Genomic DNA, 69,458 nt, shown 5'->3' with positions numbered 1-69,458 from the left:
GTGACCAGCAGTGGCTGTGCTAGCCATGGTAAGCTTGTTGGTTGTGTGGTTCTACTCTTCTTTACTAGTGTTATCTGGACAGAATATAAGTGTTGAAATTCGACTCGAAATTGAGTGTTCTATTCAGGGTAAAAAAAATGTGGATACGGGAAGTAACACTGCTCTCTAATTGAGTGTTAGATTTGCTAATGTGCTCTGTGATGTGCAGCATGGCATGGTGGCATCTCACGTTATATAGCCGTGAGACGGTGAGGGGTGACGAAGCAAGGCACGGCGTGGGGTTCTGATTGGTCAGTTGACCGTTGACTAGAGAACTTTTGCAGTCGTCTCCCCGGTTAAGCTTCAGGTTGTTGTGCAGCATGAAGATTAACAGCTTTGCTGGGCTTTTAATTCTTTTCTTTTTTAAAAAAAATAGAAGCGTGCTGCACTAACCATTTACAACGTTCATTTGCGCAAATCTTGCTATATATTGAGTCTTATGCACCGATGTGCTCATCAGAAAGCTTAAACTGTTCAGAAAAGGTGGACAACAGACTTGAACCATGCATTTGGCATCCCTTTCGCTCCATTCACCGGTGCATGTCGTGTTAGACCATGCACAACAGTTGAGACAAAGTTTGTGTTTGTAAAACGATCCATGATGACAACTCAAAAGACAATTTCTACAACCCATAATCTATTAGTACATGTCCTTAATAAATGTGATATTTAGTCTTTCCCTCCTCCACATCATTAAAAGTCATTAAAAATCCTAGTAGGCAACTCTTGTAAACAGCTCACCTCTGCATGCCCTTAAGAGTCTCTGCCTCACCCTTTTCATATCTTTCGGTCAAGTGAAGGCCCACATAAAAGGCCGTCGTAGGCCCTGCTCGATCACGAGATGACCTTTGACGGGGCTATATGGTTATCCAAAAAGTAAAGCCCGTGGATGAGACAAAAAACCGTATATTTTACCCTCACGATACGTTAGTTGGAGAGAGCTGAACACACATGGGGCCCTAATGTACATGCACGCAGCAAATCAGCAACGGCAATTCAAGGTGGCAAGGCCGCAAGGAGGAGTGACCGGAAGGTGGATTCCAATCGATCAAGGCCGGCCGGCTCGCAAGCAAGTTGCATTGCAGCGCTCGCGGCCGGGGCGGGAGCGTGCATGCGTATGCATGGTTCTACTTGCATACGCCTCCCGATCCACGCTGCCGTACGCCTCCTCTCGCCGATCCGCCATGCCGGAACCCGCCGCCCTCCCGATGCTCCGACCTTCCTTCCTGGGTCCTCCTCGACACGATAGCGCGCATCGGCCCGGCCCCTCCCGCTGCTTCGTCCATTGCCCCGACCTGACGGCGAGCGACATCAGTGCACCGCGCGCCCTGCGTCGTCACCGGCGCGGACGGCACCTTCCTCCTCATACTACGCGTGGTCTTCCCCCACCCCGAGCGTGATGGGCAAGGGATGTTCACCGACGTCTTCGTCTACAGGGCCCGACCCAAACGGTTGGATGCTTGCCGTCAACACCAGAAACAAGAAGCTGGGAAAGGTTGTGTGCCCTTTTCCAATGCGCGTTCCCTTGCTGGGTCAAGTTGAGGCCCAAAGGGCGTAGACGTGACGCATGACAAGAACATTGACGGGTTATACGATTATCCAATTAATAGGTAAGCGCCCGTGCATACGACAAGAACCGTAGGACGTAGGTCGTTCAACCTCACGAGACGTTGGAGGCTGGGAGCTACATAGCTGATCACAAGGGACCCAGGTCCGGACTGAATCGTAATTAACGTGCACGCAGCAAATCCGAAACGAGAAGATCCTATCAAAACAAAAGGAGCAACGAGAAGACGATTACAAGAGGCCGGCCGGCCGGCCGGCCGGCTGGTCAGTCCACTTACGCAGGCGCTACTTGTTTATTTTATCAATCCCCTAAATTTCTGTCACCTGAAAACGCGGAAGATTTCACACGACGGTATGAACGCCGATGAGTTTATGGAAGGAGGGTTAGAAAGTTTTTAGGGTTTATCGGTGACCTTGGATGTTAGAGGGAGGCTGGTTTGACGGTCGGACTAGTAGTGGGTTGTGGCATGGTGGTGCAGCGAGGTGACAATGGTGGGACTGGTGCTACGGGTGGTAGACGGGTGGTGGGCAAGATTGACGGCGAAGGTGATGAAAACAGAGCGGTTAGCGAGGCCACGGGCGGCACCAATGGATCAGGCAGCGAAAGTGCCTTCAAAGACAAGTGAAGGAGGGCTAGATGCAGGGGCGAGCACACGAGACACTGATGCGGTGAGAGAAAGAGAAGCAAGACAGTTTGAAAATCCACATGCGTTGTTGGATCTCCATCCGACAAACGACATGTGTCGATGGAAAAAAGGAAAAAACATGCATCTGAAATATAGCATAACCCTTATTTTACATCTACTTTCAAGATGTTTACTGTGCATGTTTTCTTATGTGTCTACGTGAATAATGCATATGCATATGCCGCCATATGCCCCGTCAATTGTGAACTCGGAGTACAGCCCACAAAAACGCATCGAAGCGTGGTCGGCTACGGCCTTCGGAATCGTCATCGAAGCCACCAAGCCGACGCGGGAGCTGGCGCTGCGGAGCACGATGCCGCGGAGCCGAGACTACGAGTAGCGGGCTTTCCAGCCCGCAATTTTGCACTATGCCGAGCATTTTCCGTCGATGGGCTATGGAGTAGGCTCACACCCTTGGGTTCGCAAGTAACATTTCAGAATCCCTAAAAAATAGGGTAACATTGCAGAAGAGCCCGCCGGTCCGGCGGAGTAGATCAGAGGAGACGACCGAGCGCCAGCGGGCTGCCTGGCCGGTGGATCTCTTATGCTTTCGCGTCCCAAGCTCCCCTTTTTTTTATTTTTTTATTTTTTATTTTATTTTTTCTCTTATGCTTTCGCGTCCCAAGCTCCCCTTTCCTGTGGCTCCTGCTTTCGAGGTGCACTGCAAGTTCTTCTCTATCTGGGTTGGCACAAATCGCTACATCATCCGCACAGAGCATCTTAATTTTGCAGAAGAGGTAGGATGGGGTTGAGGATGGCTTGCTGCTCGGCCAAAGAAATCATCCTCTGTAACAGGTCGATTGTAAGAATTAAAAACAAGGTCGCCGATATTAGCTCTCTTCCAAATTTTGATGGCATTCGCGGTTCTATTCAGCTTGACGTGAAAACGCAACACGACGTCGGACACATATACAGACTTGGGTCCAAGCTTTCTGGACTATCTCTAGAAATCCTGGTACAGCAGGCCAGAATGACTCAAAATGGAAGGACGTCGGGCAAAGTACTAACACTTCACCAGTTAGAAAGAGAGGAGTGTGGTCCGAGTCACTGGAGGAGAGCGCTTGCAGGTGGGCGGCTGGGAAAAGCAGGTCCTAGCCCGTGGTGCTTAGGAATCTATCGATCCTGGTCATGGTCTACTGATCTTGCTCGTTACTCCATGTAAAATGACAAAATGACGGCCATCAAGGTCTATGTCTTTTAGTTGTAGATTGTCAATCGTGTTCCTGAAACATCGCATGAGGCATAAGTTTAGTCTCTGATTGTTCTTGTCCGCTGGGAGCAGATGATATTGACGTCTCCCGCAATGAGCCACTCATCACGTATGAGCGGCCTCAGCTCACGCAGCTCCTATAGGAAATCTAGTTTTTCATTATCTGATTGGGGCCCATAAACTGACGTTAACGACCAAGAGATGTTGTCTGCTAATATTGTTAAGGTGACTGAGATGGAGTGCGTTGTAAGGTGCTAGTTTGAAAGGCGAAAGAGGTTCCTGTCAGCGGCAATCAGAATTCCTCTACTGGTTTCGGTTGCAGGAACCTGAGCAAAGTTGTCGATGAAATTAGCACCTAAGGTTTCCATGATCAGGCTAGCAATCCAAGTTTGGATTTTTGTCTCTTGAAAGCAAACCACCGTCACTGCGCATGATGTGACTAGATTACTCACACTGGATCGCTTGGCCGGAGCGTTGAGACCACGAACATTCCAACATAAGACTTTGCAATTGCATTGTGACATGTTGAAAGCATTGAACCACTAGAGTAGTACTGACATTGAAACAACATTGGTACAGGTTTGAGAGGCATCAGGTTCTTGGGAGGTCTGGCAGTGAGTAGGGGTAAGCAGTGATGTGCACTGCAATGCCCTTCGCTAGGCAAAAGCAGGAGCCAGGCCATGAGACTTTAAGCATACTTAACACACGACGACGTGGCGAGATACACTGGGAGGCACTACTACAAACAACGCTACCATAGCCGAGATAGGGGCAGACAAAAGGCCACAAACTGGGGGGAAAGACGCAACAAACTGGCTAGAACTAGTTGATGGACAACTGTCGCTTCATGGGGTAGGATGATGACGACAGGTGCACTAGACGACGACGCATCACGCCGTATTGCCCGTCCTCCCAGGTAGCACAACAGGCGTGATCTTGGCGCATCCTTTCTTCTTCGGCTATTGTTTTCCTTTCTCGATGAGTGCTTTGATAACCTCGCAGGCCTCCTTGGTGAGAGGTTGTTCAAATTTCTGCATATAAGAGATTAGAGGGTCAAACTTGATGCTCTGAGCAAGTTGCCAAGCCCCAAGCCATCTAGCAAGGATTTCCTGTGCCACCTACAGTTTATCCTTGCCCGAATTGGCCTTGGCGGCAAGCCTATTGTTGTGCCTATGGGAGTTCGAGGTGCTCGGCTCATGGTGAGTGGCGGGAGCAGGGAAGGGAACAGGAGCAAAATCGATAATGGGTGGCTATAAAGGTGTTGTGATTGAAGCAACGAACTCAGCTGTGGCGGAGACCTTGGTTGGTACCTCAAGTTGCATGCTTGGATTGGGCTCATAGTCCTGTAGAGCTTCACATTCTCCTACTGCTACATCTTGGACGATGGAGTCGCTACGCGTCCCATCGAAGTCTGCCATGACCACATTGATGGCCGCAAGGGGTGGGGGAGGAGCAGGGAAGCCTGCAGGGGGCTGTGCAGAGGTGACTGATGACTGTTAGGACCCACAAAAGCTGAGATAGAGGCCAATTCATCAAGCATTGGATCCTTCCTAGAGGGAGCTGGCCTGAAGACTGTGCTGGGGAAGGCATCAAGCAGTGACCCATCATCTTCTAGGAGTAGAAAAAGGTTTGTGGGGGCAGCGCGTGGTGCAGATTGTGGTAATCGACACTACGAAGGAGACCCTCTTGCGCCATTTCTTTTTTTGGACACCACGTTGATGACGATGAACCAGGCTTCTTGGTGGTGATGCTAACAGCAGTGGCACAGCGCAGTCACTACAGCGCTTGTACCGCCCATGATGGTCGTCGTCCCGAACAGCACTGCCTTCGTCGCAACACAGCCATGAGAGATGCGGCCAGAGGGAGCAGCTGCGGTGGCAGTGTGGGCTATGGTGGCAGTGTCGCTCTTCATCTATGTCTCCATCCCGGTCCCAACGGCCACCACCGTCAAGGCAACAGTGACATTGAGGAAGCTGGTCCACCAGCACACCACCATCCGAAACCCCATAGTGCTAGTCCAGGACACACTCCCATCATCTGTTTCTTTGGCGAGGGTCTAGCGGGGTGTCGGTGAGGAAGGTCGGGTCCTGGATGACCTCCAGATGGATGAAAAGTCTGTATGCCTGGCCTCTCTTGACATCGGATGGCCTGTCATAATAGATCTCGACTTGCGGAAGAGGAAAGGAAATAGGCAACAACTCGTTATCAGCATCGGAGATGGTCATACAAACAATCTTTGGAATGAGCTTAGGGTTGGAGCACCAGGCCCACATGTCGTAGGTCCACGTGCATTCCTTTCTCCTTGATTGCTCCTCGATGTAGTGCCGGGAACACCATCTTTCGATGACCAGCGTTGCCACCTCCTCGAAGCAAGCGTGAGCCGAGAGACCTTCGATCCGCAGGCAGACATGGAAGCCCCAGTCGGTGGATTCAGGATATCTTCTCTCATTCCACACCACAAAGCGGAACTCACGGCCACGGTGAGAGTTGACAATTGCGTCCATGGTGCGCCTGCTGTCAAAAATGATTAGGAAGTCCTCGGGGTGATGTTTCACTACCTGGCACTCATGAACAGTGATGCGAAACTCCATGGTCAAGGTGTCGGACAGTACAACAAGGTCTATCTATGGCCGGCTCCCAGCCAACCAACATACAACTGCTTTGTCTAGAAGCATCTCCCTCCGGCGCGCTATGTTGCTTGTGGCCGCAACTGCAGCAACCTCTTCTAGTGGCCTACCCATTGGGTCTCTAGTGAAACTGGCCATTGAGGAGGTGGAGGCGGGAGGCGATGGGTTGACAACCAAAGGACGAGGAGAGTCTGTCGGAGGGTTTGAGAGGTGGAGGTGCAGGGTGATGGCTTTGAACAGAGAGCTGGTGTTGTGCCTTGGGACGCTTCAGACTACAAACACTAGAGCAGTGTCCAGACCGATCACAAAGCCAATATCTTGTTGGGTCCCGACAAGAAGAAACCCTGTGGTCTGAAGCGAGGAAATTGGAACATCTTCCTTGTATTCTTCAGAAATAGACGGCTTATTTCGGCCATTGTCTTGGCATTACAGTAGGCTCGTGGGAATGGGAGAACTTTGAATGCACTCTTTCTTTTCGCCACCAGTACCCCAGCTTCACTTTGTTACAATCTTCCAAAGCAAAAGTGCCCTCTTGAGCCCAATGCTCTACCACAGAGGTGGATTCGGATCACAGAAGATGGAGCACGCTCTTGCTGTCGCAGATCGCGGGGTTATTGTTATGCTGCTTGCAGCACTGCAGGTAAGGAGGTGGTTGGCTATCTTCGATGGGCGTGAAGTGGGATGTCCTTATAGCTAGTTCCTTTTCTCCACGTCGTGCACGCTGAAGTGTATCTTCATGAAAACCAAAGGTCTGATGAAATGAGCATTGGGGCCCAAGGTAGGAGCTCTGAAGGTCTGCTTGGCGTGTGACTCCCTTCTACCTTTGCCTGTGCTGAGCCTGCAAGTGAGCCAACTATTCCCCATTAGTGCTACGAGGATGAAGAGTAGGCTGATCCGCTGAAAGGACCTTCTCCCGTGATGGAGCGGAAACATCTGCCTGGGAGGATGCTGTTGAAGGGCTCGAGGATGGAGCAATGACTCCTCTATGGTTGGATTTCCTCTCAGCATCGATCTGCCTCGTACCCACAGTACCAGAGGAGTAAACACATCCTAAGAAGGTGGGACATGACACAATTGCCTTACCTCTATCGTCATTGCTATGGCTTGCGGGAGCGCACCCATCAAATCTTGAGAGAGGCCGCATAGGTGGTACAGAGCACGCATGAAAGTCATGGCCAGTGACGTTGGTGTAGGGGTTTATGCCTTTAACCACCTCAGTGTAACTACGCCGGTAAGGAACATTAGCTCTTCGCTCCTGTCCGCCCACAAATTGGGGGCAGTAGGCGGTAGATCTGCAAAAATGAGAGACGTTTGCTTGGATCTAAAAGCTGCTCGACCGGCTTGTACGGGACGTTTGTACGGGACGTGACGGAGAGAATGACAGTGTCTGCCTGAGAAGCTTCATCAAGCAGAGGACAAAGGGAAGACTGGGAAAACGGGGATCTATTTGTTGGAACAAGAGGGAGATAGGGAGCTGTCACCAAAGCGTCGCTCAAGGGGGGGGGGCTACAATGGCTCCATCCCCAAAAATACAGTAAACCAAAATACACCACACTTGAGAGATGACAAAATAAGATTAGAAGGCTTCACCAATTTTTAAGAGGTTAGAAAAAACATTTAGTAGGTAAGTATATGAAAGAAAAAACAAGAATTTCTTAGCAGGATTGGGGATTTAGATAAAAAGACGAAGTCTGTAGTGTTACAACCTCTTGCAGTAGATCTTAAACATTGCCTTAATGAGATGTTGTTTCAGTTGTTAAGGGTTGAAACCTGTGCAGTCTCGTCAACAAACCTGGGCAATCTTCATCATGCTTGCATCTCGGCCGCTTATATCTTCACGACGCACGAATCTCATACAATGGCCTATATCAAAGCTAAAAAAAAGGTGGCCAATGTATAGGTTTCCCTTTCTTCCTTCGTTGGACCACGGGCAATGCATGCCTCGGCCCATGCGTTGTGTAACAGCCCAAATGGCTTAAGCATGTCATTAAGCATCGTAAGCATTAGTGGCATCATGCTTAATTGTTTTGATGAATTATGAACATGCATTTTCATATTAAACATAATTGTGAAAACCAATGTTAATTGACACATTGTTAAGCAACTCAAAATATGGCTATGCAACATAGGGCTGGAAACAATTTTAGAAATTAGTCCCTACAATATGAAGAATATATATGATTTTTCCCAAGTTTTTGGGGATGGTTTTGAAGGCATAAAAATTACCACAAATTAGAAAAGGTTGCATGTTTGGAGAATTTTAATTTGAATTTGGCTCAGGCATTATGGGTCAAACCAGTTAAAATGGGTTGCATATGAATTGTAGTTTCACACAATCCACCATGGGAAGATATTCTTTTGAATAGAAGAAGTGGAATGGATATTTTTGTTGGCCGGATACTGTTCATCAGCCATCCCTCCCGCTCTCTCTGTGCTCTCTGCCGCTGCCGCCGACTTTGTGGACTTTGGAGGCCAGCCAGTCCATCACGTTGTCGAGTCACGGAAGCTGAGCCTTCGAGGGCAAGTGATCGGCCTCGCCCTTATCTTCTCCCCCTCGCTCTCTCTACTCTCCTCTCTCTCTCTCTCTCTCACTCGGTCGCCTAGTCTAGAGCAAAGCAAAGTGCCCTGACACGGCCACCGCCCAAATCCGCCGCGCCCGAGCACGAATCCGTCGAGCCCGAGCTGCAAGAAGCAAGAGAGAGAACCCAGGGAGCATCACCGACCGCCTCTCACGCGAATTCCACCTTTCTCCTGTCGGAATCACGGCGCGGCGTCGTCTCCCTCGGCACCGACCAAGTGGCTCCGCCCCTCACCGTCGAAACCGCCGGTCCGAAGCTTCTCCGCCCCGACCAATCATGCGATGAGCTTCTCCTCACTCACCTCTTCCTTTTGCGCGCGTCCATTTCCTTTGGACCCGACGCTGGCGTGGCTCTCCGCGAGAGCCGAGCGTCGCCGCCCATGGCCACACGCCGCCGGCCGTGCTTCGGTCGGGCCCAATGGCCGATGAGCACACCGTTGAGTCCACATGCCTACGTTGATGCTGTAGGAGTGCTCGGCCGGGTCGATTACGCCGCTGTTTGGCCGCCGTTGTTTGCCATCGATGGCTGCCCTCCGATCGTCGCCGGCGACAACACGTCCCTCAATCGAGCCCCCCGTGTCACACTGGTGCCGTCGGTGCCCTCCGCTGACCGTGCCGTGCTGCCGTTCGCCGCCGATGAGTTCGTCGTGCCGCTGGGACTGTGCCGCCCCGCGCTCATTCAATTTTGATCCGAGTCAAAACCCGTCGGGCCCACTGTCAGTGACTGTGGCTAGCCGGCCAGGTGTACAAAAAGTTTCCGGGCTGTTTTTTATTCAGATATTCGAGAAAATGTGAAAATGAATTTTGGTTCAACACACAAACTTGTAAAATACATAGAAAATTGTATATAGATCCAAAAATCATGAAACCAATTTTGTTAGGTTTATATGATCAGTATCTACATGTTAAAAATACTGGTAGCTATGAAATGTATATTTAAATTGCATGGGTTAATAAAAATAGGTTTGAGCTTTATTAATCCATAATTAAATATTGGTAACTCCAAAATTAAGGAAATCAATTTTGTAAATCTTGTTAATTGTTTCCCTGATCATTAAAAATAATCACCCTCATGTTAGACATGATTAAATTCCTATTTAGGGTTAAGCTTTGTGTTAAGCTTAATTAATCCAGGAAAATGAGTAGATGCTTAACATTAATCTTAATTAAGAAAATTTTGAGGCTTTAAAACTCATGTCATGATGCATTGCATCTCCACCTTGTCATGCATTGTGGATCATCTGTTATTGCATGTCATTCGTGATCATCATTGCATGCGTTCTTCAGTAGTGAACGAAGAATCGGAGCGTGACGCGAGTGTGATCGAGGTTGACACCAAGGCACACCACTTCTGCGAGTTCTGTTCGGGAAGTATCAGGCAAACCTCGGAGCAGCAAGGCAAGCATCTAAGCATATTGCACCCTTTGTTCAAATTAAATAGAGTCTAAAATTGATACATTATGCTTTATGTATGTTTGCATGTGTTGAGTCCAGTGTCGGACTGATATGGGTAGAACCTATGTTGATGCATTATCTCTACCTTGACTCATTGATAAATCCTTATCCTTGTAGCCTTGATGATATAGTTGGTGTCTAGCCTCAAGGTTTATTTGAAATGCTTAGCAATGCTTAGGTCCTTGGTAGAAGTCGAACGACGGTGCTGCCGTTGTTCGTGAGCTTAGGGCTCAATCACTGTTTACAGATACAAAGATGAGGTTGAGGTGAATGGTTGAGATGTGAGATTGAAGCGAGATGTAGGCGGTGTTAGGGGTATCTTCTGCCCAGGAGGAGTCCTCTGGGTAGTTCGGGAGAGGAGCCCGGGTGCCGTAGATCGCTTGCATCGTTTAAGGCCGTCCGTCGGTACAGTTGGTTCTAGCACTTACCGTACTCACCACATGCTGATCTAATGGTAAGGTAAGCCGATTATCTTATGCCGTGCCGACACTTGCCTTGCGGCTCTATGACGCGTAAGAGAAAAAGAAAAGGAGAAGTAAGGTGGCGGGGAGCCGAAGGTATCCAGGACACGCTTGCGGTAACCCCGGTGACATAGGGGCATTGCAAGTGGGTGGTTTCGGGTATGAGAAAGGTTGACTCGAGTACCCCTTGTGTGTACTTTCTTGAGTAGCACAAACTGAATGGTCCTCAAGTCGTGTGGGTAAAGTTGTACCCCCCTGCAGGGTGTAAGAAAAATTCGAATTGCCGCGCTCTCGGTCATGAGCATGCTATTATTTCATTTGTATCGGTCGTAGAGTTTACGAATGTGGGATAAGGCTATGGTGTGATGGTTTTGGTTGGTGGTTTGTAGATGAGGTACTATGGTTACTATACATACATGTTCAAGTTGTGGTTTACAGGGTAGAAGTATAGTTGTTTTTGAGTTAAGTATAGATGCTCACACATATGTGTCTAGGTTGCTTACCGCATATGTTTTACTTAACCTTGTAGTCTACTCTTGCTAACAGCTCAATGCATAATCCTTGGAGTCGAGCTACGTATATGTGCTCTATATGGATTAAGTCTTGCGAGTACCTTCGTACTCATGCCTGCGCTTTCAGGTTCTGCTGGTGAGGGTGATGCGTTGTTTAGCTACTTTGTGCCCGCCGATGCAGGTGGTGGGCAAGAGTAGTGCATCCTACTCTGGTGAGGCGTAGCTTTTGGGGTGGAGCCTAAGGGCATATGGTTCCACTCTCCTTTTGTTGTTGTTAAGGTTTATTTTTTCGCTGTGTAGTTCCTCTTTGTGTAAACTGTTGCAAATGGTTGCATGCTTAAGAACTTGTAATATAATTTTAATTACTCGCTCTTTCTTAAGCTATGTTGTGATATGCATGTTGAAAAGGCATGTGTTCCGATCTTGGGCATAAAACACGTGCCGGGACTACCGGAATGGTATTTTGGTTAATCACTGAGGTTGTGATTATGAATAATGATCCTCCTGATGATTAATTAGAATACTGTTTGGACGGTTCCTCACACGTTGGCTTTGATTGGGAAGGCCCAAGCAATGATGGACTTTGGGTTCCTATGGTCTTTTGTGGCCGCTGTGTGTTGGGCTTAGAGGCTTATCTTGTCTCTAGTTTCTACTTGGAAAAAGTCCATTTTGGTTTTTTCAACTCTTGTCTCAATCCAATTTTACTCCCCCAACCAAGAAACCAGTTATACTGGCTCTCTTAACAATTAAAGCTATTTGTTTTTCCTCCCGGAATAGTTTGGACAATAGTTTTGTATGACATGTGTCACACATTGTAGTGGGCCTCACATGTCGTATGACATCTCATCTTTTCTTCTTCCCTCTTTTCTGTCTCTCCAAAAAAATAGAGCTCACCAGTGGAGGAGGTGGCTTGACGGTGGCCTCGCATGGGCTCGGAGGGAAAAAGACAGAGAGCTTCAAGAAATCAGGGGCTCTCACCCGAGCTTGGTTGGAAACGGCGAAAAGGTGACAACGCTCTCGCCGGAGCCCGGCCTCGACGAGAGTTCATGGCGGCATGCAAGTCGGACAAAGTTGCGCCATCGCCATACCCTTCATCTCCGGCAGAAACCGCCATAGCCGACGCGTGTGTCCGTTGTCAAAGCACCTCACTCACCCTCCGTTGTGCTCAATCATAGCAGGCTACCATCCATCTCCTCTGGCGCCAATTCCCTGCTCCCGCTGCCACCCCTCTCTTTTGACCTGTCTCTTCGGTGAAGCTCCGCCGATTCCTCCCAGCCTCACCATCTTTAAGACACCACTGGGCTCCCCCGAGCTTTGTTTTCTGTTGCAATGCACCGAGAGAAGATGGCGCCATTGCCTCCTCCTCTGGCACCGCATGTCATCGCCCCACCGTTAGAGGCCACCACCAACGATTGCTCACGCTGACACTATCCTGGAGATCACAGGAGTCCGCTCGAACCACCGGCTGCCCTCAGTGGCCTCCCCTGCTTTGGCAAGAGGAGCCTACCACCACCGAGCCACCTTGATGTCGCTCTGGTCTATCCGTCGCCTTCTTGAGCTCTGTGGTGACCCACTAATGTCGACGTTGTCGCCCTCTTCTCATGCAGCGTTGTTAGCTCGATCTCGGCTTCTCCTGTCTCCAGCATACTCCCGCCGTTGTGCCACCTTCGGTGGGTCCTCCTCGACATCCTCGATTGGTCTCAAGCCCGAGACGCTGGTGGCTGCAGCTAGGACGATCTAGCGTGTAGCGTCATCAACGGTCGATAAAGCTTGCACGGGGAAGCGCCGTGGGGCCGTGCAACGCAATCTCAGTGTTCAGGTCAGCCATCGCATCAGCCTCGAGCCAGAAAACTCGCCGACACCACGTGCTGCCCCACCAAGCCGTGCGCACTCCTCTGCACAAGGTGCGAGCTCGCAGACTCACCGACGTCTTCCGCCTTATCGTGCAGCCGAGCACACCGCCCATGAATAGTCGTGCGAGCTTGCGAGCTCGCCGTGTCGTCCTGCCAGCATCACCCCGCAATGGCTTTGTGCAGTCATCCCCTCCGGTAGTCGCTGTCACGCGGACGTGGCTGAACTCACCGAGGGCCACTGCATTGACCTCCGTGCCTTCTTCCCCGGCTCCAGCATAGAACCACCGTCGCCTCCGCCTTACGTGCACGCGTGCCACCGTCTTGCTCCAGCCGCACCCTGCCCCACAGAGCCTCCCCCGCTTCAGCCGCAGCACAGCCCCACGGCACCTCCCCTGCCACATGTACGAGATGTCATATGACATGTGAGGCCCACTGTCACGTGTGATCCACATTGGACAAAACCACTGTCTAAACCCATTTAGGGAGGAAAAACAAACAATTTTAATTGTTAAGGGAGCCTGTGTAACTGGTTTTCTGGTTGAAGGAGCAAAATCAGATTGAGGCAAAAGTTGAAGGAGCTAAAATGGACCTTTTCCTTTCTATTTTCTTTGGTGAAAGGTTAGCAAGGTGAGCCATAGCAATAGTACAGGCTCTAGGGATGGCAACGGGTGGGGCAGGGCTGGGGGTGCCCCTCGTCCCCACCATGTCCCCAAACGCGGAGCCCTGTCCCCATCCCTGAAAGCTGTATCGGGTCAAATACTCGCCCCATCTCCGTCCCCGTCGGATCCCTGAACTCCGGCGGGGCCCTGGCAAGATGGGCACGACGTGCACGTCGAGGTGGGTGCGACAGGTGCGGCGAGCAGGCGCAGCGACGAGCGGGCATGGAGGGCGCAGCTAGCGGGCGAGGTGGGTGTGGCAGGGCGCAGGCGCAATGAGCAAGTGCTACGATGAACGGGCGTGGCGGGTGGCAAGAGGTCGGGTGAGCGGCAGACACGGGGACCCATGGAGCCTCATGGGGAGAACTCCGTCACCGCCTCTACCCCGAGTTGGACTTGGGCCCCGCCCCGTTGCCCCCACGGAACAAAATCTGGCCCATCCTTGCCCCACTTGGGGTGGATCCCCCACGGGTCCTTACCTCCACGGAAAAAATCGCCACCCCTACCAGGCTCACCAAGGAAAAAATTCAGCCCGATATATCCGGTGGACCCTCGTAGAAAAAAATTATCATACTTACTGGTATTTTGTTTAAGTTTTGTTTAAATTTTCTTTGAATTTTGTTTAAATTTATTTGAATTTTATTTGGTATATCTGATACGTCCGATAAATCCTATTTACTAGTAACCTCTAGCATATTTTATTTTCAGGTTAAAAAAACCCTCCTCGAGACTGCCAGATCTGCTTGGGCGGACAACGGTTGGAGTTCAGGAACTTCCAACGAAACGAGACATCCACTCCTGAATTTCTGTGGCAACAAAGTCTAAATTTGTGTTCCAAACAAGCCACGGTAGTTGAATACTAGCAGTACCTCCTCAGTTCAGTTCATCTCTCAGCAACGCATCGGCGAGTTATACAACTCGTTGGATTTTCGCTTTCTCATGTCTCCACCAAGACACACCCACTATACAGATTAGTTTTATTTCCTCAAGTCTCCTGCAATAATAGACATGAATGAACATACTGAACTTAACAGTGGCAGTTACCTCAGATGCATACATATAGCATGAAAATGAAGTTACAGGAGCAGCACAACATCTTCTGACGGCATCAATGCAGGTAGTGTGCATCACATAGAAAATTCCCCATCTACCTTACAAGTTATGCAAGATCTGCACAGACAAAGAAAGGGAAGAAGTAAACATGAAAAAAAGACCATGTATCACCTTAGGGTATGAACAATATTAAATGCTTATGGTTAGCTGTTTAAAGAAAAAGAGTACTAAATATCTATATAAAAATTATAATTTTCAATGCAAATAAAGACTACAAGTACTTAAAAATTATAGTTTCCAATACAAATAAATACTACATATGTTTAAATATAGTTAATTATTATGTTAACACTAATATAAGCAGCAGTACTTAAATAAGCACTCTACACTCCATCTAAGCACCAGTGCTACTGTGGTTGAGGAAAAAAATCCGATTTTTCCATAAACACATCCTCTAAACACCTCATTATAGATGCCTTTATACTCCCGGAACAGACGGGGTTCTATCATAACATCAAGAAAAAGATAATTAAGCCATCATATTTTGTTGCAATTGTAGCTTAATTACCAAAACAAGGCTACCGATCGAGAGATAACGTACCGCGAGGAATGTTAGTCCGAGTATTATCGCTGCAACAGCAACGATTATCAGCATCCATACGGCGAATAAAAAGCCTCGACTATTCATATCTGCGGCCGGACATAGCAGATTTCGATGAATTTCCGTTCTTTTTCTAATGATTGGGCCAAAAGACTGCAGGGATTGAAGAAGAGATCAAGAAAAGGGAGCTCACAGCCCGACCCGTGCGGCAGCACGGATATCTGGACGCGGAGGAAGCAGGTGTAGCCGACCACCAGCACCTCCTCTCCGTGAATCCTCGGCAGCCACCCAAGGGCGGCCGCCGCTCGCGCAGAGTCGTCGAAGCACCGGGCGCAGTCCGCCGCTGTGCGTTCGCCCGTGCACACGGGATCAGGCGGCGTCGCCGTCGCGTTCTGGCCGGCGTAGAACCAGCCGTGGAACAAGTCCTCGCGGGCCGACGAGGCGTCGGTGTCCGCGTACGCCAGGAAGCACCCGGCCCGCCAGACGCCGGCGCGCCGGCTGACGCCGCCGCAGCCGCGGGTGACGTCCCTGGCAGCGGCGGACAGGCACGCGAGGCAGGCGTCGGTCGAGGAAGAACCGTTCGCACCGAAGCAGAGGCCGCGCACGAAGGCGCGGTCGGGACCGGCCCCGCTGGACCGCGTGGTGGCGAAGCCCTTTGGCGCGGCCGCGGCGGCGGAGGGGATGGCACCGAGGGCCGAGGCCAAGTTGGCACGGAACGCGCTGTCGTCGTTCCTGTACGGCGCGGGCGCCGGGGAGCAGTCGAGCAGAGGCGGGTGGTGGATGCCCGTGGTGTCCTCCGCGAAGGCGACGCCGGGGTTGGCCGTCACGACGACGAAGAAGAGTAGGAGCATGTCTAGTCGAGGGTGTAACATGTGGAGGCACGGAGCTCGCCGGTGGCGAGGGAGAAAAATGGGAGGAGGAGGAGGTGATCAGCTCGCCGGAGTGGAGAAAGAAGAGGGAGAGGAGTGGCCGGAGTGGGGAGGCGAGGTCCGGGGTGTTCCCTTCACACTCCACGGACACTCGAGGGCCAGTTTCCCGTTTAGGCCAATTGCTATCCTCCCGCGCTGCTTCTGTCTTCGTTCCCGTCTCGGTGTAGCTGACGCCTTTGCCTTTGAAAAAGGCACGTGGCTGGGGACCGTGTGAGACCCACCTTGAACACGAAAATTCCGCTAGTTCTCACGGACACAAGATCGATACGCCTTTGACTTTGAAAATATTATAAGGTGGATAAAAGAATTCACAGATAGGTAAGTATTATATGAGAAAGAGAGATAGTTGAGATAGATATGCGTAAAAGAATGTGGAGTTGTATTTTTTAATCCACCTTTGCATGATGCAATATATATTTACCTAAATATGCATTGCGTGTTATTCTTTCACCATCACAAACACCAAACGAAAAATCTTATTGAAGAAAAAGAAGTAGGAATCCTAAATTAAGTCATGGAATGCATACCACTTACTAGTTGCTTACATAGCCTTGGTTACCTCATCAGACATATATGGTTTTTGATAAATTAAACAGTATATAAGCTATTACACCTAGATGTTTCTAAAAAAAGACTCTAAGGTCATCTCCAACGCTTATTACACGTAGTCGGGCCCATAGTCATCGGAACGTTAAACCATGTCGCATTTAGAAACACAGAAACAATTTGGTTCTTGCCTTACCAAAATCTTTCGCAAATAGCGTATCGTGTTCCTCAACCCTATTGACCTAAGAATTATGTGACTATGGTCAGCCCTAAGGTAGGCGACACTTCCTTTGTTGCTATTGTCATCTTCATTGTTAGGAGGAGATCCGTGATGAATAAGGCTAACCGCACAATTTTGCATGGGCTCTCCGCTAGTTATCCATGACACGGCGTAAATAGAGGAGCAATGAGTAATTGAGGAGATCACGCTAAGGTATTGGCAAGGTACCGTCACGACCAGCTTCTCTTGTTCATCCAAGCAAACCTCAAGAGGCTGAACAGGCACATGGCTCGTTTCTCAGCTGTTGGAGCCCCAGTGCCACTGAGTTGAGACCCTGTGAGGATTTCCTTTTGAAGAATCCGTGTGGCTGTGAGGTACTCCTCTTGTATGATGGACAACCATTAGTCCTCGACGATCATAAAATGTGCAATGTCAACATTAGCTCGTGCACCATCATCCTATCAAGAGAGGAAACAAGGTTGTGACCTTGAAATTTTCTACTTGATTCATCCTGTTCTTTCTTTGACCACTCTCGTTCCTATGATCAGCATGGGCGGATCCAGGGGGTTGAGCCCCCTTACCTCTAGGCACACATGAGAGCCTCTCAATCCCACTCTACAATTTTTGGATATGGGATAGGAAGAAGAGGAGAAGAAGAGGAGAAGAAGGAAGAAGAAGAGGTTAAACCTTCTCTAAATTTTTGCTCTTGATCCATCACTGATCGCGCTCCTGGCCAGAGCTTCTAGCCATCATTGCGACCTTCCTCCTGGTCGCGCTCGCTTCCTCCCTCAACGCCGGCCTCAGCGTGTGTCGCGCAAGCGGCTACCTCCGGGCAGGTCAGGCAACTGCGAGAAGAGCAACAACCTGGACTGTTGCGTTGACGGCAAAAGGTATCCTCAATACCACTGCTCCCCATCGGGGACATCAAGCACCAGAGCCATGCTGACGCTAAACAGCTTCGAGAGGGGCAAGGATGGCGGCGACCCGTCGAAGTGCGACAACGCGTACCACAACGACGAGGAGAAGGTCGTTGCGCTCTCCACAGCCAGGTTGGTTCGAGATCATGGCGCGCTGCGGCCACCGCATCAAGATCACCGTGAACGGCAACTTCATGTATGTCAAGGTGGTGGACGAGTGCGACTCCGTGCACAGCTACAACGACGAGCAAAACTTAGAGCCGCCCTACGACAACATCGTCGATGTGTCATATGTAGTCTGAGATGTTGTAGCGAAAATGGTCCTATTAGGCTATAATTATGATTTTGGTGATTAATGACAATATAGTAATTAAAAATAACATATTTATTAAGAATATATGTTAATAGATCTTATGGATGCAATATATGAAGAAACCATCGAACCTGGGACAAAGTTTAGACTAAATTGGACAAGTCACAGAAAAAATAACTACACCAGATGATCCGGTGCTCAGGACTTTGTACACACCGGAGTATTTCTCTCGGGTGTGTTATATTCACTAGATGGTCCAATGCTCATAAGTCTATACACATCGGAGTATTTTCACTTAGAAAAAAAAAATAAAGACCTCACCAGATGGTCTGGTTGTCAAATCCCTAAATTTATTCCTCTTTCCCCCTCCTTCTCTCTCTTCTCTCTCTCCCTGTGACTCGACTATCACCGCCGCGCCGCGCCGCGCTGGGCCGTCCCGTCGTCGCTCGTCGGCAGACCTCGCGCCCCGCCCCATCGCCTCGCGCCCCGCGCCGTTGTCTCGCTCCCCGCGCCGTCTCGCGCCCCGAGCCGCCTCGCCCCGCGCGCCGCTCCACCGCCGGTCGCTATATAAAGCCGTGAACAGTGCGACTTCCCTCCCCATCACCTCCCTCCTCGCTCTCTCTCTCTCCCGAGCACCCACTACCGCCGTCGCCCCTCTCTCCGAGAACCTCACCGCCGGTGAGCACCACCGCCCTTTCTCCTTTCCTCTCCCCCTTTCCCTCCCCTGGGCGTACCTGGCCCTTCCGTCGCTGGCGCCGCCGTCCTCCGGTCGCCGGTCGTCGCTTCCTGTCGCTGCCCGTCCCCGAGCCGCCGCCCGCCCGCCAGCCAGCCCCAGGCGGCAAGGCCTGCAGCCTCCCTTCGGCCGCTGCCGCCCTCCGGTCGGCGCCCCGTCGCCGGCCTCCGCCGTCGCACCAGCGCCACCGCCGCCCGTCGCCTCTCTCTCTCCCTCCCGACCTCTCTGTGCCCGAGCCGGCCGGCCCCTCTCTCTGCTCTCTCTCTCTCTCTCTCTTTTATACTCTCTCTTCCCCCCTGTGCAACTGACGGGTGGGCCCTCTACTAGCCGAGCCGAGCCACAAAACCGAGCCGAGCCAAAAATCGAGCCGCTGAGCAGAGCCGAGCCGAGAGTCTGAGCCGCGAGCCAAGCCGAGTCCAATTCCGAGCCGACTCAGCCGAATATTCCTGGAATATTCTCCCCTTTTCTTTTTTCTGAATTTTTCTCCCGGCAAAACTTCCGAAGCCCGTTTCTCCTCCGTCCTAACTCCGTTTTCGTCGATTCTTCCACCGATATTCATCTAAATTCGAGATCTATCCAATCATATCAATTTCATAATTTTTGTAAATTGTTTGGCTATTATTTTAATTGTTTGATTGATTGTGCCTTTGTCGTTGTTGCGATTATTAGAGGAAGGAGCATTCGAGGAAGACCCCGAGGACCCGGAGTTTGAAGAAGGAGCAGACGAGGACTTCAATGAAGGCAAGTCCTACAACCGTTGATCATGTTGATCCTATATTTTTAAATACAACCCGTAGAGCCATTGTTCAAATAATAGGAGTACGCATGTTTAGATTAATAGTTATGATTCTTAAAGAAATGCTAGAATAGTTATGACCCAGCTTGTTTATCCCATGCCTTATCATTGTTACCTTTATTCCGTTGAAACCCTAAAAGATTCCCAACATCAACTATAATGATTGCTTGGAAGAATGCTTGTTTACTAGTATGCTTAGGATTGCTTTGCTCAAAAGAAAGAACTAGATTATTTACATATGATAATCATGCTTTACAATATGAAGTGATGTGTGCTTGGTGCGTGTGCGTGTAACACTAGTGTTCTTAGGAAAACTCTAGAGTAGTGTTGACGAGGGTGAGTAAGGTGCCCCACAAAGGTGGGAGCTACCTTGGAGCAAGGTTCGCCTTTGTGGTGTTCTTGCTGGGAGACTCTTGCCTCGGTCATATAAGGACCGGTTCGCTGTGACATCTCACCTAGTATCCACTCGTACAACCACATGGCCTGTATGGGCAGGACTTGACCTAACCCCTCTGACTTAGTGCGGTACCCACCCGGAGGCTGGTAGTGGCAATGGGGATCAGGAGAAGACTTGGGTAGTGTGTAGCCCAAGGTCCGGCTGGTGATGTTGTTGAGGCTAAGTCAAGCCTTGGGATTGCTAAGTGATCTTTTCCGTGATTCTTCTAAAGCCCCTGGTATCTTAGTGCCCCATGGGTGGATATTGTGGCTTCGTTGTGAGGTCGTTACGTCTCGTTATGACGGCTTCACCAGTTGCTAAGGTGGGAGCCTGTGCATATCTTGTGGGTAAAGTGTACAACCTCTGCAGAGTGTTAAACCTATCCGGATAGCCGTGTCCTCGGTCAAGGACATGCTATGGTTTGGTCACAATGATTAGCTTTTCGGCGTGAGTATCTCCTTGGTGTGTGAGTAGGCTGTGTGCCCGTGTTTTCGAAAAGAAGGATTTTGGCTTTGTGCCCTAGGCCTCCTGGACTGTGTGTCCTTTGGCAAAAGACTTGTGGGAACTGGCAGGACGGATGTATCTCCCCCAGGGCCGTCAACCTCCCATAAGCTCAACTCGTGTATTTCTCCTTGGAAGTGTTTTTATTAAAAGTTAGTCTTTGCAAAATGAACCTTGCATCAATAAAACTAGCTTTCCGCAAAACCTAAAAGACTCTATAGCCTTATCCTTGATCTACCTTTAAGCATCTAATTCTCCCCCTTGAGGTAGGACTTGCTGAGTACCTTATGTACTCACACTTGCTAATTGTGGATCCAGATGATCCAGAGGCTGACTTCGTCGGAAGAGAAGATGAAGATTAGAGAAGCCGGTTTCGTCTGCACTCAAGCTGCCTGTAGGGCTTGGGTTGCTTTTGTGTGTTTCCGCTGTGTTTTAAGGGTTTGTTAATTTATGTCTTCGGGTTTCTGTTGTAATGAACTATGTATTGTACTTTATTATCGTATTTATTCGATGTATGACTATGATGTCTACTTCTGTTGGAGTTCGTGCGTATCAGCTACTGATCCAGGGACTGGTATGAGCTACACGAGGTGATCAGGGTACTACACACTGGATGTCTACACCGGAGCATTTAACAGAAGCTGTGCAAATAGGGGAAGGAAAGATTTCAACACACTAGATGGTCCGGTGATATAGAAGCCAACACACCGAAGTGTTTTCCAAGAAGATGTTAAAGCAAATAAAGGTCAACACACCGAAAGATCCGATGATCAGAGAGTCTACACACCAAAAGATCCGATGATCAGATGGTCTACACACCGAACTAATTGCACAGAGAAGAAATAGCTCGCCTTGGCATAAGACAACACTAAGTACTTGTACTCACCGGATGGTCCGATACTTGTACTATTGTTGTTACCGGATCATCCGGTGTTCATAGTAAAGTTAAGGTGTTCAAGCAACAGCTAGTCCGTAGGGTTGAGGCTATAAACACCCATCCACCCATTCATTTGAAGCTACTAGAGTCTAGAGAACCTCATACATACCTAAGAAGACATCCAAGCCATCCAAGTACTTAAAGTGTTCATCCAAAGCGATTAAACATACCATTACAGAGTGATTAGTGTGTATAGGCCTAGAGAGAAGTGTTACTAGGTGCTGCAACCTAGAGAGTGGATCACCGGTAACTTATTGACCCTCTGATTTGATCTGAAGCGACGGCAAAAAGATTATACGAGAACGCGAAAGCCCTTGTCTTTGTGACAAAGCTTCGAAGTGAAGATAGAGTACAAGTGATCGAGAGGTTAGTGGTGAGACTTCGCTTTGGTGGCTTGGTAACTCATTGTGCTTAAAATCTTATCTTGGTGACTTGGTATCTTAAGATCCATAACCGGAAGAGACTTGGCGACTATAAATATATCCTTTGTGGAGTTCTAATGTGAACTAAGGATGACTTGTGTACCACTGATACCATAAGGTAAAAATATCTTATACTGAGTTTGTCTCTCTACCTTATTTACGTTTTCGCATTTACATACTTGCAATTTATTTTACTAAGTATGTTACAATCCTCTTGAACAGTAAAATAGACACACTAGATAAACCTAGAGCATATTTAGATGAAAGTTAAAATATATCATCTTATAAAGTTTTTAAAACAATTAGTTTCTAAATATCCTAATTTACCTCCCGTAAAACGTCGTCAATCCATACAGACACCCAGCGGCTCAAACAGAAACGTTCGGATGGTGGACATCACCTGGTCTGACGAGTGAGAGGCAGTGTCATGGTTGCTCACTATTGTTGGTACATGTTCTGTGTGATTTCCGTTGTTTATATAGCAAGGTCGTGTGCTCATGGCCCAGTATGTCTGTACGTTCTATGTCATCATTATTTACAAAATACATAGTGCGAATATGTTTAGCACTAATAGAAAAGTTGTGTTCTCCAGATACATATCGTGTGTGCAGGACTGCAGGCTCACTAACGTCCAGATACAGGCAAATAGGCGAAAGATACACGGCCAAATTGATATATGGTGTGAATTCAACTTTCATAACCATTTAGCATTTAATCATGCAATTAGCAGTCAACAAAGAGACTAGTTAAATCAAGAGTCAATAGAAGTAGACGTGGAACCCATTTGCTTCTTTTGCTGCCCAACATTCGAAGTAAAAGCATAAAGGAGCAATCCAGAGGATTCCATGATGAACATAGCTGCTCAAGTCCAGTTTGCATACATATGAAGTGGATTCTTCAGCTTTGCACATAGTAGCTATGTCATATGGCTTCGACAAGTCTTGCCCGAACTGAATTCCGATCTGGTATTTGTTCAATGCTGCCAATGGATAAAAAATGTGTTAGAAGTTCCTTTGAAAAGTCTCCAAAAAGACAAATGTGTGAACAAAATGATGCAAATTCTTAAAAAGATGCTCAATAGCTAAATAGCTAGCTCATAAACTTGCCTGTAAAGTATTTCTCCGCCTTGTATCACCTTCTTAGATATCCAATCAGGAGCCAGATCTTCTAAAATATGCAGCTGCTCTTCTATCTCTCCTATCAAGTGATAGAAAACAAAAAAAGGGTAACACGCAGTCAGCACAACTTGGAAATATGAAGAAAAGAAAGTTTGCAATTTTTACATTGACCATTGTTACCAGTCTCTTCTATCTCCAAGTTGTTGGCAAGAATATAGTGAAAAAGTTCCTGTTTAGTGATTAGCGAATTCTTGGTAGAAAAATCCCAGACTATGTCAAATGTGACACGTAAACAAGCTAGCTTTTCCTGGGTTTCCCCTGGGCCTTGATTGATTTTATCTTCACCAGTCAAGCAGACAGGATCATTTTCCTGCAAGGATCAAGTTCATCTACTCAGAAAATAAGCAGCAGACAAATGAATATGCTTAGAATTTCATCCAGTCTTCTGTTTTGTTACAACAAAAGAAGAGCTGAAAGCACATATAGAGAATTAAGATGAACATCAAAGTTTTTGCTTATATTGCATCTCAATTTTATATATTTTTTTAGAGAAAGAATTCTATCCGACTAAACCATCACTGTGCCTCAGGGTATAGAATTCCAAGGTAATTGGAAGATGACTGTCTCATTTTTGTAGCATTGACTACTGCACTGCCAACAACCCAACATTCCAGATATTATTGAACAGTCAAATATGACAAGACCCACATTAAAGCTCTTTATCAATCATATGATAACAAATAAACAATTGAAAGAGTTTTCAAAGAAGTTAGAATCCAAGCAAATGCATTCGTTATCTAGTTGAATACGGCATTTGGCAACTCCCAGCATGTAGTTATGTACTAATCCATGTCTATGTGATGGAATAAGAATAAGGAATCGCATACCTCCAGCGAGTTGGTAAAAGTAGATGCTTCTTCTGAGAACAGGCCTTTTTTAGATGTAACCTCAAGTTTTGCAGTGTTTACATCATGATACGAAGGGCTTCCTTCAAACTTTAATGGTGAGTACATCAGTGATCTGCGGGCTGAACTGGCTGAACGTGGTTCAGAAATGTGTCCACACGTGGTCTCGAGTTTGTCAAGTGGAGTGGGCAATGGCCTTTTTGGTGTCTGCATTGCTGGTGTTTCAGCCATCAATGGGGAATCTGAAGTCCCTTGTTTTGGCGTACTCTCTTGACAGCAAGAGATCAAATGGCGGTTTGGAGTAGCAGAAATTTCAGACTGTACTGGAACTGGCACATGCTTGTCTTGCTTTTTAGGGCTTCTGTTTGGCCCTTCTGTGTCATGAGCACTAAGAGAGCTCAGTTCTGCTGGATCAGATAGCAACTGAGTCTTTTCAGTTCCATCAGCAACGATTTTCTGGGAGATGAGCTTTTGAAATGATTGCGGGAAGTGGGAAGCATTTGAAAATCCATTTTCAGTGGAACTCTGCAGAGGTGGCTCAGCCGAATCTCCATTAGTTAGTGCCTCAAGATACAACTTATCCCTTGAACTGAAGAGTTCTGGTAGGATGGCCTCAGGAATGTCTATATCCTGCATATATAACAATTGCAACAAGAATGCTGAGAGAATTATCATGGTCTGAAGAGTAACATAATAAAAATGCATATATGTCACACTAAAAGAGTACATATAGGTTCACTTGAGATGAAAAGACACAACTTGAGTTGAGGTGTTCCAAGCAAATTGTGGAAAATTTAATTATTGACAACTATGCTCTATTAATTAACATTTAGCAACTACCTGAGTAATACCTAGTGGAATCAAGTTTAGTACCTTAGGATGAGCATCCAAAAAACTCAAAAGCTTTGAGTAAAAAGCCTCGCAAATTGCCATGGATGGAGACTGATCAGGACTTCTGCATTCCACAGCATCCATTACTAGTGTAATTTCCATATCAGCATACATGCATAGGCTTTTCTCATCATGTAGGAGTATCCTCTTTATCTGGATTGCTTCAGGAAATAAATGCTTCATCTGGGCCAAATGACTGAACAAGAACTTCCTATAATGCAGAAAAATTATCATCCAACTCCAAAAAACAAGCAAATACAACAAAAAAAAAATCTAGACAGACACATCTTTTGTCATTATTACCTCTTTGTGAGTACTTCCACCTGGGTGGCAATGTTCTTGAATGTAGTCATCTTCTTCCGCATGCGCAGCAACCTTATAGAACTCTCCATACGATTGAAAAGATTTAGCAAATTCTTGTGCCTGCCAATATAAACAAGAAAGGCATGGTGAATATGGCTACGCAGCACGCTGATGCATGAGCTGAAAATTTTAAAAATGGCTCACCTCTCAAGAAGTAAAGTGCTTCCTGAAATCAAATATTGGCTACCACCAGGTGAAACATTGTCATTATAATCTTCATCATCCGTTTCATCCTCACTTTCCCACAGCTGATCAGCAAATTTGTCCTTGTACCTCTCTGCAAGCAAATTCCTTGCCAGTGAACTGACAACAACCCCTTTCCTTCTAGATTCAGGCTTCTCTGGAGTGGGTGATTCGATTTTGCTTCCAGAACCTTCCGTGTCAACTTTCATTTTCTGGATAGTTGCAGGGCTACTCGAATCATTATCATTAGACATTTGAGGGAGTCCTTTCTCAAGGTCAAGCTGATTAATATTCCCCTCACTCATTTTCAGCTCCAGACACTACAATAGTGGTATGATCAGGTATTGAACATCTCACTTGCAGTAATATGCTCCAAACAAAATCAAACACAAATGCAAGGTGCATAGAAGTACATGGGTAAAGATCGAGATGACAAATTCTCTATTTGTGAAAATATATGTGAATTAGCACCAATCTGTGCTATAATCCAGGGTTTTACATCCACCAGAATTTAGTGACAAGAGTACTGCAAAGTATGAGCTATCTAAAACTCTAAATACTACATCGTAAGCCTCGCCGGAAAAAAAAGAAACTCTTAACAGAGATATCTACAATAAAATGCGCTAAAAATGGAATTCTAGCTGCTAATCCCCCAAAACAAAAATCCGAAAATCGGGTGGAAACAATTTAGCACATTGACTAGAAGTTCAGTGAAAACTGCTCGCAATTCCACCAAACCCTAGACGTTCCCCCACGACACGCCACAACACAACAACCGACCAGACAAATCGCCGCGCCACTCGAATCAACGCCAGGCGCCCTCCCGAGACGAAACCAGCACCCCCACCGGAGAGCACGTGGGAGAGAGCCATCAGCAGCCCGAGCGGGAGACGAAACGAAAGCGTCGCGTGATTCGCAAAAGCACGAGCAAACAGAGGACTAGATCTCGGGGGTTCACCTGCGGCTAGAGCTCGCGGCACGCTCGGCGTCTCGGATCCGGAGGAGGCCGGCGCTTCGGGCGCGGGATTTCGCCGCGGGTGCAGCCGGCGGCGGCGGTGTGCCGTTGGGGAGGGAAGCGGAAGCCACGGCACGGCACGGTGCGCTTCAAATAGGCGGAGCAAAGCGAACGCGACGCCCCCAGCCGAGCCCAACGGCTATATTTCTGGCCCTTTTATACGTCAGCGTCAACAAATCTCATGGGCCGTTGGGTGTTCCAGGCTTTCAGCCCATCTAATCTGCTGCAACTGCGCTGGTCCGCGACGAAAGGAGATGTGTGTCTGACATAACATCACCAACCAATTTTTAGTAGACCGATGATATCGCGAGTTTTTTTAATTTTTATATTTTTATAACTAATATTTAAATAAATAGACTATTGATAACAAGATTTATACAAATAGACGTTCACCGTCTTTTGAAAAGGTGATGGTATGACTGCAAGCGCGAAGAGTGAGTTCTACCCATCTTGTGAGAGAGCGGTAAAAGATAGCGACGCTGTTATGACATTCTTACCACACTCATTGCAGTCCTGTCAAAAATTGGTAAATGTCCATTTGTATAAATCTTATCATATTTATTTAGATATTAGTTATAAAAAATATATTAAAAAACTCATGATATCGCATGTGATGTACGGAACCACTTTCTTCTCATATAGCCCGCGAACATCGTTAGTCCTTTTTTTTTTCCCATCATACCACTTATATTTTTGTCTAAAAATTTTGGAAGAGATGATGCTATCATCTGTACCATAAAAAAATTTAAAATATTTTATAATTATTTTAATAGTGTTTTAAAATTTAAAGTAATATAACATATATTTTTCTAACAGACAATAGCAGTTTAGATCTGTAATTTTTTAAATAGGTGTATATATTTTTAATTTTTTATTTAAAAAGTAAAAAGTTCTTTTATCTCTCTGGCAGCTCCGACGCGAGCCCGGATGCGGCGCAGCAGGATGGCAGCGCCGCAACCGCAAGCGTTCGCCTACTCCGACTCCGAGCTGGAGTTCGCGCGGGCGCGGTGCCGCGCGCTGCACGGCCGCCTCGCCGTGTCGCCCGACCGCATCAGCCCGCGCTCCGCTCCCTCCTCCGCCTCGTCGCCGCCGAGCTGCGCTTCCTCTCCTCGCTCCGCCCCGCCCCGTCCCCGTACCCGGCCACGCCGCTGCCCTCCAACCTGCCCCACCTCGCTGCGCTCCACCTCCTCCTCACCCACCGGACCGTGCGGTGCCCGTCCCGCCTCGAGCCGCTCCCGGGGGTCGACTTCGCATGCGCCTTCCGCGCCCGCCCCGCGTGGGCGCTCGTCTCCGCGCGCAACCCCGCCAGGCTCGCATGGGACCCCTGCGACGGCGACCGAGGCCTCCGCTCCCGCATCGCGGCGGTGCTGGATGCCGCGCGCGGGGCGCCGCCCGCTACTCGCCCCGAGAAGCTGCTGCTCTTCTTCTCCCGGGGCGTCGGCGCGGACATCGTGCGGGGGCTCGCGGAGGGATCGTGGAGACCGACTTGCTCCTGGAGTTCGTCGGCGTGTCCGAGGACGAGGAGGAGGAAGGGTGGGTTTCCGTCGGCTTCCACCCAATTGAGGAGATGAGGAGCTTTAGGGCGTTTCTGATTGACGTCGTGGAGGGTGGTGGCGAGGTGCTGCCGCCACCGGAGGCTGTAGTGGCGGAGGGACGTGGCGAGGAGGAGGTGCATTTGGCTCTGGAGGGAGGATTCGGTGCGTTCGTGCGGAAGATGGAGACTGAATCGAGGGAGCTGGTGAATTTGGACACTACCGCGCTGGTTGCGGTTGTGTCAGGGATCAGCAACGGCGGGGTGGGGAAGCTGATGGCTGCCCCGGAGGCAGAGACCAGGGCAAGGTTCAAGTGCAACTACAAGTTCGTCATGGATCAGGTAGTTTGGAAATGTTTGCTTTACAGTCTAGAGGTGTGTGTTGAACTGTTGATAAGGATTCTAGGATATGAAGTCTTTAGTTTGCAACCTCAGCTCTAGATGTTGATCAATCTTTAACTGTAAATCATGTAAAGTGCATGGAATTAATTGTTGTTCATTGTGATTTCCTGTAAAAAAATCCCACATCGAAGACTTGTTATTATCTGCAAGAATATGTCCCTGCAGTCCAGATTGGCGATAGAAAGATTGAATTACTCTAGTTGATGACTATGTACTTACAAAAGTCCTAGTTGTACATATTGTATTGAATTAATTCATTTTGCTTTCAGTCAAAGTCTGAACTGCAGTCCCCCATACTTGTAGAGTTGGGGAAAGCAGTGGATGGGAAGCAATGTATCATATGTGAACTGTTTACTTGGAGTTCAAAGAAATTGTTTCGATGCGCGGTGGTCCTGACGAGAAAACCAGAGCAAGACTGTTACTGAAACAACTTACGTAAGTTCTGTTACATAACTAGTTTGTTTATTCAAGTTTCCGTATTTTGTAATTCTAATGAGCCTTCGCTGTCTAGTAACTCTAGTTTTGAAGTTTGAGCGTGATTCTTCTGTTATATTCCAAATATTGCTTGCAACATTTGACACAACACATGGTCAAGTTTATGCTGCAGATTTTTGCTCTTTATTTTCCCATCTTTATGTGGATTTCATCTGTAAGGTACATGTAGTACTCAAATGTAGCTTTGTCAGAGAATCTTCATTGTTCATTTGATCCTTATATTGAATAATATGTAGATGCACTGAGGTACTCCAAGATAAGTAGGAAAGTGTTCGATGATCTCAGCCTTGCGTTTTGTGGACGTGTACTCCCTTTACTGGTTGCCCTACAGTAGCTGTGTAGTAACTTTATAGGCTAATGGAGCTCAGTATGAATTGATTCTACCATCCGTTTTAGTTTTACTGGATTTGCTAAATAGGTAGATAATAGAAACTGTTTTAACTCCTAGTAACCTTGGTTCAGATGCATGCCGCGGCTGCTAGCTAGCTGTTCTGCCTGCTCTCGTCATGCGCACAAATATTCATTCACCCATTTAGCTATTTTTTCCTGTTCATACGAAACACTCATATTCCACAGGCACCACAACCATGATAAACTTGGAACTGGTGGTATTTTTCGGACTTAACTATTAATCATATCCAGGGTGTTTGGTGCTTGCAAATGGCCTGAATTCGGCTTATCCCAAACACCAAATCAGTCTGATACTGTGTCACAGCATACTTACCAACACGATTGGTTGTGCAGGATTGTCCCAGACAGTCCTTCAGTGCGTATGATGGATCTTCCGACAACAAGGAAGCTTGCGATGAAGAACAAAATTGTTTTTGGTACAGGTGACCATTGGCGTGCTCCCACTTTGACTGCTAACATGGGGTTTGTAAGGGCTGTTTCACAGACTGGTATGCCTTTGTTGACCATTGAGCACAGACCTCGCGCACTGATTGGCTTGTGACAGGCAGATAGCCCATAACATAGATATATCAGGTGTAGCAGAAAGGATCCTGAAGTTGTAGTTCTCAAAATGAAACAATCCTGAAGTTGTAGTAATTTTAGTTGCTTGTTATTCCTAGAACTATGGTGTTGTGATATCCTAGTTGCTCTCGTCCTTTTTTATATGTACATAAATGTGTATAGGTGGTCCTGTTCCACTGGAGTTTATTGCAGTGAAACAAACGGTGTCTTCATTTATCTTAATATCCTACTTTCTTCATACTATCCTAGTATCCTGCTGTATGAGGAACTAGTGTTCAAGTGTTCAGCATAATAATGTAAAGTGAAAAAAGAGATGTAAATCCCTTGCTATGGCAGGCAGGCAGCGGAACTGAAAGGCGAGTCGGCGTCTTCCCTTTTTCTAGTCTGGTTTATCACTGTGATAACAAAGCAAGCACTACAGATCAACGCATGACATATTCAACATGGCTCGTTGTAAATAGAACTTGAAGATTCTCGAATGAATTGCTGAAACTACGATGAGCCAAAGCAGCCAGCAGCTTATCGTGTACCATGTAAACTGTAAATTGGTATCACGATTAACTAGGAGATAATTTCAATAGACTGAACAATCATCACGCCTCATGAACAAACAAACCAGATGAGTTTATACATTTAATCTCCCTTCAGAGTTGCTATGTTACTTCTTATAGGTCGAATGGCGTAGCAAATCCTACAAAATTTCGAAGTGATTGACAGAAGCATCAGAACCCAGAAGAGCTAGATTTGACAAGAAAATGTAGATTCACTCGTGCAGACGAAAATAGATTTTATATCCACACCAAAAGACCAGCATATCAAGACTGAGTGAATAACAGTACTTGACTGTTCTTTCCAACCCTGAGCTATTACCTGCTAAATTATACATAAACATCAAATAAATGTTTTCACAGACGGTCCTTTGAGGCCACCCGGGGCAGTGTTCAAAATGTAGAATCCTCTAAAGCCCATCAACTGAGGTAGGGTTAAAAAAAACTTAGGACATAGACTAGTAAGATTTTCCACAGTGAATCAAGCTCCCAGCTCCCAAGAAAAGCCCAAAAATTGCAGCGCTGCCAACGGTGGTTTGTCCAATGTATCTGATCTTTAGCATCCCAGGGATCTACAAACAAAATAATACACTGATTAGCACTCAGAATAACCAAAATAAAAACTCCGCACTTCTATTTCATACACAATTTTCTCTTGTTAATTATACCAATAAACGCTACATTACGCCATGAGTTCCATACAGAAAATCTACATCTAAGATAAATTAAATGCCATATATCATCAAAAGTTTGTTTTCCAGGATTGGATGCAGCCTCAGGTCCCGAGCTCTCTGCCAGGATCAGAGCTAATGATTTGTCTTGGGCAATCAAGACTTAATGGAAAAACAACAATAGAACCAGGATAAAATATAGTGTTATGCTTAGAAGACAAATCACTTGCATCTAAAAGGATGGGACAATCAATTTACTTCACTTTTACCGAACTAATAATTTCTGAATGTAGTTCATCAAGAATGCCACAAAACCAAATATTCAGAGGGGAATCAAATAGAAGTGCTACGAAGAAAGCAGTTTTGAATATAAGAAAGCAAACATTGTATGTATACCTTGTATCTGAATGCCTCAAAAGTCCCATAGCAAGCACCTGTGCAGAAAAAAGGAAAACATGCCAATTATTAACTTGATATTCATATCCTACAGCAGCAGAAAGAAAGAAAAACATGCCATTTATTTCTTGATATTCATATCCTACGAAACATGTGGGGTCAAGTGCATTTTGAGAACTAGTTATAAGCAACTTTCTATTCGAGTTGCATCTTGAGATCAACACTTGCATAAGGGTTATTGCATGTAAGAAGCAAAGAAAGCATGTTAGACACCAATCGTAGAAGGTCCCTTAATACGCCAGGAAAAATGTCCATAAAAGCAAAACATTCCAAAGGTGCGTATTTTCTGCTTTACAAAACTCAAAAGTAACGGTTAACCAAGTACAAGCGCCAGATACCAGTAGCCTAATACAACAACCACCACATCCAACCCTCATCCTACATCTATTATCTCCACAAGCAAAGTGCAAAACCACCAAGTGGAACTATAACTTTTCAACAGCAGATAGGGATCAGACAAAGTACAAATAACGACAAAACGCTGTTTACTTCTCGTTAACAAGTCCAAATCAGCAACTGAACCCAAATTTGAATATCCTAATCAGTAACGCATTCCGCACTGCATTAAGCGCCTGTTAACAGTAATGAGTCAACAGTCAAAATCAACACAAAAAAACTGATCTTTTTCACCACCCTAGTCCTAAGTCTTAACCACCACCAACAAATGCACTAAAGCACGGTATACCAAACCAGTATCAAGTTACCTATGGCATCTATCTAGCCGTTCCAGACGCATCGCCTATCTCCACCTGCAGAAATTCTTACCTAAACAAGAATTCCTAACAAACGCAACAGCATAAGCCGCCCGTCTCATACATCTGAGGCCGCAGAGCCCCAACCTACCGGATCAGCAACTGGCTCGAGAACATCCCTCAAATCGAACCCTAACTCACTTCAACAAGCTGCAACCATGGGCGAAACCGAACTAGGCCGCACGGATTGATCTGTGCTAGGGTTTAGGGTTTTAGGGAGGGAGGTTACCCACGGCTCCGCCGACCCCGCCGCCGATGGCGACTCCGGCACCAACGCGCGCCATGCAGCTGTCTCCCCTCGCCATCACCTCTCCTCCTCTGCCGCCGCCGCCGCCTCCGCCTCGCCCTCGTCCACCTCTCCTGTTGCCTTCCACACGGAAATTTCTTTTTCTTGTTCGCGTGCGCATTTATGGGCCGGGTCGTCGTAGGATTTGGGCTGGGTCGTCGTAGGATCAAACAGATCAACCCAAGCAGGCCTCGTAAAGTCATAAGCCGTCCGATTTGCGTGAGGGACGGCTTGGATAAATCTGAAGTCGCAAGAAATTGACCTTTTTTTTGTGAAAGCACAAGAAATTGACCCTATTCACACTCCAACACGTATTAGTATAGTAATTACTGGAGAAGTTACCAAGAGAAGTTTTCTTGGAATAAAAGTTAACACCACACGTTAATTGTAACCCAAGCATACACTAAAAAGATTTGTAACCCACGCTATTGTTAAAGCCTCAAATGTTATGTGTATGTAGCAATATAAAACCTGCACTATTTCAAGAAGATTAAGAACGCACAGGTCACATATTTTCTCAAGTTTCCATTCATTGCAGTTAATAATTGTTGATTTTGTGGGCAGTATCCCAGTTGTTCTTCTTGTGTTGAGACTCGAGCAGGTAAACTGTATATTGACTTAATGAGTTTTATGTGGGAAATAGGTTGGTATCATTGCTATGTGATAATGACCCAATGACTAACCTAGGCTATAAGTTCTAAAGATGACCATACGAGAGCACATCTATTTTGTTAGTAGAAAGACTACTATGATTTTGCTATTGTGGATTTGCTTTTTTTTTTTACTCGCTAGTTCCTCACATCCAACAATAAATGTCAATTTTTTCACAATATGCATTATTGGGAACTTGCGTTGCCAACAGAGCGATGGGCCTTCGGACCTCAGAGAGATCCGAAAGCTAGAAGGAAAAATACATAAAGTGGGAAAGCCTTTTAATGGAATTAATATCGTCTGTACTGTCAGTTACATTCACGCCCTATTTATAGGCCGTAACCAACTGCTCTCTATTACAATTTACACGATTGCCCATCTAATTGCCACATTCTCGATATATTCACACATAATACAGTACTAAGTATATCTATATTATTTACAATCTTGCCCTTTATGATCTTCGGTCGCTAGTCGTGGTCCTCCTTCGACCATGCCTCTATCCTTTCATCAGTCTTCTTGTCAGCACTTTTGTAGGTCTCCGCTTGGTGACACCTTTGACATCCCTTCGCATGAATCCCTCACGTCGAGCGAAGCCCTTCAGCCGAGCTCCGAAGGCCCAACGAAGGCTTCGCCCGTCCTAGCTGTCGGAACCGTTCTTGCGGCACCAATAGTTCCAAAGGTTTTTTCAACTTGTTGAAGGGTTCCTCTAACACGACACATCAATGTTAACTATAAGCCTTTTAACTTAGATATCCATAGAGGTGTTCGACCCAACGTCCGAAGGCGCCTGTGAGACCATTCCTCAACATGCATAGAGACCACTAGAAAATAGCACGCCGTTGGTGCGCCAAATAGCCCATCGCCGAGGTAGGAGTGTGCAATAAGTCTATAATATTTTGAATAAAATATTTTATGTTGCATTATGTGTATTGTTTGATAAAGATGCTCGAACTGCAAATAACTATTTAAAAGCTAAGTAAAGAATTAGTCAAATTCTACAACAATGGTGCTATGAATAAGCCGGAGAAATGTTGTATGAACAAATCTGGTATTGATTTTTGAAATACTCTACTTTGGTTGAATTTCTTAATGCTTATTAACAATCAGAAAGAACTCAGTTCCCATGGATTTATTGGAGTTGGTCTACCTGGTTCAATTATACATAATATAATTTAATTGTTCCACCATCTGTTCTAAAGGACTATGGAGAAGTCAACATAAACGTCTAGTCATTCAGGAAACAACTTAATAGCTATCCGTGCTACATTTCGATGATGGCAGGATGGCTCAAATGTTGAAAACTAAAGGTAAATATAACCTTAATAAATGCTCGATCGGCTTCCCTTGAACAATGGCCGGTAGAAAGTCTATCACTATTCTCTAAAATTTCACCTACCATGCTAAGCATATGGTAATTGATATACTACATTGAATCACTCGACAACCCCTAGGATTATTAAACTAAAATTTAATATGTCTCATCTGAAATAAAAAGATCATTAGGTGGATTAATTGCAACGCTAACAGCGGCTGCCAAGCACCAGCTAGAGCTATGAAATGTAGACCCATTACATTTGTAAAACAACTTGAAATGTATGAAAAACGGATCATACACCGGATCATTGGATACGACTAAACTATTTATTTGATTAAAGGTGTTGACTAATTTCACATAACTTAGACAAATATTTCAATATAGAATCATGTCAGCGTATAATATGTAGCTACATGAAAAGCAGACATTAGTATTATATCTAACCATCAATCATTCATCAATCTTCACATGTATACATGACAATTGACTAATCTTGATCCAGTTAACTAGAAATGGTATGTTGGGGAACGGAGTGGCTCTAATACCCACTAAGTTGAGGACCTAAAATAGACCAACTCATACCTAACGCACACGAGTCAGTTAGTCTTTTTTAATTTCTAATTACTTAGTGCATTGGGTCTTTTCCACGGCAGAGCCGCCTTCTCACTTCCGGGTGGCAGAGCCTACCTTCATATGAAGCTGGCTTCTGGATGGCAGTGCCAACCTTCAAATGAAGCCCAGACCCTTATAATCCCGGTTGACAGAGCTAACCTTCAAATGGATCACAACTTTATATGCATCAAGTACTTATAAACTAATAGCATAACTGGAAGACTACTACTTACAAGAAAACACTCTTTATTATAACAGCACAACTATTACACAAGAGTGTACACAACTTCTTTTTGGTGGCTATCCTAACTCTCACCCTTCTCTCTTACTCTCACTCTAGCACCCTCACTACCAACCTCTCTCTTATGTGTGTATCATGGCAAGGGACTCATATACCATGGTATGACTCCTATGATTTTGGCTTCATGGATGAGGGGAGGATGCAACCCCCTATTTATACTTGTACAAGACCTTTAGAATATTGCCATGTGATACATTCCACACACTTCTTACAAAATATCTAAATCCTAGAAATTTCCTCATCCTTATCTAAAATCTAGATATTTCCTATCATACAAAAATATCTAGCTCTAGAATTTTCCTTACTTTGTCATTAAGCATTGCAACATGGTTCATGCATGTTCTCAATTTATCTAGAAGTTTTCAAGTATGCATTGCACTTTTTCAACATGGTACTTTCAAGAGAAGAAATTATGTGCAAGTTCGAATGTTACTCGAAAACTGTTCCAACTGCAACACCGATATTAGCCTTTTCAGCTGTCTGTTCAAACCCAAGTTATCCAATCTACCAAGACCATGGGATGAGAATTAATCCATGTTCATAATTCACCTAAGAGTCATTAAAATGCAGAGAAGCCCTTACCTTCATCATTCTCTTTTCTTTCATAGCTTGCACATCAGATTGAATCACTAGGCATTTCGATTGTAGCTTACCATTCTTGATCCATTGTTTCAGCAATCTACAAAAGCACTGCAAAAGCATGTTACATTTGGATATTCAAGCTGGTCAGCCTTTTGATAATCATTGATACAAGGTAATTTAGTAATGAGACAGAAGCAATGTTGAGCAGCTGAGGCACCATGACATAATGACTTTGACAGTTTTCACATGTTAGATTCTATCAGTACTAGTCCATGTTCCAGATGTTTTTTTGTCCCTTCAGAACTGAATTTTTATAGAAATGTTTGATTTGGAACCAATTTGATTACTGACCCAATCATAATATCAACGTTTGTGTTATATTTGAGTCAGATCATCAGATAGTTAGCCAGGAATGAGCAGATTTAAAAAAACAAATCTAAGGGTCTGTTTGTTTGAGCTTCTGCTTTTAGCTTGTCTGAAAAGCTGCTTTTGGAAATAGGTTGTTGGCTTCTATAATAAATTTTGGCTTCTCAGCAATAGCTTCTCAAAAAAGCACATCTCAGCAAGCTTCTCAGCTTTAGTTCATTTTCCTCAGAAACGGACTTCTGGCTTCTCCAGAAGCCACTTCTCCAGAACCCCGTTTGTTCTAGCTTCTGGCTTCTGACTTCTGCCAGTGGCAGAAGCAGAAGCAGAAAACAAACAGGGCCTAACTGTCTTGATATCTCCCTTGTTGTACTGTCCCATTCACTGAAACCTCCTTCCAACTGACTCCATACTACACTATGTAAAGTAAACGGAAAAGAAACATTCAATCAAGAAAGAAAGTTGAACAAAACTCGAGAGTTGACAACATCATATGGACGCAATCTGTACTTGATTTGGTGCATGGCGTCAAGTAGGACTCTATCGATGGTAGCTGCTTTGCAAGATTCTTTGACGTTGATGTGTTAGCCATATCCCATACTCTCACCAGGTTCAAGAGCGTATGACCAACTTCTAGGCCACACAACATCTCAACAACGAAATGGTTATAAGAGCACTGTAAGTGTGGTTGCACATAAACCTTTAGCATATCCAATTACTGAATTATTTAATACTCACATCATCAAGAACTGACCCATTGGAGATATCAAATGCCGCATCATTGAGCTTCACGAAAGGAAAAAAATACCATTGAATCAAATCAATGAGGCAGATTAGTACTATATATTGGCATTTCAATGTAACTGTTGTGAATATTGTCTACTTAATTTATATCCTTTGAGCTAATAGAATATGTCAAAAAGAAATGATGAGACGAAGGTCACAGGGGAGCTGAGACAGGAATTTGGGTGGAAGAATCAAGCAATCCTACCACCAAACAGTAGATGAAATTGGAGCAGTAGGACATGTGGTTCCTCCTCAGGGTTGTCACTGTCAATAGAAGAGGAGGTGGTGGAGGTCATAGGTTTGGGGGAGTCAGAGGAGACTACGAGGATGGGAGGTGGAGATAGACGTGGCCGGAGATGGAATCGGGAGGAGAGGGAGGAGGCGGCGGTGGCAAGAAGAAGCACGGTGAAGAAGAGGGAGGGAGGCGATGCAGCAGCGTGGGGGGAGAGAAGGTAGCGGCACTGCTGCGGAGTGGCGGAGAGGAGGTAGCGGCGCTGCTACGGCACAGGGAGAGGGGAGGTGGGGAGTTGCACTGAGGGCACGCGTGCGGGGGAGAAGAAGGTGATGGTGATCTGAGCAGCTCTTTGAGTCTCACGAAGGTTGCGAGGCGGTGTGGCTTATACATGCGTGATCGGACGGTCCACATCTGACGATGCATGATCCAACGGTTCAAAAGAAGTAGATGATGTGGATAGCACCAGAAGGCTGGAACACGACCGCGTTTAGATATAGAAGATGTTGCTTACAGTATAAGTGGTCACTATGTTAATTATTTATTTTGGTATGCCATATACTAGAATGACATATATTTAGGAACAAAACTTGAATGTCAGTCGCCTTGTCCCCTAGCCCCTGTCGCCTCCTCCTCCTCTTGCTACGGCTAGTTCACATCTCGTTTTCTCACCACATCTTCTGGGTTGGTTTCCTTCCTCGTATAGTATGATTGGTTCGGGTTTGTCATTGGATCACATTAGGGCATGTACAATGAGGTGATGTCAACCGTCTAGAAAAGAAGCCATCTAAGATTTTATCTAATATGGAGGGAAGAGAAATAAGACAGAGAAAGATATCGTCTATTAATTAACAAATAATCTAAAATATCAAATAATCACTCTTATAGATAGTATTTCCCCCATTATATGGATACCGTTTGTTATTTATGGCCTCAACTTTCCACATGTCATTTAACAATTAAATATCATTTATATTACTTACAATCAACTCACACAATAACTTATATATTATATTACTATATATGATATGAAATCATATTACAGACGACAGACGTTTGTACCACTATACATCCCTTAGAATAGCCTTCGGACTAATGAGGCCCCTCAGCCGTCCGATTTATCTGTACAACGGCTAGGATTAATCTAAAGTTGTCAAACAAATTTATCCAATTGGTACACAAGCACCAGGACACGACTTCTCATTACCGCGGGAGAAGCCACCAAGCGAAGTTTTCTTGGAATAAAAGTTAACATCACAGATTAATTGTGACCCATAAAATTGTTTAAACATCAAATGTTATGTGTATGTAGGAATTTAAAACCTGTACTCTCCGTTCATGTAACTTTCTGAAATATTCATTGCAAAACAAAAAATAAAATTTTTAGAAAGATTTAGGAGGCACAAATTACAGATCTAAGCAAGTTCTCCGTTCGTTGCAGTAGTCAGTGCTTGTGGGTATACCTGTTCTTAACTTCTTGTGTTGAGACTTCGAGCAGGTGAACTGTGCATTGATTTAATGGCTTTTCAGAGAGATCAAGAATTCAAGAATCTCTAAAATTTGACCATCTCGATCAACTTATGTTAAACTATGATTGCCTTGTTTATGTTGGAGACTCGGGGCAGGTGACGTGTATTGACTTGGAGCACAAATTCGCTTTCTTCACTTCACCATCACTTTTAGGTAGAGCAGTTGAGCGAGCATTGGTGCACTTCTAAATGACCAGGCGTCAGGGTTTGTTAGGAGCTACCATTATAGATCAAGGTTCTTGATGTCGAACAGTGACATTTCGGCTCCATATAATTTTCTCCTGTCTCTCTCGTGATTGTAAAGTACCGATTGCACTTCTTGAGTTCTTGTCCGTTGTCATTTGTTCATTTGTTGTGATAATCTCTCTCGCAGACAGATGAAAATGGTGAAATGAACTCTAATAAAGATCTAATCGTGCATATTATTCCTCTAGCAATAATATATCATCTGTACAAAAGATGAACACGACGGAGTGGGCTGGAGTGCGCCTATGCAAATATGCACTCTGCCAAAAGAATCCGAGAACCCGAAGAAATCGAGAAGGAAGCAATCAACTACAATTCACAGCTTCAAGCTGAACTTGCAGTTGCTGGCCTTGATCTTGATGGGGCTGTTCACATCCATGAGCCTGTCCACGACGAGGTCGCACCGCACCTTGGACGTCACCTTCCACAGCTTGAAGCTGCCGAGCTCCACCCGGACCGGCACGTCGGCGCGGAACACCAGCGGCACGGCGCCCGTCCGCTGCGCGTCCTGCAGCGCGGTCATCACCACGCTCCCGAGCTGCACCTCCCCGCCCATTGCCAGGGCCAGCACCGTCGTGTTGCGGTGGCCCTGGTAGAACGCCGGCAGCGCGCCCTGGGCCAGGCTGTAGGACTCGTACCACACGCTCAGGCTGGACCCGGCCTCGTAGTAGATGCCGATGCGCGCGTTCGGGTTCACCGCCGTCACGGTCACGTCGAACCGGGCCCGCGCCGTCATCATGGGGTCGACCTGGAACGCGGAGACGGAGAGGCGGTCCACCGAGTACCGGGGCGCCTTGGGGTCGAACGCCAGGTACAGCGCGCCGACAGCCGCCGCGGCGAGCACGGCGAGCACGACGACGGTCACCACTATGCAGCAGAGGAATCGGCAACAGCACCCGCGGCGCCGCTTCGGCGGTGGCAGCGGCACCGGTGGCGCTACGAGGCGCGGCGGCGGCGGCAGGTAGCCGTGGCCCCGCGTTCGTTGTTGGTGGTCCGCGCGCTGCGCCGGGTCGCCCTTGTCCGACCGGAACGAGCCCCCCGGCACCAGCGGCGCCGACGGCCTCTGCCCGGCCTCCAGGTCCACCGGGTGGATCCTCTGGTGATCCGCCATGGCCAAACTCCAACCGCGGCAGCTACGTGCAGCCGTGCACCACCCGCCGCTTCTCCGCAGCACAAGCAAAGGCAACGCAAGATCACGCTAGCTCCACTCGCCCTGCGTGGCTTGCCCCCTCGTCTGTGCGTGCGTGTCCGGTGTCCCTCTCTTTCTTGGCTGCAGAGACCCGCACCCGCGCGTCACTCTATATAGGAGGCGCACTACGGCGTCACGCCACTACGGGAGGAAGGCGACGATGTGGAAAGGTTGTTGACCTGCGGGGCAGGCTTGTAGGGGAAGGGGAGCCGGGAGAGGGGGAGGCGGGGACGTGAAGTCTCCACCTGCCCCAAACGGCACGCGGCGCTATTGCGGGTCGCTGTGCCGGGGCTGCGCTTTCTCCTCATTTTTCTACGTTTCTTTACGTGCGGTTGCTTGGGTTTGGAGCGCGCCCGCGCGGCGGTGTCGTCTCAGCTTGTTGGAAGGCGCGCGGAAGGGAGCGGAGGAGCGGCTGGTAGCTGCTGGCTGCAGAGCCGCGTGCGTGCCCGCGTCAGCGCTTCCGAGGAGCCCGATGATGCACATGGGGCACACGTAAATGGGCGATGGACGCGCCGGGATCGTGTCGGAGCCGCGTGATCTTTTGACTGGGACGCTGTATCCACCGCTCCACGCGGCGGGCCGGCCGAGCTGCTCGGTGTCCTCGCGCCGCGGCTCCGCGCTGCGCCGTTGGAGGCCGTGCCGCGAGACGGAAAAGGCTCCTCCGCGCGCCGGTGCTACAAGGAGGCTTCACTGTTAGGCTAGACCAACGGCTTTCCTCCGAGGATCAAAATTTGAAAGGATTATTTTTTTCTCTTCAGCGTTTTAATGGGTTTTTTTACAATTTTTTTCACAATAAAATTTCTAATGTTACTTTTTAGACGAGATTCTCTTATTTTTCTTTACGATTCCCCTCAAAGAAAAACTGTTAGAGATGAGAAAAAATAAATAAAATAAGAATCGAAAAGAAAACGAAATAAAGAGAATATAATTAAAGATGATCTTAGTGCCGAGCATGTGAGACTAATAATTTTATCTTCTTTATTAACAAGGAATATAGAGATACTGCTCTGCACAGTTTATGGTCAGATCTACTGCCCCAGTACGTAATCCTCTTTGCTTAGTTTAGGGAGAAGTCTAATGCTCCTGTAGTAGCATAATAATAAGCTGGAAGGCATCAGGTTGCAGAGACGTTATTTTTTTCCTTTTTAAAAGAAAGAAAGAAAAAAAGCTGCTAATTATATTAATAAGAATGATACCGATGAGCTAAATAAGGGTCTGTTTGTTAGAGCTCTCTGATTTAAATTTTTTGCTGAGAGTAATTATCTAATATAGTGATTCTGTGGCTGAAAGTAATTATATAGTGATTCTTTAGAATAAACTATATAGAGAAAATGATTTTGTACGGAAAGTGAATCAGGAGAAGTTGTTTTTTCAGCTCTATAACTTCTATTTTATTTCAGATAATCACTCTCACGTATTACATTTAAGAAGCTAAAAATTGAAAACTGCTGTTTGATAGAGCTCTTCTGATTTCAACCGAAAAACTAATATAAAAGCTCTACTAAATAGATTTAAAAAAAAGGAAAAAACAGAAAGGTAAGAGCAAATCAAAAGGTCAGCGCAACAGAGACTGATCTCTATAAAATAGGCGGCCTAGATGCCGCGCTCTCGCAAAGTCCAAGAGGAAGCCCCCTCTGTGATCCGATCGACAACCCCGGTTGCTGGACGCGCAAAACTGTTAAATCGACGTTAATTCTTTCTTGTCAGCACATTCACACACCCCTTCTGCTGAAGCACGTTTTCCTCATCACACGCCATGACGCGTGGGATTCAGCTGATGCATCGCAATGCCAATGCAACCAGCCTATCTAATGGTGGTTGAGTGATGCTGATACATACATGCTACAATACACACTGGTGACTGGTGAGTAAACAAAGCGAGTAACAGAAAAAGGACGTGGCGTGTTAGTCAAATGAGTGTCGCCGAAGCTTCTCACACGCGTCGAAATCAAACCAAGATTTGATCGATCCAGATGATCAGAGGTCAGCTCTTGTTCCCTTTGCCAGGTGATGGTTCCATCGACGTACGGCACGTCTACCTGATTGATTCGATCATTCAGTCGTGCACTCGTACTAGTACGCGACGAGTAACTTTTTATGATCTGTAACTTTCCTGGGCTCTTTTCGACGGCATGTATTAATGTATAGCTTATTTTCCTATGCGCCGGACGCATGAGGCCAAGACTAGGGACTAAGGAAAAATCGAATAATTGAACAACATGGTGACATATATAGTTCAGCCTGGTCAATTGGATCCGACCAGTGTGCCAATTCTATATGTGCCGACTGAATTGATAACAAGCTCTTGATGCCTGATGCCGGTGACGACTGGGAACAAATACGACAGAGACAGCGTTGGATATTTTTGCCTCTTGTTGTGGTTACAGCTAAATTGCTAGTGGACTCCCCATAGATTAGTGTGAGCGAGCGGGCTACAAGAGAATCGATCAAGTTTTACTAGGGTCTGAACTGAATTTGACAATGTTCTTAAAATGGACACAGGATGGTCTGGACATCGAGAGAGAACGTGCAGGAAAACAAAGAGGTTCTCCTGAGACTATCCTAACTATATTTTCTTTATTTCATTTCATTTCTGATTCTTCTTCTCATTTTTCTTTATCTTTAATAGTTTCTATTTGAAAAGATTCGTGAAGAAAAAAAGAGAACCTTATCTTAAAAGAAATGATCTTGAAAACGCTAAAATAAAACGGTAAAGAGACTCCCTTGAACAGGCAAAAAAATGAGACAAGATCTCAGCCAAACGGCCGACCGCCACGCCCAAATGAGTTCAAGGTCCAGTACGGGAAGTGACCGCCGAGCGAAGTCCTAAACGTGGCTATCCCATGGGCCGGATTGTTATTAGATCGCGAAGCTGCAGCAACCCAGTTTTGAAGGAAAATTTCTACAAATCTGAACCGTTTATTTGTATTGAGATTCTTATCGTAAGGTAAAAGAAAATTTTATAAGATATATAAGATACATCAATATCAAGTGGGAGAGATGAATGATTAAAATAGCCTATATATCGACACCCGCATATAGAGTTGCCTTTCCCCATCTTGTAATTTTCATGACTGGAGCCACGCTTATGTGACTCTGCCTGAATTGCTTGGCACACTGTGTGATACCGGAAGGCAGTCTGAATTTATGATCTACTACCATGCAACCAGGTGTTGATAATCTCTACATCAGTTAAATTTGTCGCTATCAACGTTCAGATCATTTCAGATCAATCTAACGTATTTATATGATGTAGAATCTTGATCACTGCATGCTCCGAAAATTATGATACTGAAAACTTAAAAAGTACTCTTTTAAGTAGATACGCTTCCAGAAAAAATAGCAACTAAAACTTTGACTTAACTCGGGAACTAAAATTATTATAAAAAAATGTTGTAATCTAAAATTCAATATATTATCATGTGTATATGTGTACTTCAAGTTAGAATTCCAAACTTTGAATACTAAAACTTACAGTATTGTATGAAAATTAGAAATTTAGAAGTCAATGTTCCAACTATAGCTTTACAATGAATAAAATGTACTTATTCCAGAATTTGAAGTCATAAATACCAGAAATTACAAATAATTAAAAGCTATTTAAAAGGTCTAGCACGTGCGGATGCACGGGTTGGGTCCAAATTGTAAAGTGCTTGTGTAGGTTAGCTATAGTTTTTTTTAAATGCTAGACATCTAAGAATGCATGACTGACTGACTTATTTCCCAAATCAGGGAGCAACCATATTTTTGTCATGTTCCTTACTAGCTGCTAGCCGAAGTGCCGAACAAGTACTGTTTTATTGCAGTGGAAGCATTACAACAACAACAACAACATATTAGTATATTACTGGACCATGGCACCATGCACCTTCCTATAACTCTGTACATGCTATATATCTCGCTGTAATCTGTATTTGACGGCTGTCAGATGCCTCCTCTGCAGTCAAGCTGCTCACTCATCAGACCAGGTGATGTCCTGCTCACCAATGCTCTGGTCAAGCCCCAGGGCGTCCCACACTGCCGGTGAAGCATCAACGATGTTGTTGTCGCAGGGAGCCTCGTAGTTGTGCTCGTCATCACAGCCATGCACGGAGTCGCACTCATCCACGACCTTGGCGTACACGGAGTTACCATTTGCAGTCACCTTGATGCGGTGTCCACAACGAGCCATGTTGTTGAACCAGCCAGTGGACAGGGCGACGACCATCTCCCCGTCGCTGTGGTAGGAGTTGTCGCACTCCGACGGGCCGCCGCCGTCCTTGCCCTTCTCGAAGCTGTTCAGCGTCAGCACGGCTCCGGTGCTTGATGTCACCGGTGGGGAGCAGTGGTACTGAGGGTACTTCTTGCCGTCGACGCAGCAGTCCGGGTCGTTGCTCTTCTCGCAGTTGCCGGACCTGCCAGGGAGGTAGCCGCTGGCACGGCAGACACCGAGGCTGGGCCGAAGAGAGAATGCTAGGTGGGAGGAGGAGAGAGCGACCATGAAGATGATGGCCATGGTGGCCAGAGCTCGGATGGTGGCCATTTCAGGCACACTACCTTATATTGTCCCCCTCTCTTAGTTGATTACCGTTGTGTTTTGGCTGTGCTGCTTGGATGCTCGGGGATAGCTGTGCATCAGCTTATATAGTCATCTTACCACAAGTATGAACATGCATTGGTTGTTTGCCACGGCAATCCGTTGCTATGTTCAGATTGAGCAGTCTGAACTTGATGTGTTAACGTACCGTTTCAGATGGGTTTCTGATTACCGTTCCAAATGTTTGCCTGATTGATTAAGCTATTGCACAGGCTAAACTTGTTAGACATGTGTCGAATATGTGTACAGGGTCAGTTACAGATATATTTATAGTTGTAATTAGATAGGACTAGGAATAAAGTTGTGGTCGGATTTCTATTTCCGAGCCTATAAATATTATGTATCACCTGTGTAACCGCAGATCGACGAAAACAGTTGGAAAAGGACACCCGTAGTCATGCCCTGAGAATGTAGTCAAGTTGGCTGAACCTCATCAAAAAACATCGTGTCTCATGTGTTGATTTTGTGCGTAGTTTGTCAATCCTGATGATGCTTCCGCTAAAACTTAAAAAACTATTTTTATGTACCAGTAACACCTCCTTTGAATCTCGGTCTTGGACTCTTGGCTTTGGTATGGTAAATATAACAAACTCCAGCAATTGCACTGCAACCTATAGTAACTTGTCCATGGATGTCTAGACTTTAGAGTCCAAATGCATGTGTTTCTTTCCTGCTTCAATGAGGATAGTGCTTGTAGTGCTTGTTGAATTTTTTGTCAGGTCAGTCAGCTTAGTAGTACAAGAAGTCAAGAACTAAGACCAAACTTTAAGCAAGAAAGGTTGTATCTTATCTAGTTTAGTGTTCCCGTGATACTGGAAACAAGATGTATCTTTGTGTCTTAGGCTCTGTTTGAAATTTAGTAAAAATTTGAATGAATCCTGTGAAAATAGATGACGCATCGGGGGATACATATAGTAAAACATTTCAACATTTGTCAGCCGATATTTTTATGGATATTGAGCAGACATGAATAATATGTGTTGATTGTTCTCGAAATATATGAATAGTTATGTAAATATATTACAGCAGAAAGTAGTAATCAAAGTTACTTTTGCGAACCATATCAGTGTATATACCTTCACCTTTTAGTGGCAGGGAGCAGTAATTCTTTTTATCCCCTCCTTTTCTTTTCTTTTTTGTTTTGGACTGGTTAAAGTAGGTGAATTTTTCAAACATGTGAAAGTGGATGGACTTTCGAAACACACGAGAATAAAAGATCACAATGTCATTACTAACATAGCACATTGTTTCGGGAGAAACATGAATCGTAGAAGGCAAATATGACAAGTGGTCATAATTTTGTGAAAGATGAAAAATACCAAGTGACAACTGATGGCTTATTTAGTAGCTGCTCCATCACCAAGATTGGCATCACACACAATGTGCATGCAAGTGAGAAGTACACACGTACTCCATGTAGAAGGCTACTTCAGCGTGGCACGGCTCAGACATCGGACCAAGTAACCTTGAACTCTCCGATGCTCTCCTTCAGGCCCAGCGCCTTCCACACCGCCGGCGACCCGTCCACGATGTTGTTGGGGCACGGCGGCTCGAAGTTGTGCTCCGTATCACAGCCGCTCACCGAGTCGCACTCGTCGACGACCTTCGCCAGCACGGACCTCCCGTTCCCGTGGACGCGGACCATCTTGCCGCACCGGCGCGTGCCGTCGAGCCGCAGCCACCCGGAGGACAGCGCGACCACTAGCTCGCTGTCCTTGTGGAACCGGTTGTCGCAGAACGATGGCCCCCCGCCGTCGGCCCCCTTAGCGAAGCTGTTCAGTGTCAGGGTCGCCGGCGTCTTGGCGGACACCGGGGGCGAGCACCTGAACTGCGGGTACTTGTGGCCCTCGACGCAGCAGTCGGAGCCGTTCTTCTTGTTGCACTTGCCGGCCTTGCCGTGGAGGAAGCCGCTGATGTGGCAGGTGCCGGCCCTGTGCTTCGGCTTGCCGGCCGCAGAGACGCCATGGACGTGGAGGGACAGGACCTGCAGGAGTGCAAGCACCGCTAACATCTTCCTGTTAGCCATGATGCTCGTCACCTTGGTCCCGTGCAAGGCTTCAGTCGAACTTCACCTTGCTGGTGCCTGAGGTGTATGGGGTTGGGTGATTTATATATAGATCAAGGAACAGCTATCGCAATGCCGCTTGGTTTAACCGGAAGTGTTCGTCCAGTGCCATTTCCTGGTTTTTGCAACCCCCTATGTTGTTTGATTGGTTGGTTGATTGTAGAATGTAATTTTTGGGCGGTGAAAGACTGAAAGCGTCGTGCATTGGTCAATGTCATAACATTTTTTTTGTGCTATTGGCCAATGAGGTGAGAAGCTCTAAAGTCTCCTCCACATATTGGTGTCCCTCAGCCTTTCATCGCCCCTTTATCGTACCACGGCAGTCCCTTAGGCCATGCCCTACTAGCACATGTAGTTTATCAGGCATTTACACTCATATTATTTACACATACTCGTATTCACCGGATCAAAGATTGTGACCCACGTCTTATGGACACGGACTCTGATACTAATTGTATGATCGAAATGGTATTTCTACACCATAAAAGCTAGTCAATGAAATGATGGATTCTCTACTTTTAAGTTGGATGAATTGCTATTCCACAAACAATATGAGACTATTCCAACAGCATATCTCCGTGAAATTTTGTAGAAGCTTCGTATGGAGCTTTCGACCATAAGATCCTCCAATTTGCTGCCAGCTTCCAGACCTATGGTAAATTCTCTGAAACAATCTATCACACCTCCTAGTTGTTGTGAGCAACAACGTAACCTTGTCTTGTCTGAATATCTGAGCGAACGAGATCAGTCTTTCTACCAGTTGAGACATCTGAATCCAAGTACCACCGTCTCTTTCCGTGCAAGGATCTTGGAACCTGAGTTTGCTCACTTGTATTCTTCCCTGGCTCTTTGGCAATCCTTTGGCCTCTGCTAGTTGTCCCAGGCAGGCTTCTCTTCGTTTTTGCTGTGAAATACTGTCGTCCATTGAGATCACTAGGAAATGCAGCACGTCGTTACGTACCGATTAATTCATCTCAGCCATCTATTCGTGTGATCGTGCGTGGTGATATATATAGGGCGCTATTTTATTTGATAACGTTCCTATTAGCCTAAGCGATTCAGAGTTGATGAAAGAAGGGAAGATGGCAAGTAGAACTGGTCACGAGCTAGGAAATGTCCAGAGAAAATGCATGTGGTGATAGCAATTCCGTGGAGTAAACACCATATGCATATCAGCTACTGATGCATAGATTAATATAGGAGGCATACGGGAATCCGGAAATGGGTCCGACAATTGTATTAGTACCATCCAAACTAAGCCATCCTGAGTTACAACATCACAGGCTTCACTTTTCAAAATGTTCTGCCCTTGACACCATTCACTTTGTATTCTGAATATCAATGTGTATTAATGCTGCTTTGAACTTCAGACATTTACAGAAGCTTCAGCTGATGGAGAGCTGAGCAAGGAGATGGCATTCCAAGTGCGTCTCTGCATCCCTAAAGAAACCGTGGATGCTGCTCACCTGACATCTGTGGCCAATCGTTCGAACACATGATACTAAATCTTTTTTATGGCGCCTACGTACTCTGCATATGTTTAGTTTTGTTCCATATCTTGTTGAGGCGAAGTTGATCGCTCGGTTCTGTTTCAGTGGTTGCTTACATTTGTTAGGGCATTGGCACATGTTGCAGGTTGTTTGTCAAGGATGCCATATTGCCGGTAACCACCTCTTGGTATGGTGGTGGAGACATGAGATTGCGACTCCATCTAGCATGGTTTAAAATCTTGCCCGTAAAACGTACGTGCGCTTTCAGTAATATAATTTGTAGATGTGTGATAAAGATACACTCGCGTTTATATAAGTGTAATGTGCATATGTAGTGATGCATGTGCATGTGGGTTTGTAATATATTGATGTAGATGTGCTCCGCGTGAGGAGCGGCACCTGCGGTCTCCTGGGAGATTGCGACGGGCTACTAGTGGTGGGCCCAATATTTTAATAATGAGTGTACAATGCTAAAAAAAATTGTTCAATAACAAAGGTATGTTGTACATTTGGGCTACCAGGATATTGGGATGAAAGCGAAACAGATAATTTTTTATTCGATTCGTGTGAATACAAATACAGGTATGGTAAACCTTTTTAGATATAGATGCAGATGCGGATATGGATAGTTTCATATAGATCCAGATACAATATTGCAAAAATCCGACGGATAAATATTATCCGATTTTTAGATCAGAATATCCGTATTTTACTGGACACATTGCCTCCAATCCAGACCAATACTAGCTACTATCTATAAAACAGAGTATGTATTCTTATGTGTCTATGCAATGCAATATTTTGAATTATGTTTTAGCTATTGCCTACTATATTATGCTCATTTGATCAAATATGTAGCATTTCTATGTGCTAGTGTGCATGCCTCTCGGTTGTGTGGAAAAAATAGAAACAACCATTTGTTTCTTTTCTTTGTAATGAACTATATGATGTGCATATCTTGTTTTATATCTACTTGCTTAGATTTTTTTGGACTCCTTTAGCCCTTAATCCTTTCCTAAAAAAGCGGTGGTAACTGGTGATGGTACTCTGAATGAGATTTTAGTTATACATATGAATCTGCATACTTATGAAAGCTTATCCTAGTGAAGATGATAGATAGTTTCAGAATGCAGACAAAACTCGTATGGTCCTAACACTAAGGGGCATGATTGCTATCACACCACTTGTTGTTTGCACGATCATGTGCGCCGGTAATATCCAACTATTTTAGTTCATTTTCGATTTGATTCCACTCTATTTGACTTTGAAACAATCCGTATACATGCAATATCCACTCATACTATGAATTCGATAAAAAGAAATGGATGCGGATATGGTAAGAGAATTATATATCCGATTTCGATCCGTTTTTACCTAAAGAGAGCTAATTGGGCTTAGAGATGGTGATGTGCTGTAGTGACAAAATGTCCAAAAAATATGAATGCTTGTTGAATCAAAATACAATACGTAATTATGAAATTTTAACGACTACTGATTTCTATAGCTATTACACATAATACATAGTTAATTTTTTGCAAAACAATTTGGGTATAGATAATGTACACCCATACCCCAAGTGTGCCCGCCACTGCGGGCCACGCGGTTGCCAAGTTGCAGGGAACGCGGGGACACGATTTGGGTCGAAAACACACCGACTGCACGTTCTCTCGGCCTCTCGGGACAGCCGATGAATCCGTGATGGGCTAGCCCAGCTCAAGACTAGCGGAGTGCCTCTGTTCCGTTGTTCGATTTATTTATTTATTTTTTAAATCAAAAAATTGTAAATATGTGTGTCTGTTTTGAAGAGTATAGAGTTGTAAATTTTCAAAATGTACGTATATATTTATGATTTTCGGATTTAGAAAATGAAAAATGTCTCTGTTGTTCCGTGTTGGGTTCTGGACTTCTGGTTGTGCCGGCTAGTAAGTACTACTCCTAGTAACAAAGACATCTGGGCCGTTGGGAACAATTTATTTCCATTTCTTTTCTCGGGGGATTGTGTCGAATGGTCTAATTTGAGCTGTCTGTTCTGCTTTAACTCATCTGGGTTTTTCCTTCTAAAAATGTACACAGACGGATGCATACTCCTATGCCTTGTCTTAGTCCTGTTTGGAATGCCGGATTTGTTTCCTCTGTATTCCAAACAAGCCATTATGTTTTGTGTGAATAATTGGGAGTTGAGCGACGCTACCTGACATTTGTCCGTTACTAAAGAAGCCAAAGGACATAATCACCATCCTGGTTTCGAAATAGCCACAGTTTTCACCTTTTTATGTGGTTTCAACTATTTACCACTCGAAGAGTTTCCATGTTTCACCTCAATTTAAATTGTTTCAACTCAAGTTCCATCTATCGATTCAAGCAATTCAGAACTTTGGATAAATCCAGGGGCGGACACCCCTACCGGCTAGAACTCCTTAAAAAAAGGAATGAGAAGAGGAGGTGGAGGTGGAGGAGGAAGAAAGACCTTCTACCTATCGTGTCTGCATCCACCATCAGATAAATTCATCGTGGTTATGTCTTTTCGCGGCAAGTGGCAATTAGTAGTGAAGTCCCTCTGTCGTGTATATGATCATATCATGCCGTGCATCCAACGGAAAAAGAGAGGGAGCCAGCGTACAAGTGTGGTCACAGGTTAATGACGCTTCTCGTCGATGTAATACATTGCCACAATCCGGTTTACCTGTAACACAGGAACAGGTCACCATCTTCTCCGCTCTTAGACAGTCTCGGTGTTGAATGTGTGGCTCACTGCCTCTGAAATTTTTTTTAAAACACCGGATTTTCATTCACACACAAGAAACTTTACATGGATGAAAATCATCCCAAAGCAGGTTCTGCAATACCTCAAGAACAGGGCATTGAACATCATAAAAAATATAATTACAAGAGTAAACCGGGTCAACTCTATCAGCCTGAAGACAAGCCTTCCTAGCTAGGCTATAAGAAATTTTGTTTATCTCCCTATTGATTTTGCGCACCTCAAAATGAATTCCCTGATTATTCTTCATGAAGTTAGCTAAATGTAATCTTAGGTTCCAATGACTTGGAGCAGTAATTATATCCCTTTTTGAAGAGTTATCACTACAAGTTGATTATCTGAGATATATGACATTTGGCCCATACTGAGGGCTTTGATTATTTTGGAAGCTAACCGAAATTGAAGCTTCTGTTGCATGGTGCACTTGTTGTACAATCCATTCCTTCCTGTTAAACCTAAGGTTATTCCTAGCTTTCTATATGTACCAAAGAATAGTGAATATTTTCTGTAATAGGAAGTATGGGAGCTAGAGTTAAAAATAAACTTTGATAGGAGTTTGAATCCCATTCTCACCGTCTAGCAGCAAAATAGATATGAGAAGAAGAGAAGGAAAAGGGTGAGCGAAGAGAAAAAAAAGGTTGAGGCATGTGGGATAGAGGAGGAGAGAGAGAAGGGGCCAGGCCGGCCATCCCTAGGCCACATTTATTTTATTTTATTTTATTTTATATTTCCTTACTCTCTCACATATATACGTATATATGATATATATATGTATGCCTGTGTATGTATTCAAAAGTATAATAATTGTGAAATGTGCACTTACGTCAAAATGCACTCATACAATTACATTAAAAAGATACAATCATATAAGATTTTACTTTCAGTCTCTACATAATAAAATGCACATAACGAACCAGAAATAAAAAAATAGAACAAAACAGTGACTATAATGCCAAAAAAGAAAGGAAATTCAATGTGTAGGCTATAGGGGAGGGGTGACAATCCGAAATTTAGACTGCTATCACCAAGTCTCATTGATCCTATCATTACAGTACAAATTATGCACGGAGCTAGTGCGTAAAGGCAAGCTATTCATGCGCACTGCAAAAAAAAAAATCCTGCTAGAAAATCTGATTGCTGTTGAAGAGTCGTCACTTTCCACAACGTTTTGCACAGATAAACCAATGTTATTTCCACATAAAAAGTTTCACATAATTTGTTTACAAAATGCTTCAATTCCCACAGGATTTAAGAGAAGTCCTTATCTTCTAAACAGGAGTTCAATTTACGTGGTACCTCCGGCCCCCTGCCCCGTTTGCAACGCGGAATGTACTCAGGCTTTGATCCTGCATCATAGCCAGCCATTGATGATCGAGGTTATTAACACACGCAAATGATAAAAAGATACACATCTCCAGATATGCTTATGGTCAGATAGGTCTATCCAGATCGATGCTCAGAAAATAATTAAACAAAATTACTTGTACAAACGTTCCTGCACACGTCAATGTTGTTCGTTGACACGTTTCTGCAAACTTACAATCAAGCATCTACTATTTATTTAATAGTCGTAAGTAGTTATATTACCTCCAATAAAAACTCTAAAAATCTATCCCTATAACACTATTAAAATATCTCCAACAGACATCTATTTTTTACCTTCTATTACTCTCTTCCTCTCTCTGACCCACACGTTAGTCTTCAAGAACAGCGATGCGGTGGCCAGTTTTCAGCAGCAAATTTACCAGCCAAAGCTGCCTCCGACTTCACTGTAGCGAGCGACAAATATTTTTTTTTGTCTCTCAGTGGGAGAAGGATGTAGCTGCTGGAAACGGCAAAAGTTAGAGCTAGTGATACGGTACGATTCCCCGTCGTTATTGGAGACGGCCTTATCTATTGCCGTCTATGGAGAAAAAGGAGACATCTCCGTGCTTTCTTCCACCAAAATTTGTAGAAAACATAGCCAGACTAGACCAAGTCCAAGTAAGCTCATTTGACTAGACCAAACGCTACCATCAGCTTCAATCTTGGAGAAACTTCTCATCACATTTTCTCTCACTGTTCAGACCTATATAACCCCAACCATAAGTAGCTGATCCCAGAGCACGAAGTGCAGCACCAGCTCAAGATGAAGCTTCACGTCGCCACGGTCGCTTCCCTCCTGGCTCTGGCCGCGGCCGCGACGGCCGGCGCCGTCACGTTCGACGCGACGAACACGGCGTCCAACACCCCCGGCGGGCAGCGGTTCGACCAGGCCGTCGGCCTCGACTACGCGAAGCAGGTCCTGTCCGACGCGTCCACCTTCATCTGGAACACCTTCAACCAGCCCAGCCCCGCCGACCGCAAGCCCGTCGACGCGGTCACCCTTGTCGTCGAGGACATCGGCGGCGTGGCCTTCACCAGCAACAACGGCATCCACCTCAGCGCCCAGTACGTCGGCGGCTACTCCGGCGACGTCAAGACCGAGGTAACGCGCGTAGCTCTACCTCGCCTTGCTACATGGATAGCTTTATCATGAGTATATGTATCTCTGTGCGCCGTGCCATGGTAGGTGACTGGTGTGCTGTACCACGAGGCAACACACGTGTGGCAGTGGAACGGGCAGGGGCAGGCGAACGGCGGCCTCATCGAGGGCATCGCCGACTTCGTGAGGCTGAAGGCGGGATACGCGCCGGGGCACTGGGTGCAGCCGGGCCAAGGGGACCGGTGGGATCAGGGGTACGACGTCACGGCGAGGTTCCTGGACTACTGCGACTCGCTCAAGCCAGGGTTCGTCGCGCTGCTCAACGCCAAGATGAAGGATGGGTACACCGACGATTTCTTCGCTCAGATACTGGGGAAGACCGTGCAGCAGCTGTGGCAGGACTACAAGGCCAAGTACGGAGGCTGATGGTGATGGGTAGGTGTGACTTGTGGCCCCTGGTCAACACGCCATGCATTGCTCTGGCCTGCATGGTGTGACATATAGAATAAGGTGTTTGTTGTTCAGCACAAATACTATTGCTTACCAGGAATGATCAACAAGTCATGTTCTGACGTTTGTACTGTCAAAAGGAAAGGAAATAAAAGGATGAATACCGTTTGATAAGGTCTTCAGCGTTAAACAACTTTGTTGCTTTTGTAGTTCAGATAATGAATGCTTCCTACTTCCTAGACACAAACTCGTAACGACAATTCAACGACATGGTTACCAGACGCGATCTGGTTGAAGAACAGCCATAAAATGAAACAGAGAGAGTGATACCAACGGAGTCCAGTGCAAGTGCAACGCCATGACTCTTGAAATTAATCTTGTCACTTGCATAGCTTTTGCTGGCATGTATACATGCATGTTGCTCTGTGGGTTTAGATGGAGCCTGCTATTTCGCGCATGCCGCAGCCTTCCGTTCTTAATTTTAGCTTAAACAGTTAAGAAAAAGTTTACACGAGAAAAATTTAGCTCAACTTTTTTTTTAAAAAGTTAACGAGAAAATTTTAGTTTAAAAGTTTTAAGAAAAAAATTTACATAGACATCACGCAACAGCTCCAAGCGCAGAAAAGAATTTTGGGGTTTAGATGGGAAACACGCGGCAAGTAAAAGAGAGAGGCGCCTAACGTGCTTTGAGTAGCGTACGTGTTTGATGCAATGCGCGCGCACCACCACGGTCTTCTTCCTCCCTCCTAGTCTTCTACCTCCTCTCGCTGACACCCCCTCTACGGCCGTCGGCCACCTCCGCCCCACCCCGCCGTGCTGTCACAGCGTCGCCCACTGCCTTCTCCCTCACCGCGCTCGCGCGAGTGCGTGTATGTTTTCTCCAAGGGAAATATATGAGAGAGCGGAGAGGCGTGCAAGAGCGGCGAAGGCCACTACTCCAGCACGCGAGGTGCCATCCCCGGCGGCCGCGCACGCGTTCTTTCCCCCCGCCTTTTGAGGGCCAGCAACGCAGCCAGCACTACTACTCTGACCCCGGGAAAGCAGAGCAAGCGGACAGCACGCGCAGAACGTGGAGCGTCCATACGGGAGTTGCCACGTTACCTTGCCCGCCTACTAAACCATGGCCATCTCGTTCCACGGTGCTAGCAAATGATATCAACGAGATGAGGCGTGGCGTGGTAGTGCTCGCTTCCCTCATGGTCGTAGCCGGCGCGGTCACGTTCAGCGCTACGAACGCCGCGTCGAGCACCGCAGGCGGCAAGCGCTTACTGTAAATCGCTTCTCTATTCTCTCTGGTGAGCAGAGTTTAACAGACTGTACCAGGTGGCCGGGGTGCTGTACCACGAGGTGACGCATGTGTGAAAGTGGAACGGGCAGGGCCGGGCGAATGGCAGGTCATCGAGGGCATCGCGGACTTCGTGCGACTGAAGGCCGAGTATGCGCCAGGGCACTGGGTGAAACCGGGGCAAGGGCACAGATGGAATGAGGGCTACGACGTCACGGCGAGGTTCATGGACTACTGCGACTCGTTCAAGCCGGGGTTAGTGTGACAATTTCTTCGCTGTGGCAGGACTACAAGGCAAGTGCGCGTCGGTTATTCGTGACAAGGATTTGATAATTAAATAATTATTTAAAATATGGTATATCCTAAAGACTAATATCTATCGTACACGTGTTCATAACTCAATATGGTGGGTTTCAAAACCATCATGGGTAAATGAGGTATGCGTTGATATTACAGACAATTCATCGTATTCTATACGAAAATCATCCCTATATTAAAAATGAGTTCTCCATATATCAGACCTGGCCAATTGGGCCTGACGGGCCGACTCGGCACAGGCACACCTAGGCACGACCCGTCAGGCTCGACTAACTAATCGGGATGTGTCGTGCCGTCCTACGTGTTGGAGGCTCGGCCCACAACACAACAGATAAGGCACGGCGAGGCGACGGAACATCCTCATCGACAGCAATGACGTCCCACTGCCTGCCTACGACTTCTGTGGCCTCCGCTTCCAAGAGCCCATCCTCCGGAAGCTACATGAGCTGGGCATCATCCAGCCATGCCCATCCAGGTGCAAGGGCTGCCGACTGGGGCGAGGAGGACGGGCGACCTCTGGGGGAGGGAGGGGACGACGAATGGCTGAAATTCGCTCTTTTATGATAAGCATCAGGCGGGGACGATAGGTAGCCTGCGGGGGCCTCATAACCGATAAACATCGAACGGTGCAAGTCTGTGCCCGACCGTGTCATCCCTGGACCGGGCCAAAATCATCGTGCTTTGTGTTGGCCCATTTGGCTCAACCTAATTAGCTAGCTTTACCATATATTAAGAAAACAATCCAAAAAAGTTACACTCAGAAACTTCAAGTACGATATGTCTCCTCGACTTAACTATACAGGGAATGGAGGAGTTAAGTGGGAGCCAGGAGGACGAACAGAAGGAAAAAAAGACAGGCCGAAGGAAATCGAACGAAGCAAAAATTCAAACAAGTAGAACGAAGCAAAACAAAGAAAACCTATTGGGTTATGAGCGAAAATATCCATTAAGATTCATAACATATTCAAACTATGATTAAATGTATCTGATAAAGGGTTTCAAGATTTAGAACACGAGAGAATTTATCCAAATAGTTAGGATTAGATCTAGACACACCTCAATTATAATAATTTTTTTCTGAGATTAATCAAGATAAAACAGGATGTAGAGTTATTATCCTAATAGAGATATTATCCTAATAGAGATATGAACCTGTATAAAATCTTATGTCCTCCTATTTGATATGCACAGTTAATAAATATTTATCCTAATTTAAAATAAGTATTTTCATAGTTGACTTTATCAATCATTGACAATTAGCGTCCAGTGGTGGAGCCAGGATTTTATCACTGGGTGTACTGGACACTCTAAACTTTCGAATCCAATATACATGTATAAAATTTGCTAAAAATACGATATAAATCTATTAAACGTTCTCAACGTCGTAAATTCATAAAATAAGTTTAAAATTTACGAAGACTGCAATATAAATAGTCCAAGTAAAACTAAGTCATGTCCTAACAATTCTACAATATATTAAACGTAATGTCATCATTTCTCTTCATGTATTAACAATTTTACATTTGCAATTCATAAGTAAAACTAAGTCAAATAAAGACAATAGCATCGAGTTATCAATCCCGGAAAAGAACAACCTGCGTGATCAAATTTTCTGATGAATTTTTTTTTTTTTGCCTAAGGTTGGACCTTTCTAATTTTGGATGTAAAACTCAAGCGTGTAGCTAAATCACTCTGTTACAGGTAACATGGGTTTTTAAGTACAATTTTCCGAGGCATTGTTATGTTTCTTGCTGGGATTGGCGGAGCCTGTATGAGCGGTTGTAGGCTTGAAGCTAAACTCTGTTTTGGTTCTGACGAAGCATGGGTAGTGACCCTTGAAAAGGCATTTCGGAAAACACGGGCGTACAAATTGAAGGAGTTACTCGCTGAAAAGGCTAACTGACCGTAGAACTTGGTGACCGAGCACCTCAATTCAGTAGTTCCGGAAAGGCGATTCCCATCTACATCAAGTTCTAACCTTCAAACTGCAATCCCCCATCAACATTGGATAAATTATGCACTCAATGCACTCAGGTTTGCGCAACAATATAAACTTCTCAACGTGAAAACGTTCTTGTCCTATGCTCAATCACTTGTCCAATTGTCAAACTACGGTAATAAAAGGCAAATTTTACTTAATGTGTTGGGCAAGAAGGTGCAGATTGCTCACCGAGGCGAAGGCATGTCCTGGGATGACACCGAAAACTGCCACTCGCCGTGCGCGAGCTTACCCGCCGTGCACTGACTTTTTTCTCTCCTCGTTTGTTTTCTTCTCATTTGTAATGGATTGGACCTTTGGGGTACATAGTTAGGATTTTTGGACCTGACTAATGCATAATGCTGCACCAAGAGAAGCAAAATTAGTATAGTCTTACATGCAAGTTGCACTGATGCTCCCCCAACAGCCAAATCGACATCCTCTTAGGGGTATTGAGCTTCTCACCATTTGAATTGATGGGACCGAGCCCCTCAATCCGACATCAAGCTTCTTACCATCAAAATTAGATTCCATATCGCCCACATCGAGCAGATTGAGCTCCTCGTTGCCGAGGATGAGCTCATCTGAAACTGGTCAAGCTCCTCCTCATCGGGACGAGCCCCGCCAGCATCAGACGCCCAATCCTCAACCCCATGGAGAGAGAGAACTCCACCGGCAGCATGAATAACCACATGCTATGCATATTCAAAATGAAAAGCACATTAATACATATTTTGAAGAAAATTGTTGCAACTGAGAAACAAATCAATACATCCTTATAGGCAAGCTATAGAGCTGCTCCCACCAATACCCAAATCAATGCTCTCCTATCAGTAATGAGTTCTTTGTCGCACAAATTGACACCCTCCCAAGGGAATCAAGTTTCTCACTACCTGAATTGATCAAACTCCTCAACCCGAGATCGAGATTTTGACCATCAAAATTAGACTCCATGCTGCCCAAATCGAGCCGACCGAGCTCATCGTCGTCGGGCACGAGCTCCTCCATGCCTGGTCCAGCTCTTCATCGTTGGGTATGAGACCGGCTAGCCTTGATTTCTGCTCAAGGCATGCTATGCTGCCAGCTGCCTTGTGTCGCTAGCCTCCACAGCCATCGCGCGCTATGGCGCCACCAGACGCAGAGTGGCTAATGGACGGATCGACGCCGAGGTGGGCCTGGTAGCAACTTGTTCCGGATAAAGAATGGATGGATGTGTCTGCAGGGTACGAGAGAGAGAGAGAGAGAGAGAGAGAGAGAGAGAGAGAGAGAGAGAGAGAGAGATGTGTGTGTGATGCTACTTGTTCCAGATAAAGAATGGATGGATGTGGCTGCAGGGTACGAGAGAGAGAGAGAGAGAGAGAGAGAGAGAGAGAGAGAGAGAGAGAGAGAGAGAGAGAGAGAGAGAATTAATGTCGAGCGGCAGTAGCACGTGGGGTGATTAGAGCAGAGTGGCTTCCATGATCTAGGTTAATTAATGCTTGTGCCTTTGGCCTTAGTTTAGAGTCACCAGATTAGGATTGTGTGGTGTCGGATTACGTGCAGGCGGAATCGAACTAGCATGCACGTTCTTCAAGTAGTCTTTGCCATGATTTTTTGGTCCAAAATCCAGGGTAGTCCTTTGGATCCACCTATGTTAACATTATTATGTGGGAATATGAAAAGATATGTTTTCATCAACTAATCACACCAAGTCTCCGACAATAGGCTACTTTGATGTCTGATTCTATAACAAATTCAAACCCGATATCTAGGTGAAGCCCAACAGGTTGACAATGGTCGGGGTTTGTAGGTCGCCTATCAAAAGACGACGGCAGCGGTGGCGACAAGATGTTACAATGGGGCTCCCGATGACGCTGACTGCGACGATGGGATGAGAGAGATAGAGGAATAGAGGGGCATGGGTCATCAGAGTTTGACGATGGTGATGCAACATCAACGTGGAAATAGAGTTGGGCTGTTGGGTCGAGGTGGAGCGGTGGAGGTGGTGTTGGGCCAGGTCCAAACAAGCTTTGGCCAATTATTGGGCCAGCGCCAAAGTGAAAGAAGCAATCGAAAAGAGGGGAGCAGGTAGGTTCGTTTGGGCACAGGTGCGGGGAAGGGAGAGAGGGCCCGAGTGCACACCGCCTTAGCCATTTAAAGGCTTAAGTGTACACTGTCTCAAGTCTTTTGGAAGGAAAAAGTCTATTCTAACTCTTTCAACTATTGCCTCTATACGATTTTCCTCCTTGAACCGAAAAACCAGATATGAATGCTCTCGCAATAATTGAAACCATTTGTTTTTCCTCCCTAAGTGGTTTGGACAGTGGTTTTGTCCGTCTTGGGTCACATGTGGAAGTGGATCCCATATGTCATATGACATCTCATCTTTTCTTCTTCCCTCTTTTCTCTCTCTAAAAAAATGGTTACTGTCGGCGACGAGGCGAACTGGTGCTTGTCTATGACTACATGGTGAACGCCAGCCACGACAAGCACCTGTTCGACGTCGAGAAGATCGTGCCTCGGACAGCGTGTTCAAGACCGACAAGGTCACCACGAGCAATGACGTGTTCACCTTCGATGCCTTCCTGCTCGAGGTGGACTGAAACCTGAGGCCCATGGAGAACAGTGACAACGCCGATTAGCCGAGGCTCGTTGACCTTGTCCTCAAGTGCTAGAAGGGAGGGAGGGTCAAATAGGCGAGGGACCTAAGGAAGGGGAAGTCATGGAGGGGGCTCACCTTATGGGACAACGACGATGATGTTTTTTGGTGCCCCTGCACCATTGGCTGAGCGGCCTCATCGTCTTTCATGGTGATGACGTGCACGACAGCGAAGAGGGGCGAGCAGCCGAGGCGCATGCCCCTCATGGCATCGTGCCTCCAATCCAAACCAATACTAGCTACTATCTATGGAATAGAGTATATATTCTATTTGTCTATGCAATACAATATTTTGAATTATGGTTTAGCTATTGCCTGCTATATTATGCTCATTTGATCAAATATGTAGCATTTCTATGTGCTAGTGTGCATGCCTCTTGGTTGTGTGGAAAAAATAGAAATAACCATTGGTTTCTTTTCTTTGTAATGAACCATATGATGTGCATATCTTATTTTATATCTACTTGTCTAGATTTTCTTGACTCCCTTAGCCCTTAATCATTTCCTGAAAAAGCGGTGGTAACTAGTGATGATACTCTGAATGAGATTTTAGTTATATATATCAATCTGCATACTTATGAAAACTTATCCTAGTGAAGATGATAGATAGTTTCAGAATGCAGACAAAACTCGCATGGTCCTAACACTAAGGGGCATGATTACTATCACACCACTTGTTGTTTGCATGATCATGTGCGTACGTAGTATCCAACTATTTTAGTCCATTTTCGATCTGATTCCACTCTGTTTGACTTTGAAACAATCCATATACATGCAATATCCACTCCTACTATGAATTCGACAAAAAGAAATGGATGCGGATATGGTAAAAGAATTATACGTCCGATTCCGATCCGTTTTCACCTAAAGATAGCTAATTGGACTTAGAGATGGTGGAGTGCTGTAGTGACAAAAGGTCTTAAAAAATATGAATGATTTGTTGAATAAGAATACAACATGTAATTATAAAATTTTAATAACTACTAATATCTATAGCTATTACACATAATACATAGTCAATTTTTTGCAGAATAATTTGATGTAGATATGTACACCCATACCCTAAGTGTGCCCACCACTGCGGGCCACGCGGTTGCCAAGTTGCAAGGAACGCGGGGACATGATTTGGGCAGAAAACACACCGACTGCACGTGCTCTTTGGGACAGCCAATGAATCCGTGATGGGCCAGCCCAGCTCAAGACTAGCGGAGTACCTCTGTTCCGTTGTTCGATTTATTTATTATTTAAATCAAAAAATTGTAAATATGTGTGTCTGTTTTGAACAGTATAAAGTTGTAAATTTTCAAAATGTACGTATATATTTATGATTTTCGGATTTAGAAAATGAAAAAGGTCTCTGTTGTTCCGTGTTGGGTCTGGACTTCGGGTTGTGCTGGCTAGTAAGTACTACTCCTAGTAACAGAGACATCTAGGCCGTTGGGAACAATTTATTTCCATCTTCTTTTCTCGGGGGATTTTGTCGAATGATCTAATTTGAGCTGTCCGTTCTGCTTTTACTCCTCTGGGTTTTCCTTCTAAAAATGTACGCAGACGGATGCATACTCCTATGCCTTGTCTTAGTCCTGTTTGGAATGCCGGATTTGTTTCCTCTGTATTCCGAACATGCCATTATGTTTTGTGTGAATAATTGGGAGTTGAGCGACGCTACCTGACATTTGTCCGTTACTAAAGAAGCCAAAGGACATAATCACCATCCTGGTTTCGAAATAGCCACAGTTTTCACCTTTTTATGTGGTTTCAACTATTTACCACTCGAAGAGTTTCCATGTTTCACCTCAATTTAAATTGTTTCAACTCAAGTTCCATCTATCGATTCAAGCAATTCAGAACTTTGGATAAATCCAGGGGCGGACACCCCTACCGGCTAGAACTCCTTAAAAAAAGGAATGAGAAGAGGAGATGGAGGTGGAGGAGGAAGAAAGACCTTCTACCTATCGTGTCTGCATCCACCATCAGATAAATCCACCGTGGTTATGTCTTTTCGCGGCAAGTGGCAATTAGTAGTGAAGTCCCTCTGTCGTGTATATGATCATATCATGCCGTGCATCCAGCGGAAAAAGAGAGGGAGCCAACGTACAAGTGTGGTCACAGGTCAACGACGCTTCTCGTCGATGTAATACATTGCCCCAATCGGGTTTACCTGTAACACAGGAACAGGTCACCGTCTTCTCCGCTCTTAGACAGTCTCGGTGTTGAATGTGTGGCTCACTGCCTCTGAATTTTTTTTAAAACACCGGATTTTCATTCACACACAAGAAACTTTACATGGATGAAAATCATCCCAAAGCAGGTTCTGCAATACCTCAAGAACAGGGCATTGAACATCATAAAAAATATAATTACAAGAGTAAACTGGGTCAACTCTATCAGCCTGAAGCCAAGCCTTCCTAGCTAGGCTATAAGAAATTTTGTTTATCTCCCTATTGATTTTGCGCACCTCAAAATGAATTCCCTGATTATTCTTCATGAAGTTAGCTAAATGTAGTCTTAGGTTCCAATGACTTGGAGCAGTAATTATATCCCTTTTTGAAGAGTTATCACTAGAAGTTGATTATCTGAGATATATGACATTTGGCCCATACTGAGGGCTTTGATTATTTTGGAAGCTAACCGAAATTGAAGCTTCTGTTGTATGGTGCATTTGTTGTACAATCCATTCCTTCTTGTTAAATCTAAGGTCATTCCTAGCTTTCTATATGTACCAAAGAATAGTAAATATTTTCTGTAATAGGAAGTATGGGAGCTAGAGTTAAAAATAAACTTGATAGGAGTTTGAATCCCATTCTCACCGTCTAGCAGCAAAATAGATATGAGAAGAAGAGAAGGAAAAGGGTGAGCGAAGAGAAAAAAAAGGTTGAGGCATGTGGGATAGAGGAGGAGAGAGAGAAGGGGCCACGCCGGCCATCCCTAGGCCACATTTATTTTATTTTATATTTTCTTACTCTCTCACATATATATATATATATGATATATATATGTATGCCTGTGTATGTATTCAAAAGTATAATAATTGTGAAATGTGCACTTACGTCAAAATACACTCATACAATTACACTAAAAAGATACAATCATATAAGATTTTACTTTCAGTCTCTACATAATAAAATGCACATAACGAACCAAAAATAAAAAAAATAGAACAAAACAGTGACTATAATGCCAAAAAAGAAGGGAAATTCAATGTGTAGGCTATAGGGGAGGGGTGACAATCCGAAATTTAGACCGCTATCACCAAGTCTCATTGATCCTATCATTACAGTACAAATCATGCACGGAGCTAGTGCGTAAAGGTAAGCTATTCATGCGCACTGCAAAAAAAAAAATTCCTGCTAGAAAATCTGATTGCTGTTGAAGAGTCATCACTTTCCACAACGTTTTGCACAGATAAACCAATGTTATTTCCACATAAAAAGTTTCACATAATTTTTTTACAAAATGCTTCAATTCCCACAGGATTTAAGAGAAGTCCTTATCTTCTAAACAGGAGTTCAATTTACGTGGTACCTCCGGCCCCCTGCCCCGTTTGCAACGCGGAATGTACTCAGGCTTTGATCCTGCATCATAGCCAGCCATTGATGATCGAGGTTATTAACACACGCAAATGATAAAAAGATACACATCTCCAGATATGCTTATGGTCAGATAGGTCTATCCAGATCGATGCTCAGAAAATAATTAAACAAAATTACTTGCACAAACGTTCCTGCACACGTCAATGTTCTTCGTTGACACGTTTCTGCAAACTTACAATCAAGCATCTACTATTTATTTAATAGTCGTAAGAAGTTATATTACCTCCAATAAAAACTCTAAAAATCTATCCCTATAACACTATTAAAATATCTCCAACAGACACTAATATATCCCTATAACACTATTAAAATATCTCCAACAGACACTTATTTTTTACCTTCTATTACTCTCTTCCTCTCTCTGACCCACACGTTAGTCTTTAAGAACAGGGATACGGTGGCCAGTTTTTAGCAGCAAATTTACCGGCCAAAGCTGCCTCCGACGTCACTGTAGCGAGCGACAAATATTTTTTTTGTCTCTCAGTGGGAGAAGGATGTAGCTGCTGGAAACGGCAAAAGTTAGAGCTAGTGATACGGTACGATTCCCCGTCGTTATTGGAGACAGCCTTATCTATTGCCGTCTATGGAGAAAAAGGAGACATCTCCGTGCTTTCTTCCACCAAAATTTGTAGAAAACATAGCCAGACTAGACCAAGTCCAAGTAAGCTCATTTGACTAGACCAAACGCTACCATCAGCTTCAATCTTGGAGAAACTTCTCATCACATTTTCTCTCACTGTTCAGACCTATATAACCCCAACCATAAGTAGCTGATCCCAGAGCACGAAGTGCAGCACCAGCTCAAGATGAAGCTTCACGTCGCCACGGTCGCTTCCCTCCTGGCTCTGGCCGCGGCCGCGACGGCCGGCGCCGTCACGTTCGACGCGACGAACACGGCGTCCAACACCCCCGGCGGGCAGCGGTTCGACCAGGCCGTCGGCCTCGACTACGCGAAGCAGGTCCTGTCCGACGCGTCCACCTTCATCTGGAACACCTTCAACCAGCCCAGCCCCGCCGACCGCAAGCCCGTCGACGCGGTCACCCTTGTCGTCGAGGACATCGGCGGCGTGGCCTTCACCAGCAACAACGGCATCCACCTCAGCGCCCAGTACGTCGGCGGCTACTCCGGCGACGTCAAGACCGAGGTAACGCGCGTAGCTCTACCTCGCCTTGCTACATGGATAGCTTTATCATGAGTATATGTATCTCTGTGCGCCGTGCCATGGTAGGTGACTGGTGTGCTGTACCACGAGGCAACACACGTGTGGCAGTGGAACGGGCAGGGGCAGGCGAACGGCGGCCTCATCGAGGGTATCGCCGACTTCGTGAGGCTGAAGGCGGGATACGCGCCGGGGCACTGGGTGCAGCCGGGCCAAGGGGACCGGTGGGATCAGGGGTACGACGTCACGGCGAGGTTCCTGGACTACTGCGACTCGCTCAAGCCAGGGTTCGTCGCGCTGCTCAACGCCAAGATGAAGGATGGATACACCGACGACTTCTTCGCTCAGATACTGGGGAAGACCGTGCAGCAGCTGTGGCAGGACTACAAGGCCAAGTACGGAGGCTGATGGTGATGGGTACGTGTGACTTGTGGCCCCTGGTCAACACGCCATGCATTGCTCTGGCCTGCATGGTGTGACATATAGAATAAGGTGTTTGTTGTTCAGCAAAGAATACTATTGCTTACCAGGAATGATCAACAAGCCAGGTATTTATCGTAATAGAGATATGGATCTGTATAAAATCTTATATTCTAATAGAGATATGAACCTGTATAAAATCTTATGTCCTTCTATTTGATATGCACAGTTAATAAATATTTATCCTAATTTAAAATAAGTATTTTCATAGTTGACTTTATCAATAATTGACAATTAGCGTCCAGTGGTGGAGCCAGGATTTTATCGCTGGGTGTACTGGACACTCTAAACTTTCGAATCCAATATACATGTATAAAATTTGCTAAAAATACAATATAAATCTATTAAACGTTCTCAACGTCGTAAATTCATAAAATAAGTTTAAAATTTACGAAGACTGCAATATAAATAGTCCAAGTAAAACTAAGTCATGTTCTAACAATTCTACAATATATTAAACGTAATGTCATCATTTCTCTTCATGTATTAACAATTTTACATTTGCAATTCATAAGTAAAACTAAGTCAAATAAAGACAATAGCATCGAGTTATCAATCCCGGAAAAGAACAACCTGCGTGATCAAATTTTCTGACGGAAAAAAAAACTTTTTGCCTAAGGTTGGACCTTTCTAATTTTGGATGTAAAACTCAAGCGTGTAGCTAAATCACTCTGTTACAGGTAACATGGGTTTTTAAGTACAATTTTCCGAGGCATTGTTATGTTTCTTGCTGGGATTGGCGGAGCCTGTATGAACGGTTGTAGGCTTGAAGCTAAACTCTATTTTGGTTCTGACGAAGCATGGGTAGTGACCCTTGAAAAGTCATTTCGGAAAACACGGGCGTACAAATTGAAGGAGTTACTCGCTGAAAAGGCTAACTGACCGTAGAACTTGGTGACCGAGCACCTCAATTCAGTAGTTCCGGAAAGGCGATTCCCATCTACATCAAGTTCTAACCTTCAAACTGCAATCCCCCATCAACATTGGATAAATTATGCACTCAATGCACTCAGGTTTGCGCAACAATATAAACTTCTCAACGTGAAAACGTTCTTGTCCTATGCTCAATCACTTGTCCAATTGTCAAACTACGGTAATAAAAGGCAAATTTTACTTAATGTGTTGGGCAAGAAGGTGCAGATTACTCACCGAGGCGAAGGCATGTCCTGGGATGACACCGAAAACGTCCTGGAGCAGGGCGTCGAGGGGCGGCGCCCCCGGCACGCCCGCAACCACCGCGAAGGCCCAGCCTGCCGCGGCGAGCGCGGCTGGTTGGACCCCGGCATAACGGAGGTCAGCTCGGACGCCTCCCCCACACTACCGCGCTGCTGCACACAAATCACTCCCTGATGTCCTCGAAGAGGCGAAGAGCCGAAGAGCACCTCAAGCTCGTATTGCCGCGCGCGTCTCGCGCGTGCCTGCCGCTGCCCACCACGCACTCCCGTCGTGCGCATCTGCGGTGCTCACCGCCACTCGCCGTGCGCGAGCTTACCCGCTGTGCACTGACTTTTTTCTCTCCTCGTTTGTTTTCTTCTCATTTGTAATGGATTGGACCTTTGGGGTACATAGTTAGGATTTTTGGACCTGACTAATGCATAATGCTGCACCAAGAGAAGCAAAATTAGTATAGTCTTACATGCAAGTTGCACTGATGCTCCCCCAACAGCCAAATCGACATCCTCCTAGGGGTATTGAGCTTCTCACCATTTGAATTGATGGGACCGAGCCCCTCAATCCGACATCAAGCTTCTTACCATCGAAATTAGACTCCACATCGCCCATATCGAGCAGATTGAGCTCCTCGTTGCCGGGGATGAGCTCATCTGGAACTGGTCAAGCTCCTCCTCATCGGGACGAGCCCCGCCAGCATCAGACGCCCAATCCTCAACCCCATGGAGAGAGAGAACTCCACCGGCAGCATGAATAACCACATGCTATGCATATTCAAAATGAAAAGCACATTAATACATATTTTGAAGAAAATTGTTGCAACTGAGAAGCAAATCAATATATCCTTATAGGCAAGCTATAGAGCTGCTCCCACCAATACCCAAATCAATGCTCTCCTGTCAGTAATGAGTTCCTTGCCGCACAAATTGACACCCTCCCAAGGGAATCAAGTTTCTCACTACCTGAATTGATCAAACTCCTCAACCCGAGATCGAGATTTTGACCATCAAAATTAGACTCCATGCTGCCCAAATCGAGCCGATCGAGCTCATCGTCGTCGAGCACGAGCTCCTCCATGCCTGGTCCAGCTCTTCATCGTTGGGTATGAGACCGGCTAGCCTTGATTTCTGCTCAAGGCATGCTATGCTGCCAGCTGCCTTGTGTCACTGGCCTCCACTTGTGTCGCTGGCCTCCACAGCCGTCGCGCGCTATGGCGCCACCAGACGCAGAGTGGCTAATGGACGGATCGACGCTGAGGTGGGCCTGGTAGCAGCTTGTTCCGGATAAAGAATGGATGGATGTGTCTGCAGGGTACGAGAGAGAGAGAGAGAGAGAGAGAGAGAGAGAGAGAGAGAATTAATGTCGAGCGACAGTAGAACGTGGGGTGATTAGAGCAGAGTGGCTTCCATGATCTAGGTTAATTAATGCTTGTGCCTTTGGCCTTAGTTTAGAGTCACCAGATTAGGATCGTGTGGTGTCGGATTACGTGCAGGCGGAATCGAACTAGCATGCACGTTCTTCAAGTAGTCTTTGCCATGATTTTTTGGTCCAAAATCCAGGGTAGTCCTTTGGATCCACCTATGTTAACATTATTATGTGGGAATATGAAAAGATATGTTTTCATCAACTAATCACACCAAGTCTCCGACAATAGGCTACTTTGATGTCTGATTCTATAACAAATTCAAACCCGATATCTAGGTGAAGCCCAACAGGTTGACAATGGTCGGGGTTTGTAGGTCGCCTATCAAAAGACGACGGTGGCGGTGGCGACAAGATGTTACAATGGGGCTCCCGATGATGCTGACTGCGACGATGGGATGAGAGAGATAGAGGAATAGAGGGGCATGGGTCATCAAAGTTTGACGATGGTGATGCAACATCAACGTGGAAATAGAGTTAGGCTGTTAGGTCGAGGTGGAGCGGTGGAGGTGGTGTTGGGCCAGGTCCAGACAAGCTTTGGCCAATTATTGGGCCAGCGCCAAAGTGAAAGAAGCAATCGAAAAGAGGGGAGCAGGTAGGTTCGTTTGGGCACAGGTGCGGGGAAGGGAGAGAGGGCCCGAGTGCACACCGCCTTAGCCATTTAAAGGCCTGAGTGTACACTGCCTCAAGTCTTTTGGAAGGAAAAAGTCTATTCTAACTCTTTCAACTATTGCCTCTATACGATTTTCCTCCTTGAACCGAAAAACCAGATATGAATGCTCTCGCAATAATTGAAACCATTTGTTTTTCCTCCCTAAGTGGTTTGGACAGTGGTTTTGTCCGTCTTGGGTCACATGTGGAAGTGGATCCCATATGTCATATGACATCTCATCTTTTCTTCTTTCCTCTTTTCTCTCTCTAAAAAAATTGTTACTGTCGGCGACTAGGCGAACTGGTGCTTGTCTATGACTACATGGTGAACGCCAGCCACGACAAGCACCTGTTAGACGTCGAGAAGATTGTGCCTCGGACAGCGTGTTCAAGACCGACAAGGTCACCACGAGCAATGACGTGTTCACCTTCGACGCCTTCCTGCTCAAGGTGGACTGAAACCTGAGGTCCATGGAGAACAGTGACAACACCGATTAGCCGAGGCTCGTTGAC

General features: G+C 45.7%; 8 protein-coding genes and 2 pseudogenes across 10 annotated transcripts in view; 3 read left to right on the top strand and 7 right to left on the bottom strand.

Annotated features, from left to right (window-relative positions):
• Nucleotides 1-412, bottom strand: part of LOC133903763 (kiwellin-1-like) — a 1,093-nt gene extending 681 nt beyond the window's left edge. Inside the window, exon 1 of the mRNA XM_062345225.1 lies at nucleotides 1-412. This exon is cut by the window's left edge and continues 681 nt beyond it. Coding sequence (XP_062201209.1) covers nucleotides 1-27 — 27 coding nt within the window. The 5' untranslated portion in view covers nucleotides 28-412.
• Nucleotides 413-14,395: 13,983 nt separating this feature from the next.
• LOC133903810 (uncharacterized) lies at nucleotides 14,396-16,372 on the bottom strand. Of its 2 annotated transcripts, XM_062345271.1 has the most exons (3): nucleotides 15,491-16,372; nucleotides 15,298-15,386; nucleotides 14,396-14,813 (listed from the first exon to the last, which is right to left on the bottom strand). In XM_062345271.1, exons 1-3 carry the CDS (start codon nucleotides 16,167-16,169, stop codon nucleotides 14,796-14,798), a joined length of 786 nt encoding a protein of 261 aa, XP_062201255.1. In that variant the 5' UTR covers nucleotides 16,170-16,372; the 3' UTR covers nucleotides 14,396-14,795. The 2 variants fall into 2 exon arrangements, with proteins under 2 accessions (XP_062201255.1, XP_062201254.1); XM_062345270.1 differs by lacking the exon at nucleotides 14,396-14,813 and having other exon boundaries at nucleotides 15,164-15,386.
• Nucleotides 16,373-22,693: 6,321 nt separating this feature from the next.
• On the bottom strand, nucleotides 22,694-26,621 carry LOC133903752 (CDT1-like protein b). The gene is made up of 8 exons (XM_062345210.1): nucleotides 26,466-26,621; nucleotides 25,469-25,827; nucleotides 25,265-25,384; nucleotides 24,944-25,172; nucleotides 24,053-24,700; nucleotides 23,346-23,535; nucleotides 23,154-23,244; nucleotides 22,694-23,026 (listed from the first exon to the last, which is right to left on the bottom strand). Exons 2-8 carry the CDS (start codon nucleotides 25,810-25,812, stop codon nucleotides 22,969-22,971), a joined length of 1,680 nt encoding a protein of 559 aa, XP_062201194.1. The 5' UTR covers nucleotides 25,813-25,827; nucleotides 26,466-26,621; the 3' UTR covers nucleotides 22,694-22,968.
• An 812-nt stretch (nucleotides 26,622-27,433) lies between these two features.
• On the top strand, nucleotides 27,434-30,160 carry LOC133903735 (uncharacterized; annotated as a pseudogene).
• Nucleotides 30,161-30,692: 532 nt separating this feature from the next.
• On the bottom strand, nucleotides 30,693-32,735 carry LOC133903736 (uncharacterized). Its single transcript, XM_062345179.1, has 3 exons — nucleotides 32,579-32,735; nucleotides 31,538-31,575; nucleotides 30,693-31,042 (listed from the first exon to the last, which is right to left on the bottom strand). Exons 1-3 carry the CDS (start codon nucleotides 32,652-32,654, stop codon nucleotides 30,929-30,931), a joined length of 228 nt encoding a protein of 75 aa, XP_062201163.1. The 5' UTR covers nucleotides 32,655-32,735; the 3' UTR covers nucleotides 30,693-30,928.
• Nucleotides 32,736-35,946: 3,211 nt separating this feature from the next.
• On the bottom strand, nucleotides 35,947-38,209 carry LOC133904060 (uncharacterized; annotated as a pseudogene).
• Nucleotides 38,210-39,411: 1,202 nt separating this feature from the next.
• On the bottom strand, nucleotides 39,412-40,713 carry LOC133903641 (NDR1/HIN1-like protein 6). Its single transcript, XM_062345073.1, has one exon. The coding sequence runs from the start codon at nucleotides 40,364-40,366 to the stop codon at nucleotides 39,572-39,574; it is 795 nt and encodes a 264-aa protein (XP_062201057.1). The 5' UTR covers nucleotides 40,367-40,713; the 3' UTR covers nucleotides 39,412-39,571.
• A 3,683-nt stretch (nucleotides 40,714-44,396) lies between these two features.
• On the bottom strand, nucleotides 44,397-47,046 carry LOC133903760 (putative ripening-related protein 4). The gene is made up of 2 exons (XM_062345221.1): nucleotides 46,472-47,046; nucleotides 44,397-44,871 (listed from the first exon to the last, which is right to left on the bottom strand). Exons 1-2 carry the CDS (start codon nucleotides 47,044-47,046, stop codon nucleotides 44,397-44,399), a joined length of 1,050 nt encoding a protein of 349 aa, XP_062201205.1.
• A 6,307-nt stretch (nucleotides 47,047-53,353) lies between these two features.
• On the top strand, nucleotides 53,354-54,424 carry LOC133904092 (uncharacterized). 2 transcript variants are annotated; one of them, XM_062345575.1, is made up of 2 exons: nucleotides 53,354-53,803; nucleotides 53,942-54,424. In XM_062345575.1, the coding sequence occupies exons 1-2, from the start codon at nucleotides 53,465-53,467 to the stop codon at nucleotides 54,224-54,226; spliced, it is 624 nt and encodes a 207-aa protein (XP_062201559.1). In that variant the 5' UTR covers nucleotides 53,354-53,464; the 3' UTR covers nucleotides 54,227-54,424. The 2 variants fall into 2 exon arrangements, with proteins under 2 accessions (XP_062201559.1, XP_062201558.1); XM_062345574.1 differs by having other exon boundaries at nucleotides 53,368-53,803; nucleotides 53,888-54,424.
• Nucleotides 54,425-64,743: 10,319 nt separating this feature from the next.
• LOC133902901 (uncharacterized) lies at nucleotides 64,744-65,814 on the top strand. The gene is made up of 2 exons (XM_062344223.1): nucleotides 64,744-65,207; nucleotides 65,292-65,814. The coding sequence occupies exons 1-2, from the start codon at nucleotides 64,869-64,871 to the stop codon at nucleotides 65,628-65,630; spliced, it is 678 nt and encodes a 225-aa protein (XP_062200207.1). The 5' UTR covers nucleotides 64,744-64,868; the 3' UTR covers nucleotides 65,631-65,814.
• Nucleotides 65,815-69,458: the final 3,644 nt, after the last annotated feature.

This window comes from Phragmites australis, chromosome 21 (assembly GCF_958298935.1).
Source record: "Phragmites australis chromosome 21, lpPhrAust1.1, whole genome shotgun sequence".
In the NCBI taxonomy this organism is placed as follows: domain Eukaryota; kingdom Viridiplantae; phylum Streptophyta; class Magnoliopsida; order Poales; family Poaceae; genus Phragmites; species Phragmites australis.
This window is presented reverse-complemented; position numbering and strand designations above follow the sequence as displayed.

Bases quoted from the DNA above. Each gene is read 5' to 3' on its own strand.
- LOC133904092 (XM_062345574.1), top strand. From the start codon at position 53,465: ATGAAGCTTCACGTCGCCACGGTCGCTTCCCTCCTGGCTCTGGCCGCG. The intron at 53,804-53,887 runs GTAACGCGCGTA...GTGCCATGGTAG, and splicing joins CCGGCGACGTCAAGACCGAG to GTGACTGGTGTGCTGTACCA.
- LOC133903736 (XM_062345179.1), bottom strand. From the start codon at position 32,654: ATGGCGAGGGGAGACAGCTGCATGGCGCGCGTTGGTGCCGGAGTCGCC. The intron at 31,576-32,578 runs GTAACCTCCCTC...TTTTCTGCACAG, and splicing joins CGGGGTCGGCGGAGCCGTGG to GTGCTTGCTATGGGACTTTT. The intron at 31,043-31,537 runs GTATACATACAA...TTTTGTTTGTAG, and splicing joins TTGAGGCATTCAGATACAAG to ATCCCTGGGATGCTAAAGAT.
- LOC133902901 (XM_062344223.1), top strand. From the start codon at position 64,869: ATGAAGCTTCACGTCGCCACGGTCGCTTCCCTCCTGGCTCTGGCCGCG. The intron at 65,208-65,291 runs GTAACGCGCGTA...GTGCCATGGTAG, and splicing joins CCGGCGACGTCAAGACCGAG to GTGACTGGTGTGCTGTACCA.
- LOC133903752 (XM_062345210.1), bottom strand. From the start codon at position 25,812: ATGAGTGAGGGGAATATTAATCAGCTTGACCTTGAGAAAGGACTCCCT. The intron at 25,385-25,468 runs GTGAGCCATTTT...TTATATTGGCAG, and splicing joins AGCACTTTACTTCTTGAGAG to GCACAAGAATTTGCTAAATC. The intron at 23,536-24,052 runs GTATGCGATTCC...TGATCCTTGCAG, and splicing joins CTTTTACCAACTCGCTGGAG to GAAAATGATCCTGTCTGCTT.
- LOC133903641 (XM_062345073.1), bottom strand. From the start codon at position 40,366: ATGGCGGATCACCAGAGGATCCACCCGGTGGACCTGGAGGCCGGGCAG.
- LOC133903810 (XM_062345270.1), bottom strand. From the start codon at position 16,169: ATGTTACACCCTCGACTAGACATGCTCCTACTCTTCTTCGTCGTCGTG. The intron at 15,387-15,490 runs GTGAGCTCCCTT...GTCCGGCCGCAG, and splicing joins GCTGCCGCACGGGTCGGGCT to ATATGAATAGTCGAGGCTTT.
- LOC133903760 (XM_062345221.1), bottom strand. From the start codon at position 47,046: ATGGCTAACAGGAAGATGTTAGCGGTGCTTGCACTCCTGCAGGTCCTG. The intron at 44,872-46,471 runs TGTCTGAGCCGT...GCCCAGCCTCGG, and splicing joins TTCAAGGTTACTTGGTCCGA to TGTCTGCCGTGCCAGCGGCT.